The sequence below is a fragment of the Hippopotamus amphibius genome, chromosome 3 (genome assembly GCF_030028045.1).
Source record: "Hippopotamus amphibius kiboko isolate mHipAmp2 chromosome 3, mHipAmp2.hap2, whole genome shotgun sequence".
NCBI classification, from domain to species: Eukaryota; Metazoa; Chordata; class Mammalia; order Artiodactyla; family Hippopotamidae; genus Hippopotamus; species Hippopotamus amphibius.
In genome coordinates, this window is record NC_080188.1 from 158,402,496 (window position 1) to 158,474,584 (window position 72,089).

At 44.6% G+C, this 72,089-nt stretch overlaps 1 long non-coding RNA gene across 1 annotated transcript; it reads right to left on the reverse strand.

The window, feature by feature from the left end:
- Positions 1-6,493: 6,493 nt before the first annotated feature.
- Positions 6,494-50,303, reverse strand: LOC130848067 (uncharacterized). Its single transcript, XR_009052516.1, has 3 exons — positions 49,873-50,303; positions 46,355-46,409; positions 6,494-6,904 (listed from the first exon to the last, which is right to left on the reverse strand). It is a non-coding gene; the product is annotated as an uncharacterized LOC130848067 (long non-coding RNA).
- Between the last annotated feature and the right edge of the window lie 21,786 nt (positions 50,304-72,089).

Sequence of the window (72,089 nt, forward strand, 5' to 3'; positions counted from 1 at the left end):
TTGTTATTATGTGGCCAACGGTGTGATAGTAAATGATAACTTTAACTAGCAACATCGCCACTGTTAAAAGAAGGAATATAGAGACCATAAACTAAGTAGCCCAGAAAGTGGCTAGCTGGTAAAATTCTGTATGATCATCAAGTACGTATTAAGAGTAAATATGAATCAGTTGGTTGGCACACACTGAGATGAAAAGAATATTGATGGGAATGAAAAGGTAGAATTAAGTTGGGACAGAGCCATGATGATACATGAATGATCAGACCAGGGTGGCTGCCAGGAAGTATGTGGTTTTGTTTCTCAGAGGTATCTGGATGATGAGGAGTGGTGAGTGGGAATATGGACAGGTGACTATCTTTGTAGAAGATCTGAGGACTGAAATCAGAGAGGAAAAAAGAAATTTCCAAAGACTTGTGCCTGAGATGAAATACATCAGATAGAGGAAGGTGAGGCAGACATGGTAATTAGAAATCACAGCAAAAGGAACAATGAAGAATCCTAAGGCTAAAGTTTATTTCCAACTCTGGAGCAAATCATCAGAATACCAAAATAGAGGGAATTTTTAAATAGTTCCCTAATCACAAATGATGCAAGTTTAATGACTGAAAACCACAGCCTTGCTCTCCTTGCAGGTTCCCCATGTATGTGGTAGAGGGTGGAGGAGGAAAGGAGGGAAGGAGGGTGCTGTGCTTCTTCTGGAAACAGGAAACACCAGGACCCAAAATAGCTTTATTCCAAAAGGGTAGGAACTCCGGCTTCCTTCATATTAAGCTCTTGAAGTTTAAATTTAAACATCCCTCCCCTTGAAGTCCAGATACACTGATGTCCTTCTTGGAAGTTCTGTCCTTTGCCCAGCTTTTACTCATTTTATTCCCTCGCCTGAGAATGCCCTTCCTTGCCCCTGTCTCTAACCTTTGAAGTCCTAATTAATCCCTAAGGACCGATTCTAAGTGTCAACTGATCCACCACCCAACTCTTCATTATATCCATCACTCCCTTCTCTCTGACCTATGCTAGTATTAGTCATCTACATGAGTCTATGTTGAGAAAGTTCTTTGAGATCAAGGATACATCTGATTCACAATGTGTCTCCCTAGATGCCTCTTCAATATTGTAAGGATGCTCAAAACACATTTATAAAGATACCCACCTCATCCTATATCTTTACTGGACTTTGGAATTTTGTTCAACCTGAACTGATAGAACATCATTCAACAGACCTGACATAGGAGGAAATACCCATGTGAGTCTCTGATCCTTAGAGCAGGATCTAATGAAGGCTGCTTGCATGCCAGCAAGCCAGAGGATCACAGTAAAGGGCTGTCTTAATCAGAGACCTTTGCTAGGAGGGATCATCTATTATTGAAGGTTGAGACCCTGGGACCCTTGTCTGGCTTTTCTCAGCTGTCAGACTTGCCCTTTCTCCAGCTGTTGCATGTGGTCAGGATGGATGCCTCCACTCAGTGTACACTGGCAGGTCTGACCTATACATGGAATTCTCTCTATTGGTTGCCTATTATAGGAGCTCCCTACTGGCTAAAGCCATAACACAGATCAAATCAAGGAGAGTAAAAGATGTCAAGTGTCTGAACATGGCTCCTTTGGTCTCTAGGAGGAATTGGTCAGATGTAACTCCAGTTCATATGCTTGTTTTCACCCAGGACTTGGCTTTGAACATCCTAGTGAGTGAGTCCATACTTAATAGGGATTCTCAGGCAGGAAAATTCAGTTCCAGCATCTCTTCTTAGAGGGCTCAAAAATTGTCTGGTGTTGGAAGGGAATTTCAGATTACTCAATCCAACACCTTATTTCAGGAAGAGACAGAAGCCAGAGAAAAGAAGAGACTTCCCCACAGGTACATACTCTGTTACTGGCAAAAGTAGGAATAGAGCTCTGAAGTTTTTCAGCTTCTTCAGCAAGTCCTCCATCTCTCAGGAAAGCAACACTTCATTTTCCCATATAAAGTATCCAAGACCCTCACATCCATCTCTATCAGAGTCCAACTTCCCACTCGGTTTACAAATGGGTCAAGAAAATCCCTAGGTCAGAATGTAGTGCGTGCACGGACAGTTCACTTGAACAAGCAAACTCGTCCTGCTGAGCTGCGGGACCTCCACTGCTTCTTCAGCATCCAATCCTCTTCCCTGCCTGCCAGCCCGCCTCCCACCACCTGGCTGTCTTCATGCATCACGTTCTCAGAGAGTGTTTCTCCAGTATCCTTATCCAAATTTTGCCCCACGTACATATATCCACTGATTATATCGTATCTCCATGATTTTCCAATCTCCATGGAATTTTTGTGATTTGAGATTATGGTATTTATTTAGTTAGTTTTTGTCTTCTCACACCAGAATGTAAGCCCCATGAGGTTAGGGACCATCTCTGTCTAGTTCTCTGTAGTGTCTCCAACACTTGGAAGCCTGCTTGGTACAGATTTGGTACTTGGTTATTGCCTGTTGTATCAATGAGTGAATGAATGAGGTGAAAAGCAATGGAACTCTGGCTGTTACTTATAGATAAATAGAAACAGTCTGCACACAGAGGAAAGGGGCAATGGTGTTTTTTATGGAGCTTACTGGCCAGCAAAGTCTAGAATGTTTACACCATGGCCACATTCTCTTCATTAACTACAAATCAAGGAGGGAAAGTTGCTAATGTTGGGCCAAATATTTTGACCACATTGTCTGATTTATTCAAAGAGCTGGTATGGAACTTTAGCCCAGGGAGGATACACCATTGTTGGCACTACACACAAGCACACAAGGAGTGTGAACATACCCACATACACTCACTCACACCCTCCTATTGCCTCCTACCTATTAGATACTCTAAGAAAGCTCTCACGCTAAAAATGACATGATGTTGTTAAGTTTCTCAGGGGAGTCATCTATCCATGGAACTCAAGAGATCAGAGAGACTGGTCTATTTGGAAAAATAGAGTCCAGAAACAATTATATTTGTCATTTTTTACAGGAAATATTTGTTTAATCCAAGAAGCAGCAAAGAAATGTTGAAAACACAGGGACTTTTGATATCATTTATTTTTTTCATACAGTTCTGTCCCCTCTGCCTCACAGATACATCTGGCATTAAGACGTAAACATCTTCCAAATTTAAAAAAAAAACAAAACTTTTTTTTTAATAAAGAAATGCCCACAATGCAACTTGTTTCTCATTAAGCACTGTACATGTCCAACTGTGGTGGAGAATTTAGAAGGAAACAAATTCAAACTCCAGTTTAATTTCCGTTTTCCTGTTTAGCTCCAAGCTCAGTATGTGATCTTATAAGTTGACAGGGGTAGCATTGCACCTATTAGCACTCGTCAACCGAAAGTAGATTGTTCGGGTTTCAATAAATGTTTTTTGAATTGGATTTAGGTTGGTGAGAAAATAAATTAAGTCAGAAATTCTTTGAGGCATATTACATATTGAAATGAACAGTTTGATGCATAACCCCTCCATCATCTCCTGCCAGAAAAAAAGACAGAAAGAAAGGAAGAAAGCAGAAGTATTGCTTTTCTAGACTGTGAGAATTTCTTCTGCTGTTGCATCTGTGAGCACTTTACAAGGCAATGTCTACAGTTGGATTTTAACAGCCCATGTTTGATGGGAGCTTGCGTGGCATCTGGGGCTATATTTTTGGAGAAATTTCAAAGCTAGTGATTTCCAGTTTTTAATCACCAGAGTATTTATTTTCTACCAAAGCATAATTGTCTGTGGCTCCACATTTATTTTCTATGGGAACAGTACAAAATGAAAATCAGGGTGAATTACTAACTTGATCTTGTATCTGTCAAGGTTCAGTGGCTCTTACCTGCTCTAGAGGCTAAAAGCCAATGTGCCGACCTCACCTCACTGTATTGGAAATATTGAACACATGGCCGTTGCCAAGGACAAGACAGTCTCAGTCATAAGAACAAAGGGAACAGCAAAGGCTAATGAGGCAAGAGGCCATGCATCCCAGACAAGTACACCGCGTCCTGCCCCTCTGCTCAGACCTGGATCATGTTTGTGGCCACAGGTGCCACAGGCAGAAGGGTAAGCTGTGCAGAAATTGTTTTCACCCCTTTCTACTGAGAAAGGAAAACCTCACAACGGGGCAGCCTGCTCCTCTGCAAGGGAATGAGTAAGTGCTTGCTTTTCACTGTGGTTTAATCCAACAGCATGGTGTGTGTGAAACCAAGAAGAAGAACAGAGGCTGCTCGCCTGCAAACTCGCCAGGGCTTCTACTGCCCGGCATTAGGGGATTTGGGGTTTGGTTGTGATTGTTGATTTCTTTTTCTGTACTTTGGATGAAGCTATTGAAACTCAAGAGATAGCAGCCACTAGATCTGTATCTAAGAAGGTAAGTGATTTGCCCAGGGTCACACCATTAGTTCGCTGCAGAGCTTTCCAAGACTCCTTTACATAAACCAAATTGGGTGAGGTGGGGGAACAAAAGAGAGGGTAAATGAGGATCTTAAATTTATAAGAGCCATGTGACATGGATGGGCTTTGAGGAAAGTTAATGGATAGTGTTTTCAGTGCCTCTTTCTGGCTTCACTTTTCACCAAGTCCTCCTTTACTCTGAGTTCTGTCTGGGCAAGTCCTGAGCTCCTGGAATGCATCTCTGCCTTCCTTATCTGGGAGCTAATCACTAAATAGCAGGTGGTGAAGATTCTGTTTTTCATTTCTCTTGCTCTCTCCCCTCCTCTCTTTTACTCACTTCCTCAGGGCTATGAATTTCTGAATCTTAAGCAGGAAACCTCCCTGATTTGTTCACACCTGGAATACCACCCCTCTCTTTGTTTGGAGAGGAAGGAGCAGGGAGAATCAAGAGAACAAGCCCGGTGTCTAGAGAGGGAAGGGAGATGTCAGCATCTAAGTATTGATACACACACTCTATGAGGCAGGGACACAGTCACATATTTTAAATCAAGCATTCTTTCTTTTGACTCCTGTATTTCCCCACTCATCTCCACTCCCAGCCAATGTCTTACAAGACAAAGAGTACTTACTGTGTGTCACCTCAGCTATCAACACTCCACACAAATAGGTTGACAGAGGAAACAGGCAAAGTAATTTTGCAAGTCTGTTTGGGGTTGAAATAACAACTACGCAGCCTAGAGGCTCCCAGAGATTAGTTTACTTTTCGCTCCTACGAATGTTAGAAATTGGCTCTTGAGAGAAGCTGTCATCAACCTCCCAGTTTCCATGGGCGTTAGGAAGTCCCAGCCTTCTTTAAGCTGTGCATTCTGCCCTCTCCATGGACTTTTCATTTGGCCTTTGGAATATCCACTGGTGCATGTGCCCACCTTTAGTTCTCATGTGTCTCTAAACCCAGAGCTGGCGTTTGTGGTCTACTCAACACTAAGCTCCCTCAGGGGAAAATCGAAGAAAATATTGGATCCAAGGGAGGAAACTTCAATCCATGGCTTCCAATGTGTGGGCCCTGGGACCCCATGGGGGTGCCATCTTTGTATGAATCAGTACCTACAGTTGTACACGAGTCATACTATTTAGTCAACTGTTCTGATACTTCTAATGTATTCATTTATTCATTCTACAAATATGTGAGGGTGAGTTAAAAATTATCCTCATTCTGGCTGTAGAATTTATTTTAATTAACTTTTAGAAAAGACAAATACATCATTTTTCAACATAACCTTCTTGCTTTTCAATACACTGTGTCCATCTGTCAACAAGCTTTCTTTTTCCCTCATAAAAAATGTTTTAGGCTGAGCTGCGAGCCACGAATGCACCGCTCTCTTCACTTCTTCATCAGAAGTGAATCTTCATCCTCGTAGGGCTGCTTTCAGGGGACCAAACAGGTGAAAGTCCAATGGAGCAAGATCAGGACTATAGGGAGGATGATTTAACACCTCAAAATGAAGTTTTTGCAGAGTGTTGACAGTGTGGGCAGAAGTGTGAAGACGTGCATTGTCATGCAAGATCACAGCACCCTTGGAGAGCAGTCCTCTGCATTTAATCCGAAGTTTAGACTTCACCTCTTCAATAAGCATCTCACTGTAATCAGCACTGTTGATTGTTGAACTTTTATCCTGATAGTGTTCCAATGCTGGCCCTTGAGAATCCCAGAAAGCAGCATCATTTCATGTGTACGCTCAATGTTGTCATCAGCCGTGGACATGGACAGGCGTTCGGCTCCTTCTTGATGGCTAACACTTGTAGGACCTTCCTTGAATCACTGCACGCTGCTCTTCTTTTGTGTGAATCACAAGTGGAGCAACCATTTTTGCTCACACCACAGTTACAAATGAAGCGATGTAACACATTCGCACCTGCACAGCAGTGACTGGGGAGACTGTAGCCTTGAATGGAAAGCGCTGATAAGACAGTGTGGCCAACAGAAGTTTTGCTATAACCAGAGTATGGTTAATTTTTGACTCACCCTCATACATAAGGTGCCTACTTTGGGTCAGGAACTGTGATAGGTGCCGAGTATACAGCAGATAGTGAACAAGGCAAATCAACTATAGACAGAGAGTTACAGAAGCACAGAAGGAAAGCAATAACTCAGATTTGGGATAATATACAGATAAGGTGGTGATTAATAGCATTCAAATTCCCTTAAAGGTGATAGCCTCTGTTATTAAGTGTTTGCTCTACCAATGCTTTCCTAAAGTGTAAGTATCTTTATCTGCAGGTCTATAAATTTTTTGAGATTAAAATGTGCTCTTCATACAAAAATAGGTTGGACACCCCTGACCTAAATCAGCCACAAGAGATGTCTTTTCAGTCCCCGATGAATGAATTAAATAGCAAGAAGTGATATTTCACCAATATTCCAGCAATTCTCAGGTGGATAATTCTTCCTAGGTTTGAGTTTGCGTCGCTTCATTGAAAGTTAAACTCAGAGCTCTCTGTACCCCATCATCCAGGAATGCCACCTCTCCGGGAAACCCTGGAGAAATCAAGAAAGAACATATGCATTTGCCTCCTCCCCAGGGGGCAGAGAGCAGCCCCACCTCCGCCCTTGACTTGGGTGAGGTCGAAGGAAAAGTCCTGCGGTTGATTTTGGTATGCTGGGGAATTGCAGGCCTGGAGCCGCAGGACGTGACTTGTTGCTCTATTAGACATGCTAGATAATCTCCTGAAACAAAGAACTAAAGCAAAGATTAAATGGGAGGATTTTCTTGTCAAGAATTACGAATGCAAAAATAACCCAGAAAATATAGATGGATCTGAACAGGGGCCAGGCAAGGTAATGGACAGAAAGACCTGTTAAATGTGAGGTCCCATTTAAATCAAAATGAGCCACCAAATCTCAGCTCCCAATGGTGCCTCTATATGCATATTCAAGGGCAGAAATACTCTAGTGACGTTATTACTGTATTAGACAATATGGTGGCCACTGAACCTACAAATAAAATGTGGTCCTTCAAGTGGCTATTTTTTAGCAAAGAAAAGGTAAACAGCAATAGTCATTTAAAAGCTAATTAAACAGTAGTTTAGGCTCTGTGACAATGGGCAAAGCACTTGCATGGGGGGCAGCACCAGGTTTAGAGTCAAGAGACTGGATTTTATCCTGTTCTATGTCTAATGTGAGTCTTACCTTTGGTGAGTCACTTCCATCTCATCCTCAACTCAGTTTCCTGACCTCTGAAAGGACAAAGGTTATTTCCAGCTCCTAGTACTATGATTCTAGGCCCCATATCAGAATGGACTTTTCTTTTTTTTATTAAAGTATAGTTGATTACAGTGTTGTGTTAATTACAGAAAGGACTTCTAATAAAGGTCCCTTAACTTATTTAGTTGCAGTTATCCTTCCTATAGAATTTGTCACAATAGGACAGAAAATCCCCCTATTTGCAGTAGGCCTGGGTTGTAAGATATTTCCTGACAGACCCCAGAAGTATCCACAGGTCCTCTGCAAGTGACCCCACGAGAAGACCTATTAAAGGAAAGAGATCAAAAAGCCAAAAGGTGAGGACAATTTGGGAGGCCTGGACCTGTAGGAAATGGATCCGCTTATTTAGCAGGCGGAAACATAAATGCATGTTATCATACATCTCCCCACACCCTTGCCCACCAACCCACTCCCACCACCACAGCCACCAAAACAAGAAGGAATCCAGCAAAATTGTTGGCACAGTTAGACCGCACCCATCTTCAGCCCTGGTCTTTCACTGAGATAATTTCTTCATCTGCTGCCAACTTTACATGTTGGTGTAGGTACCCATTGCTTCATTCTGACTCATCATAATGTGCTCTGGGGCAGTGAACCCAGCAGCCATTGTTCCCTGGTGATATCCGGCCTATTTCTTCCAAAATGCTGCCGGGCAGTCAAGGAGCAATGGGGCTGGATTGACTTTCCCTCAGTTAGTCAACAGCCTTTGCCCAGCCCCCTCCTGATCCCCTTTAAGCCTTCCTGAGAAGTCACAATGTAGAACTTCTGGTAAAAACCTTCCACATTTTGCTAATTCCATAACAGACTTTTAAAGAGTAAATATTGGGTGTCCCAAGCCCCCCCATAAAGTGTCACGCATGCCACACCCTCCAAAATCAGCTACTTGAGGAGCTCAAGCACAGTGGGATGAGAGCTTGCATTTTGAAGCTGGATAAACTTCAGTCAGATCAACCCCAGGACAACCCCAAACTGCTCTACATAGCTTTGCTGTTTTTTAATTCCACACCTTGATTGTACTGCCTAATCTTTCTGAAATGCCCTGCCCCACCCCAAAGCCTTTCTTCTAACTCCTGCTTATCTTCAACCCTCAGCTCAAACATCATCTTCTCCAGGAAATCTTCCCTGACCCTCCCAAGCTGCATTAGATACTCCCTTGGTGCTTAGCTCAATGCCCTATGTATAGCTCTATAACTGTACCTACCATATTGCTGTATAATTACTGTCTTCCTCTCCTAGACTGTGAATTTCTTGTCAACTGGAACCAACTCAAATTATTCTTTTTTTCTCTCTGTAGCTTAATGCATAATCTAGTTTATTTATTGAATGAGTAAATTATCTGATTCATCCACTTATTAGTAGAGTGTTCTGGGCAATTTAATTTACTTCTCTGGACCTGTAATTTCTCATCTGTAGATTGGAGATGATAATCCACTGCTCACTGAGATGTTATTCAGATTTGGGGGTAACATACGTAAGGCCCACCGCAACGCTGATGCATAGGTGTGGAGAATTAATGCACAGAGGCCGCGGATCTGCACAGGGATTGATGAAACGGAAAGAAAATGCAGCAAGCTCATGTTAGAGCAATGAAGACTCCCGCAGTCAACCTGCAGCCCCATCTCCATAGATGCATGATCCCAACCAGTAGCTCCCTCCCTACAAGGAAGCCTGAAAATCTTTGTTTTTTGCTTTTCCTTAAATGAGAAATAGTAGATCATTCCTAAAAGTTTCTGGAGACTCCAGCATCTCCAGCTGGGCTGATAGCATAGTGACTCTTATCATTTCTTCCATTGACATAGGCACCTATATGCCTAGGACAATTCCCCTCAACAACCCTCAACTCTATTGTAAATAGGTCCTTCAGATGGTGAGGTCAGGCTTACCCAGAGAGTTTCTGGTGATTTATCTGCACACTTTTGGGAGGAAAAGAGGAAGCAGCAGTGCTCTGAGCCTCCCAGAAACTTGACAGGGCCTGACACTTGGAGGGCTTGCTCAAGGCGTCCAGAAAATTTTCCAAATAATGGAAATAACGAAGCAGGGGCAGCTTAGTGGAAACTAGGTGATCACCATGGCAGCAAGTGCTCTTGGTCTGGTCCACAATACCATGCCACAGGATCAGCCCCACATGCTCCCAGTTCCGCCAAAACACACACACGCACACGCACACACACACACAATGCCTCCCTCTAGGAACAGGCAGGGCTCTCCCCTGGTCAAATCCCCCCAAATCCTCTGGTGAATCAGGCTGAATTAGACCCTGTGAGTCATCTAGAGCCCATACAAGCCAGGACTAACTTATTCAGTAGTCATTTATTCAGTAAGTGCCAGTGCCAGGCTCTGTGCTAGGCACCGCAGGCCTACGCCTTCTAGAACATGCTTGAAAGCCTTTCTCCCCAGCTGCCCCATCGGGGAGAAACCACTTCAGTCAGAAAGTTGGTGAGGCAGGGCTTGGCATGGAGGTATTGCCAAAGAAGAGACCCGTGCTGAACTGGGCAGGAGTCATCATCATTCAACTCATTCTGCAAGGACACACAAGAGGGGGCCAAACCACCTCCAGGGACCCACAAAATGGCCATCCAAGCAGAACCTGGGTGTGATGGCAAGTTAGCAGGGGAGGGTCAAGACTGGGGAAAGAGCAAAGGGAAGGAGGGTTTCCCACAGAATTGCTCTCACTCTGAAACACAACCATGGCCAGGGAACCAAGACGCACTTAAGCAACTTCCCTATGGTAACCTTCAAAGTATCCTAGGATCCCAGGAGTGAAGAGGAAGGAGCTTCTTCTAGGAAAAATGAGAAAGTGATGGTGGGGCCTCCTTTGGATTTGGCAACATGGGCTACTGCAGAGGTTTTAAAACATGTCTTAAAATACTTACACAGTCTTCCCAGAGAGAGGTAGATTGATATCCCCTCTACTTCAATCTGGGCAGGCTTCGATACTCTTGTAGCCAATGAATGTGGCAGAAATGATGCTGCGTGACTTGTGCAGCTAGGTGGGAAAAGGCCTTGCACCTTGTTTGCTGGAACGCTTGCCTCCTGAGCCCTGAGCCCTGAGCCACTGTGTAAGGCTGCCCTGAGGCCGCCATGCTGTGAGGAAGCTGCAGGATGTGGAGGGGCCATGTGTGTGTTCTGCCCGGCAGACACACTGAGGTCCCAGCCCACCCCAGTACCCCATGGCAGCCTCGTGAATGGATGAGCCTCCTAACGATCCCAGCCCCAAGGCCTTGAATTGCCCCCAGGTTTTGAGTCTTCCCAGCTGAGGCTCCAGACATCCTGGAGCAGAGATAAGCCATCCCTGCAGTACCCTATGTGAAGCCCCGCCCCACAGAATCCATGAGCAGAATGAAATGGTTGTTTTATGCCACTAAGTTTGGGCATAAAAGTGGCAGGGCTTCTGTGACCCAGTGATCCTGGAGGTGAGGGTGAACAGTATTAGAAAAAAGAAAGAGGAAGGTACAAACAAGAGAAGGACACTAGGAAAAAAGGACAGTGACCTGAATGATGCTTTTTGTACTGTTTTCTTTTCTGAGGTGAAAGAGGAACCGAATGTAATCACATTTCACAGGCGATCCCTAGGCTTAGCTTTTGGTGGCCCAGCCTTGCAGTAGCCCTGGGACACTCACACCTGGCGGTCCACAGCCTCTCAGGGCCCCTTCCTTGCTGCTTCTCAGGCAAGGAGGGAGCCTCCAGCCTTTCCAAGGCATCCCCGCGGTGGGAAGCCAAATGACTTCACAGTGGGACATCAGTGCTGCCCTGAAGCCAATTTGAAAGCTTAAAGTCAGGAATCTGTTCTTCACATCAAAAGAGAGAGGTCATTGCCTGGTGATTCAGAGCTGGGTAGGTGCTGCTGAAGCTGGGGCTTCTGAAGCTTCTTTCCCTTACCACCTCCAAGGGTGCTTCAGGAGGTGATGACGAGGACTGTGTCTGCTCAAAGGCATGCGCCGTTATCCCTGAGATAGGCATCATCCTAAAAGAGACCCTGACCAGCACTGAAAGTGCTAATTTCACCCCAGCTTCTGGGAGTTACTTGTGGCAAAGAGCTCTTTATTCTTTGAGTCTCTTTTAGTTCCACAGCTTGGAAAAGAGAACACCGTCTTAGCCCCACCCCTCGCACCAGACTGCTAGGAATATTTATCCTTGTTTAGACAGTCCTTTATTAGAGCTCCAGTGCATTTTAAGAAACCCCTTTGACACCTCTGCCCTAGGGGAAAGGAAGGTGGCCTTTCAATAGGTCCAGGCAGGAGTCTGGTAGCTCACCCAGTGGTCAGGTCCCATGTTGGGGAGATTCCAGGACCTCTGGAGTCCTTGAGGACAGGCCTGGTCAGAACTCACTACAGTCAGCGCAGAAGTGGGGAGGCTTCCCAGATCTGCAGGACTCAGCCACTGGCCTCTGTTTTGGTTTTCTGAACAGCCCCATTTTCTGAAGGTCCATATTGTCGGAAGGTCTTTCCATCTGTCTTGGTTTGCTCTGATTTCAACTCCTCCTTCAACTTAGTGGCTGAATTAGACTTGAAGTTATAGACTCTTTGAACAAGAAGCAACCTTAGGGGGCTTCCTAGGTGGTGCAGTGGTTAAGAATCCGCCTGCCAATGCAGGGGACAGGGGTTCGATCCCTGCTGCAGGAAGATCCCACATGCCGCAGAGCAACTAAGCCCATGCGCCACAACTATCGAGCCTGCGCTTTAGAGCCCATGAGCCACAACTATTGAGCCCATGTGCTGCAACTACTGAAGCCCACTCGCCTAGAGCCCATGCTCCGCAGCAAGAAAAGCCATGGCAATGAGCAGCCTGTGCACCACAGTGCCGAGTAGCCTCCACTTACCACAACCAAAGAAAAGGCCGCGCACAGCAAAAAAAAAGACCCAATACAGCCATTTAAATTAATTAATTAATTAAAACAAACAAATGCAAAAAAACACGTTATTTAAAAAAAAATAAAAGAAGCAACCTTAGAAATCACCTAAGTCAATCCCCAGGAAGGGAAAGTGACTTGTCCAGGGTCACACAGCAAGGGTTCTTTAGTATCAGTTAGGACTGTAACTAGGGCCCCTGGCTCCCAAGCCAAGGCTCTTTGTACAGTGGTCTTTGTGCTGTCCGACTACCCAGACAGCCTGCTCCCTGGAGACTATGTATTCAAAGAATCTGCTTGAGCCCAACCAACCACAAGAATCCCGGGTTCCAAAGATCCTGTCTGTAAACTCCACTCCTTCCTCCTCTCCTCCCTACCCCAATCCCAACCTCCCAAACCTCTAGAATATTTTGGAGGTGAATAAATACAATATGCCCAGGCAGTGTTCTTCTCTTTAGGAATCCTTAGAATTAAAGCTCCTGGTTGCTTTAGAAATTAAGACTTTCCCACCCATCTCTCTCTCTCCCCTTTTCATTCTCCTGCCCACCCTGGCTCTGATTTCATGTCTGCTTTTCTATTTTCTTAGCTACATGAGGCATTTCACATGGCCAAGCTTCCATATAGACTATTTCCTGTAAATGCAAACGCTGTCTTGGACACACCAATGAAACTTAATTTTGGTCAATGTGTTGACCAAATTTTAGAGATTTTTCAATAAATCATATCCCTTGAACACATTTTCGAACAAAGTGAAATACCAAAAAAAGAAGAACATGGTTATTTGCAGATAACGAAGGAACCACTTAGACATAAATGTTATGATAGAGGGACAGACTGTCCTATATTATAATTGTTTGGGTAAGTATCTGGTTTTTTTGACTGGAACTGACTCCTGAAGTGTTTACATCATGTCTTTTTTCCATTCTACATCCCTCATCACCATAAACATACCACTTTTCACATACAAGGGCCTATATAAATGTTTATTAAATTGAATTTTTTTTTAATTTACTGAGAACCTACAATGTTACAGGCAGAAGGCTAGATGTTTTCATAGCTTTTTAAAAACTGATTCTCGTGACCGTCCAGCAGTTATTTCTTGCCACAGTAATGATGTTTGACAAATCACCCTAACAATTCTGACTCCAATTCCAATATGTGTGGGGTTTTCCCAAACCAAGCATGCAATTCTGCGACACCAGCTGGGTGTCTTACAAGCAATTCTGCGACACCAGTGGAGGGGGGTGGGGGGGAGGACTGAAAGAGCTCTACTGTCACAAAACCCCTATCCTTAGGTGCTTCCCAAAGGTCACCTCATTAACATAACAAAAGACACCTTTATAGCTCTCCACACTTAGGATAATTCCAAGAGTTTTAGGAGCTCTGTGCCAGGAAGGGGTGTAAGACCCAATATATATTCTTATTATAAATTTAAATATCATACACCCTAAAGCAGTCCCCTTCTGCTGTATCTTGTGGGTCTCCAGGGTAGCTCATCAGTGCTTCTAATTCAGGCTGGGCCAGGCCAGTCTTGGTGAAGCTTAGCTGGAAGGCAGCCAGGCAGGCTGATCTAACGTGGCCTAAGCTGGGGTGGAAAGAATGATTGGGGCCTCTCCCCACATGATTTTCATTTTCTAGCAGGCTAGCCCCACCTTATCCTCATGGTGGAGGTAGCAGGGCTCCAAAAGAGTAAGCAGAAGCATACAAGGTTGCTTAAGGTTTCGGCTCAGAACAAGCACACCTTCTGGTGACCACACTTTGTTGGTCAAAGCAAGTCACAAGGACATCCCCAGACTCAAGGACTGGGGAAATCAATTCCACCTCTCAATGGAAGGAGCAACAAAGTCATGTCGCAGTGCATAAAAGGATTAGGATTGCTGTCATTTTTGTAATCAATCCACCATGTAAGTCCAATCATAAGATGAAGGGAAAAAAATGGAGAGAGGTTAAAAGATTTATTAAAAATGTTATAAATTTGCATGGCGGCAATGGCTGCACAACTCTATACATTTACTAAAATTCATTGAACTGTACACTTACAATGGCTGACTTTTATGCTGTGTAAATGATTCCTCAGTGAAGTTATTTTTAAAAAAAACTGAAAAAAAATTAAACCTTTATTGTCGATCATTCAACTAATAATTGTTCAAATCTGCATTTAAACTCAGGTATTCGAGCAGAAAACTCAGTAATCTTTTCAATGCACTACATTTATCATACCTAAAGTATTAGATTCTTAGAATTAGAGCGTCTAAGAGCTAGAAAGATCTCCTACTGACTATTTTGCCCATCCCTCTTTCTTCAACCAGCTGAATGTGTAAGCCTCTGGCGAAGGTGTGAGAATCCTCTCCTTAGGCTGAAAAACAGAAACAGCACCACAGGAAACCTGAACCAGATGAAAAATACTCCTCATCTTCTCATAGGCTTTGGGGATCTAGACTGATTGGTACTGGAAAGAACTCGACCCACTGTTCTTTCTAGAACCGGAAACTGCAGACAATTCTTTTGATTATGGCTCCTCTCATTTTATGCTGACCACATTGTAAGTAGCCAGGATAACTAATGTGCCTGGATTCTGGAATTAACAGTGATGGCATTTTTCTTCTATTTATTACTCAGTGTCCAAATCTAAGTTCTTTTGGGGGCTGAAAGTTGTATTCAGATTAAAGGTTGCCCAAGGAACACCCTTTGTGGGTAAAAATCTCTGACACAAGGACTCTGGGAATAACAACGGTTAAAGGAAAAAAAGGTAGATTGGGCAATGTGGTCCTTCTCTCATGAGCATTACGGCATCTGCGAGGATGATGAACTCATGGGAAGTGGCATGGTTTTGCTGTTCTATAATTTGGACTTGTTTCTGGGAAGAAAAAGAGTGAAATCCCGAGGAGATGCACCAAGCTCTCCATAAACAGAGCTTTGAAGAACAAATTGAGCAGCTTTCATCAATCACTCACAGATCACATCAAAAGCTACCTGAGGAGAATCACTCCCCCGATGTCAGGCAGGGTCAGGCAAACGTTATCAAACATTCTTTCAAGATATTATGAACCAGAATCAGAGGGAGAGAAAAAGGTAAAGAAGAGTGTCAAAAATAAGACCACAAAAGGAAGGGAGGCAAACAAGGCAGAGAATGCAATGCCGTGGCAAAAAGGATGAGGAGGGAAGACAAAGGGAGAGGAAAGGAAACAGGAGGATATGAGGATAGATGGCAGGAGACAGAGCCAAAGGCAGAAGCAATAAGGAGAGTGTGGCAAAATGGAACAAAAGAAAAGCAACAGCTAAAGAGAGGCAGAGAAAGGAAAGCTCAGAAGCAAAGCGGAAAGAAACAGCCTTTACACAGGGTGGAGGCCATGTTGCCGGCCACCTGTCCTGAGGATGCATAGTCTACGTGGACTTCTGTGGAAAATTAGCCAGAACAGATCTATTTTCCCCACCTAGAGGAGCATCACCAAGTCCTACAGAAAGGGGGGTGGAAGGGAAAACAAAGAAAAAATGAACACTCCAAACTTCTTCCTCTCCAGCTCCCCAAATTATCTTTTATCTACTATGAAGGGCTCTTTGATCATCCCAGCCAGCTTCACTCAGGCTCTGAAAATCTGAGGGAACAGTCATTAGAAATCCAGCCTGATGTCCACCCAAGCCCCCACTGGAGAGATTTCATCTTTTATTACAACAAAGCGAGGGCAGTCATGTATCAGCTCAGGTTATAAATCTGTCTTCTTCATAGATCAAGTTCGATTTTCCAACTAACTGGAGGGAAACAAATCCACTCCTGGGTCAAACCAACCAAATTTCCGCTTCTCTGTAAAAAGCCTGGCTCTGTCATAATCAAGAGGTAAGGGTCCAGGTGCCTGAGTGTTCCCGTGAGGAGCTTTGGGGAGCCCAGGGTCAGTGGGAGGGTACCAGGTGCGGAAAAAAGGAAGCTTTTGCAACAAGGGGGAAGAGATGATAAATGGGAGATGGAAGGGCTTTCTCCAAAGCAAACTTTGCTCTGTACATTTTCACCCCGTAAAGTGATATTGGGAATAATGATGCATTAAGAAACAGTGTCCTGGAGACAGCCTTGCTCCTGGCACTCCGTGCATATTTGTTGAAATAAGGCAGGATACTAGAAACAATTTGCTAGTGGTTCCCAATCCTTAATTGCAGGGTTTAGATAGGAGCTGAGAGAATAACAGTGGCCAAATTTACAGAGCCGATTATTTTACATGCATCATTTCACTTAATCCTCCCAACAAACCTATGAGGTAGACATTCTGATTATTATCCCTATTTTAGTGATACGGAAAGAGAAGCTCAGAGAGGTTAAATGACTGATCTAAAGTCCCAGAGTGAGAACGTGGTAGAGTAGAAATCTGAGCTGCAGCTAACCCCAGAGCTGGTCTTACATGGCCCGCATCACTCAAGTAGCAGATGGAGGCAATGGAAGAGATCACTTTGCCCTTGTCCCCTTGGAGCAGTGTGCAGGATGGGGAGGAAGAGTACCCACAACAGCCTCAGTTCAGTTGGGCAGGATCAGGGTGGGTTTCGAGTAAGACGGTAACTAACAGTCCATGTCACAAAATAGAGGCCAATGTATGACATGAAAATTTTTTGAGCTTGGGGATAAATGGTGTAGCCATACGCCAAGCAAAAGGTAGCATTATTATGGGCTGTGACATGTGTGGGGAGCTCTCGAAATTCTTCTATTTCCCTTTATAAAAGCAAAAGACCAGAAAATTATCCATAATAACAGAGACATCGGCACTGAATTGCAACATCTCTTACATGGACCAACATGGCAAATGACTCCACAGCATCAATGAGTGTCCTAAGGTCCTCCTCCCACCCCCAGCACCACACTGGCATAAGCAGCCCGCCCCACACAGCAGTGGGGTCCAGAGCACAGGCTGTGTGGTCAGACAGACATGAACAGATCCTGTCTCTAACACTTAACTACCCGAGTAACTTGAAACACTTTATTCAACATCTCTGAGCCACAGTTTCCTCATCTGTAAAATGGGGGCTATAAAAATATCTGAGAACCAAGTAATGTTAGGATAAAATAAAAAGATGAAGGCATAACATCTAGAATAATACCTAACATATAATAAACACTCTTTTTAAAAAAAGCTATCATTATTATATTTTTCCACCCCTTCATCTTCCTTATTTGAAACTAAAAGAGGAAGAAGCAGACCAAGTGAAATTGCTTACATAAAAGCCAGATAGAGCCTGGCTCTTCCACCAGAGGCAATAATTATAAAGCTGCTTCAGAGCACAGAGAGTTCCAAGAACGGAATACACATTTGGAACAAGTTCATTAAAAAAATGCTTACTCATAAAAGCTGCTATCATTATAGCCTGACAAATGGAAAACACAGCACCGATAAATAAGATGCCAGCAGTAAACAAGCCAGCTACACCAAGAGGTCACGTGATTTCTCTCTTCCCATCCTCCAACAGTTTCTTAACCTTTCATGGGATTATAATGACAAGTTCAGGGAGGTTTCATGTGGCTATTTACTGAGTTTCACCCAAACTCCAACTAGAAAGAAGCAGCCTTGGACATCTTTGCCAAATCTCCAGGAATGGAACGAGGCAGCCATGGTGGCCGGCAGGCTCTTTCTTGCTTCTTTGCCTAGTAGAGTCAGCTCCAAGCTTTTACCACCTTCCAGCCTATCTAGAGACCCCAAAACCTTCAGCATCTCTGCTCCTGTGCTGCCCATCACCCCTCATTGGTCCAATCCAAGAAGAACTGTCTCCTGGCCAGTCTGTGCCCTGCTGCCTTGCCCCAGCCCGAGTAGGTCACTTTCCCGATAGTGGAATAAGTGCTAGATGGAAAGTCAGGAGGTCAGGGTGATAAGGCAGCACAAGCCACTTAGTAGCTGGACATTGTCACCGAACTTCTCTGAGTCTCAATTTTGTCTATGAAATGGGAATAACACCACCTCCTTCGTAGTGTTTCTGTGAAGCTTCAATAAGTTCACGGTCATGAAATTTCCCTACAGAGTGGCTAGCCCCGGTGGGAGCTGTTACAGCCAGTCAATGACGGTGACTAAGCCCCGTGGTATCCAAACTCTGTCCTATGAACTTGGGGTGGGATGGCAATGGAAAGCAGGCGGAAAGCCACCACGTGTCTGCCCTCACAACGTGATAGAGATCACTGAGACTTCAGATTGCCTTCAAAGGGTTTCTAGGTGCAGATATGACCTGAGGAAACAGGGCAAAGAGCTGGATGCTATCACCCCTCCCCTGCACCCATCCTGTCCCTGCCCTGCTCTAGCCCCAACAGACTTGGCTAGATCTTATTCCCTTGCCAAAGAAAAGCCAGTAACAGCAAAAAGGAAGCAGGTTAGTGCTTTTACAGGGCCTGGGGCAAAACATACTTTTGCCAGCATTTACCAGAAACCATGGCAAACCTGCTAAATTCTTATATAATGAAAACCAGTGCTCTCCATCTACTCCTTTCTCACCCAGACACCACCTACTTGACTACTATTTTTCTGGAAGTTAAAACAAAAAGTGTGTGTCACTAAGTTACACAAATCAGCAGCTAATTTAGGCTTTGAAAACTTTATTTCTTTTGTGAAAAGGGGACTAAACACTAAATAATACATTTTGGGAGCCAAATCTTTCCGAAGCAAAATTTCCTGAAGAATTGGCTTTCTGTGTGAGGGTGCTTGGAGACGGGATATAGCTGGCTTAAATTTGAACATGCAAATACTAGGCTTTTAGGTATCCACACAATTATTCTAGAGATCATTCTAGAAATGGAATACCCACTATAACCAAAGCATTGTGCTATATGCTGAGATACCAAAACAGATCCGACCCACGCTTATTTCCTGTTCATCAGAAACACCTGGAGAGTTTTTAAATAATGCAGATGCCTGGGTCCCACCACTAGGTAATCTAATTCAACTGAAATGGGAAAAGGGCCGGCATCTTTTGCACCCCTGCAGGTGAATTTCATGTGCAGTTGAGGTGGATAAACATGGGCTACCAGGAAGAGTACAGGTAGAGGAAAGACAGGAGTCCAGGCTGGAAGAGGGCAGGGACCAGTCCTGGCAAATTTGATTCATTCACTCTACAAGAGCTACATATCAAGGACTGTGGTAGGTGCTGGGGATATGAAGGAGACAAAGCGCTGACTCCTGCCATCAGGGACTGGACAGAATACTGAGACAGGTGCAATTATTCTGTGTGTAGTTTCTGCAATGAACTTGAGCACAGAGGCAGCTCCTGGACCACTCTGTTGAGTCACAAAAGCTTTCTCAGAGGAGATGACGCCTGAATCATATCCTGACAGATGAGAAAGAGTTAAGCAAACAGGGGGTCGGAGAACATTCCTAGCTAAGGAAACTACAAACTGCAAAAGCCCTGAGGCAAAACAGAGCTCACTGAGATCTGGGGACCTCAGCAGTTGTGCAGAGCAGAGTTGGGGGCACTGAAGGGGCTGGATGGGCAGCAGGGAGGGACCAGAGCATGATGAGCTTCTCACATTTCAGATCACTGGGTCACCACTCCCCTGTCACTGACCCCCAGCTCCTAGCACAGGGCCTGACACATGATAAACTTGTAACAACCATTGGCTGGATAAATGAGAACAGGCCGGAGGCTGAGGGCAGAGCTCTGGGGGAACACAGACACTTAAAAGCTAACAAAGAGAATCGGCAAAAGATAGGATACAGTCAGAGAGATATGTGGCCCAGAACCAAGGGAGGACAGTTTCCAGAAATAGGGGACTAGTGTCAAAGGATGGAAGGAAGCCAAGGAAACACACAGAAAAGGCCAGCTGTTGGATAACAACAAGGTGGTCACTAGCAGTTTGGCAAGAGCCAGGCATGTGGGAGCTAAGGGAGAAACATGATGGCAGTGAACTCAGGAGGGAACTCTGCGGGAGTAGCTTCACCTGTGAAGAGGCTTCACTGTGAAAGGGCTGGCAAGGGTGAGATGGTAGTGAGAGAGGGTATACAGGGCTGAGAGAAGGTTAGTTTTTTTTCCCTCTTTTGAGATGAGTTAGACTTGAATATTTTTTAACATTCAACTGAAAGATCCTGTAGGAAAGGTTAGCCATGTGGGACAGTGTGCTGGGATAAAAAGAGCAGAACTGCCACTTGCTGTGTGACTCGGGACCACGATGGAACCTCTCTGAGCCTCAGTTCTCATCTGTAAAACAAGGACCACCACCCTTGACTTGAACAGTTTTTGTAACAAGTGAAGAAAAAGTGTCTAGTGATTGGCTCCTGTAGGTTTTCAAGTTTTTTGTTTTTTTTTTTTTTTAATCTTTAATTGAAAGAGGAGTTTCACTTAAAACCTGATGGGATAACAAGACTCGTGTTCTCCTTCTCTCTCTCCTCTTAGGAGTTTAGTGGCCTCTTGCGAGTTGTTAAACACCGTGTGTTTACTTTAGTTTCCTCAATCAAGTGGGCACACAAATCCCTGCCTCCTAAAGTTGGGACTTTTAGAGATTTACTGAGAACAGAACAGTAGAAGACACTTGCAAAAGTTGAAAGTGCCATTGACATGATATGATCACTGCCCAGGCAATATAAAAAGGAGAACCTTGAGATGGGTGACCAATGTTTCCTTACAGGCAGGCTGATTCGTGGATTCATTCTTAAAAGCAGTAAGACCCTAGGGAAGCTGAACACAGAGATTCTGTATCTTGATCTCTAAAAGGATTACAATGTTTTTTAAGTGAAGTTTTCTGAATGTAGTAAATGTCAATAAATGTTACTTTCTTGTCTCTTGATCTGGAAATTTGAAAACCAGTATTGTCTTCCATCTCCACGGAGTAGTCTGAATGGAATTCGTCTCGGTTACAAAGGAAAGACAGGAAGATTCAAATTCAAGTATGTGCGATGTTCATTAGAAGGCTCAAGAAGTAGAGACAAGCTGTTTCTAAACTAAGCTGCTGCTGGAGACCCTCCGTGGTGATCTTTTTAGCCTTAACAACAGGCCATACATTTAACTACAAATCCTCACTCCACCAACTCTTGTCCCAAACCAGCACCTTGATCAGAACATAATGGTCAGTCTCTCTGATTTGACTGCCAGCTCTGTAGAGGGACAAGAACAGAATCTTAATCATTCTTTTTCTCCAGCTCCAGGTTCAGCACGTGCTCCACCCTTAAGAGTCACTCTACAGTGGTCTTGCATAGACCTGGGCTGCAATCTCTGTGGCATTTCATGCAGGTGCCGTCGACAGAGTGATTCAGTCTCAGCGATAAGCTGCCATTTCCTCCTCTATAAAAAGGAGGCACTTATATTTTTTTTCCTTTTTTTTCCCATTTTTCACTTCTCTAAAAACTTTTTTTGAGGTACAGTTGACATACGATAAACTGCATATATTTAAAGTGTACAATTTGATACAAAATGGAGGCATTTGTGATTTGCAAAGGTTGGGGGGAGGAACAGAGTGAGGGTCTGTAAGGAGCTGGCCTGGCAACCAGTCACATAGTAGGAGATCAGCACATCACAGGAGCTCATGTTATTGTTAAGAATAAAAGCCCCCAGGGTCCCAGGCAAGGGAGCCCAGTGAGATCAGAGTGCACACAGGGGTGATAGAATACGGACAGACAGATTTTACAGCTACAAAGAGGGAAAAAGGCTCAAGTGAATTTTCTTCCCATTTCACTAAAATAATATGCTCCGAGCCTAAGACCTTTTTCCTCCTGTCTGCTGCCCAAAACTCATTTCTCCCACAGAGATCTGAGCCACCATAAATCCCATCAGGGGTCAAAATGGCTGACACAATTTTAACTACAAGAGAGCACAGCATAAACGGCGTCATTATCATCCTCGAGCGCTGCTCTCTGCCTTTCCTAGGCCACAAAAGGAAAAGTCATATTTTTTAACCTGGAAATATATAGTATTCGCAAATTTTTGAGGGACAGATCCAAGAACTTGAAAGCACAAAGGCTGTTAAAGGAAAGCATGACCAGACTTAAAGGGAGTAATCTTTCTGCCCTTTAAAAAAATCTCTTTATTGCTATCCTACCAAAAATCTAGAGACACTGTTTCTAAATAAAGTCAGTTCTGCCTCCAATTGCCTCTGACTATATCGTCCTTTATATGCCTCTATATTCTATAACCACATCTCTTGTAGTGATGGGGCACTCAGACCCTCACTGAGTCCACACACTTTCTCCCTGGGAGGTGCAATATTGCAGCACAATTCTGACACCGACTACCTGGAGTGAGCTCAGTCTTCACGAGATACGGGCACAGTCTCCAACCAGACTGCCCTCAATTCAGGTAACAGCCATAAGTTCAGGGGTCCCCAGACTGCCTGCACTTCTCACCAGCTGGCTACCAATGCAGGGGTTCCCACAGCTCCCTCGGGTTCAATTATTCAGAATGACTCACAGAATGCAGGAAAGTGCTCTACTTATGATTCAAGTTTTATCATAAAGAATACAACTTCTCAGGCCAGACAAATAAAAAGACGCATAGGCCCAGGAGGGTCCTGAAAGTGAAGTTTTTGTGTCCTCCCTGATGGAAGTAGGGTGCCCCACCCTGCTGACACATCAATGTGTTCACCAACCCATAAGCTCAACCAAGCCTCAGTGTCCAGAGTTTTCACTGGGGTTTCATTACATCGGCTTCATTAAATTGAATCACTGGCCATGTGTTTAAATGCAATCTCCAGCTCCCCTCCACTCCTGAAGGCTGGGCCAACATCATGTGGCTCAGAACCCCAGTACTCTAATCATGTGGCTGGTCTTCCCAGCAAGGCCACCACCAATCCTCAAACTGTCAAGGGGCTCACTGTGATTCACATTTGCATAAATTCAGGTGTGGTCCCAAAGGTTCACCGTGAATAACAAAGGCACTCCCATCATTTTAGAAATTCCAAGGGTTTCAAACTCCATCCCAGGAACCCAGGACAAAGACCAGACAAGTACTTTGTTACACAACAGGAGGGAAGAGTCTAACCTCTAAAATGCTTGATGTTGACACTAAGACCCAATGCTTTTTCACCTGTTGCCAACCTCAGCAAGTCTTAGTCTCTTTCTGGCCTCTGTCTCTTTATCTTCTGGTAACATTGTGCCTGATCAACCTTATTTCCACTATTCCTCATCACAAAATCTCCACCCTACTCCTCCTGCTCCATCTCAGTCTCCCCAGAGAAGTCATGGAATGCTGAGATAACCTTGAGAGAATGGAAAAATAAGACCAGAAGAGGACCTAGGATGGAACCCTCTCTAATATTTAGCAGTGAGCAGAGGAAGAGCAGCCTACAGGAGGCCTGAAGAGGTAGGAGAGTTCAGCTGCTGCACATGACCATGTAGGTCCAGGAAATGAGCTTTCAACATGCAGGGAAGAACCAATAGTGCTGGCTCTTATAGGCAGGGCAAGGAAGATAATAGCTTAAAAGTTTCCATTGGATTTGGCAATAAAATAGTCATGGATGACCTTGCTGAGAGCAGTTTCAGTAGAGTAATAAGGGCAGAATGCAGATTGCAGTGGGTAGAATAGAGAATGGGAAATAAAGAAACAGAGAAGCAGATACATGTGTCTCTTCAAAGAGAAAGCAATGGCTGAAAGGTGCCATGGAGCCTGAAAGCAATTGGATATTCAGGATGAAAGATTTGAACATGTTCAAGTGCTGATAGGAAGAGGCCAAGAGGAAAAGGGACAGGGTGACTGTGTAGGGAAGAGAGAGGGAACATTGACCAAGCTAGGCTGTTAAGGACTGAGAGAGAAGAGCTCCAGAGAACCAGTGGAGGGACCAGCCCAGAAGGGGATGCTCCTCTTGCATTAGAACGGAAGCAAAGGAGGGAAGCATGGAGGTGGTAATAGCTAATTTGTAGGTTTGACAGCAGTAAGTTAAGGGGAGGGCGTGGAAGTGTTTCCGCTTTTGGTATCTACTTTCTGTGTGAAATAGGAAGAAATGTCATGTGCTTAACTTGTGAAAGTCAAACATCTGAGGAGAGGAGGAAAGTGAAAAAGCCATGAAAAAGCTAGTCTAGAGAACTAGAGAGAGAATTGGCTAGGGAACCTTGGAACGGTTACAGGGCAGCAGCAGAAAGCCAGGAGAGTCCAAACCATGAAGCTGTGGTGAAATTAATCTGCACATCTGTGCAGGTTTATCTCCAACACTTAGCAACAGTTAGGTAGAAAAGGCTGATAGTTCACTAGATCCAGCGTTGAGATTTTGCCAGCCAAGTATGAAAGAGAGCCATGGAGCAAGGCTGAATCTGGAGAAGGAATGAAGGAATGAGGAGGGACTTATAAATATGAGGAAGAGAGAGAGGAAGAGAGAGAGAAGGAGAGAGAGACATCAATGGTAATCAGGGTGGGGGTGGGGGTCCCTATTTTAAAAAATAGAAGTAGTGTGAATTATTAAGTCACAGAAGCAGGAAGTAGGAGATGTGGTCAGAAATTATAATGTGACCTAGGAGATGGTAAGGTCTAGGGTGGGGATATACATGTGAGTGGATCAAGGACAGCAGAAGTGACGGCATTGTACATGAGAAGATCCAAAACTGGGGAAGTAAGACTGTTGTGGAGGTGCCCCCATGGACACTGAGCTAAGCCAGGATGAGGAAAGGGTGGGTCCAATGCAGGGAATGACTAGGAGACTGTCACATGATGACCAAGAAATACAGAGTGGAAATCACAAATCAGTGGTGTATGGGTCAAATTGGATAAATAGCCAGGTTTTACTTAGCTGGTGTAAGTTTTTTGAGCTTCTTTGTTTTATAATAAATTACTTTCCACCATTTAAAAGCCAGGAGAGTTCATCTCTTGCACTGTTGGTGGGAATGTAAATTGATATAGCCACTATCGAGAACAGTATGGAGGTTCCTCGCAAAACTAAAAATAGAGTTACCATATGACCGAGCAATCCCACTATGGGGCATATACCCAGAGGACACCATAATTCAAAAAGACACATGCACCCCAATGTTCATTGCAGCACTATTTTCAATAGCCAGGACATGGAAGCAACCTAAATGTCCATCAACAGAAGAATGGATAAAGAAGATATGGTACATATATACAATGGAATATTACTCAGCTGTAAAAAGGAATGAAATTGGGACATTTGTAGAGACATGGATGGACCTAGAGACTGTCATACAGAGTGAAGTGAGTCAGAAAGAGAAAAACAAATATCATATATTAACACATATATGCGGATTATAGAAAAATGGTACAGATCAACCGGTTTGCAAGGTAGAAATAGAGACATAGATGTAGAGAACAAATTTATATGGACACCAAGTGGGGAAAGCAGGCCAGGGGGTGGTTGGGGGGAGAATGAATTGGGAGATTGGGATTGCCATATATACACTACTAATAAGGGAAAAAAATATCAAATTGTATACTTAAAAGAAAAAAGTCAGGAGAGTTCATACGAAAATCTGGATTCTTTGGAAGGCTGATCTTAAGAACTGTGAACATCTAGCAACATAATCTCATCTCCCTCCATGGTCACCTCCAGAGACAGCGAATGACTGTGCCCTTTTAGAGTATCTTGCAGTTTCCAGGTCCCCATGGTCCCCATGGGCTCACTTCACCCATTTAAGATACCGGCTGCCCTTACAGGTATTTCACTGGTGACCTCTAGGAGAGGCAACGCCAGAGCACATGAGCTTAAACAGGCAGAAATGCTCACATGAGTCATTTTGGGCCGTCACAGTGGGGAGCAGAGATGGTGCCTGTGCCGCCTGCTGGCCCTGAGAGGTGGGAGGATGAGCAGCTCCCCTGAAAAGGGAGGGGCAGGTTCAGAGAAGAAGGTGGAGGGAATGGTCAGGGAGAAGTCAGGGATTACAGATGGACTTCTTAATTGTGGAAATCCCAGAGGACATACATTTTTGGTAGACGCGGGGCCAAGTGAGAGAAAACAGAGCAATAGTAAAGGGCAGGAAAAAGCAGGTGACTGGAAGTGCCCTGGGAAAAGAGACGTTTGAGATCTGAAGCATCAACTGTGAAACCTCAAAAATTTCTGACTAACTATTCTTGGGAGCAACCTGGTGGTCTGGGTGGAGTCGCTGACCTGGACCCTGGACACCTGGATGCTAGGCACTCAAGTTACCCTGGCAGAGATCCCGCTAGGACAGATCGGGAGCATGTAAGAGTAAAGAGTAACCCTGGTACCGAATCACCAAGAAACGAGTCAAGCTGAATTTCTAACCCCCGTTTTCCTCCACTTTGTCCATGAATCATGGATCTGAGTAGGTGGAGCCGCAGCTGGCTCACACACCCGTTATCCAAAGCAAGAGTCCTCTTCATATGGCCCCTGACAACACTGCATTTAGTCACCTTGGGGGCAGCACACGGCCCTGACAACCAAGGGAGAAAGAAGCACACAGGGCAGATGCCAAAATCATGCCAGGTCTAATTCAAAATTTCGCCAGAGCGTGGCTCAAGAACCAGCGCAAAGGAATGAACGCTCTTCTGCCTCCTCTTCCCTCACCACGTGGATTCCTGTCCCCATCCTAGTAAAACGCTTAGCAATACATTTTCAGCCAAAATGGTATGTCTTAAGTGGATTCTTGTGACCAGAAGAAAGCTGACCACCCTGTTAAAGGACCATTTTCAGGTAGATTGTGTTCTGGGTTCTAAACATCTCACTTGTAAACTTCAGCCACATAGCTCATCAGTATGAACACCGCCTCTCTATTAAACCTGATTTGAGAAAACGTATGAGTTTCAATTTGTTTTGTTCAAGGATCCTATCAATCAAGGTATTGTGGCTTATACCTTCTGACAATAACTAAGGATTCATTAGTGGTTCCCTTCTCTTTTTAAGCTGTAAAGCCTCTTCCCCTGATGTTCGCTTATCTTACAAAAAGCTGCTTGCCCAGCCCTTTCTGGACTCAGCCCAGCCCCTTCCTGAAATGGCTTGGGAGATGTCAGGACCCCATGGATACAGCAGCCGGTGGGCTTCACTGCCAATGTTGGCCCCTAAGTGCGAGGCTATTGGAGTATATGGTGTGAACTCAAGAATCAGGATGGAGAGAATGCTGGTCAGTCTGTCCCTCACTCTGCAACACTGTAATGCATCGCCTATTCTCTCTACACCTTGCCTTCCTCTCTCCAGGCCTTGCTAAAGTCTTAAACTCAGATTGATCTGTGATCTTGGTACAGCTTTCCATTAAGATTTCCAATGGTAGATTTTCCTCCTCTTTACCTTTTTTCTGTTCTCTCCTTATCCAAAAAGAGCAATAAAAGGAATCAGAGAAGAACTCACAGTTTCTCACCTTGTCTCGCTTCAGTCTAAACAAGAAAACGTCTTATTAAAAAAGGGGGGTGGGCTGGAGGGAAAGGTGATATTTAATTTTACTGGGGAGAACGGATCATTGCTGGAAGATGCCTGCGGCTAAATGAGACCATCAAACCAAGAGCAAAGCGGCGAGCCTCGTGCACAAATATGAAGTAATATCTTTCTACTCCGGGGGAAACTGACACTCAATTTCAGAAGCTTTAGGCAGGCAGCTCAGAGTTGGGTGAAATCACAGCCGCCTTCTCGGAACCACTTACAATGGCTTCTACTCTCTGCAGTGAAAGCTTAAAAATGCAAATGAAATGGGGCCATTTAAAGAAAAATATCCCTGCTAACTGTGCTCTGGGAAAGGGAAAAAAAAAGCCTATAGCTCAGAGGGCAATCTTAAAGTCAATGAAACTCAGCAGTGCTGGATGATGCTTCATTCTGATGGATAATGTACGCTGTGCTTCTCCCTCATGAGTTTAGAAGTATTTAAAGAAAAGGGTGAAATCACCCTGTTTAGGGGATTAATTTCTTTTCTGAAAAAAATGTCTGTTTTTGCTGTCACTTTGGGTTTGATGAACAGTAAAACCAGAGCTTATTCTAAACGTTTGCTGCTGAAAATTACCAAAGTGAGGGGCCGGGGAAAAAAACCCTGAAGAGGTCAAGTCCTGCCCCATATCCCCTGGCAAATTCACGCTTAGATTACCCAAGAAGACTTTGTAAAAGCATTTCTTCAGGGATACAGATTCTAATAATATGTGAAACATTTATTGAACACTGAATGCCAGGGATTGAGTTCAGCACTTTACATGAATTTTCTCATCTTCACAACCCCCTTCCCACATATACACACGCAGGAGGTCCTGTTACTCTACCCATTTTACATGTGAAGCAACTGAGGTTAGGGAAATCAACTAACTTGCTCAAGGTTTCATAGCTGGAAAGTGGCTGGGCAAGACAAAGTTCAAGTTCAGGCTACAACAGTGACCTTGCTACAATTCGATAAATTATGTCTTGCTTTGAAATTTCTTTATTTGAAGACTGCATTTAGAAGATAAGGTCATCAGGCACTATAAAACCTAGGGCTGAGGGGCAAACTGGGGATGGCCAGCTGATCAAAAGACATGTGGTATCTCCGGTCCTTCATGTACATAAGTTGTAATCGGAAGCCCACCTCTGTTAAGTCATTTAACTCAAAAGAAGAACCCATGTTGATCTGGAACCTCAATTCTTCTTGGTGCAACTGAAGTACATTTTCCCACTTTATGATGAGATATTAAAACTAAGCTGCCAACCTCACCACTTTCTCTAGTTCTTAGGTAAAGACTGCAGTCTCTGAAAAGATGCTCAATGCTACTAATTATTAGAGAAAGGCAAATCAAAACCACAATGAGGTGTCACCTCACACAGGTCAGCATGGCCATCATCAAAAAGTCTACAAATAATAGATGCTGGAGAGGGCATGGAGAAAAGGGAACCCTCCTATACTGTTGGTGAGAACGTAAAGTGGTGCAGCCACTATGGAGAACAGTGTGGAAGTTCCTTTAAAAAACTAAAAACAGAGTTACCATATGATCCTGCAATCCCACTCCTGGGCATATATCTGGAGAAAATTCTAATTCAAAAAGATACATGCACCCCAATGTTCATAGTAGCACTGTTTACAATAGCCAAGACATGGAAGCAGTCTAAATGTCCATCGACAGATGAATGGATAAAGAAGACATGATACGTATATACAATGAGATATTACTCAGCCATGAAAAAGAATGAAAAAATGCCACTTGCAGCAACATGGATAGGCCTAGAGATTATCAACTTAAGTGAAGTCAGACAAAGATAAATATCAAGATAAATATGTGATATCACTTACATGTAGAATCTAAAAAAAAAATACAAATGAATTTATTTACAAGATAGGAATAGACTCACAGACATAGAAAACAAACTTCGCCTACCAAAGGAGAAAAGAGGGGAGGAATAAATTTGGAATTTGGGATTAACAGATACAGACTACTATATATAAAATAGATAAACAACAAGGACCTAGTGTATAGCACAGGGAGCTATATTCAATATCTTGTACTAACCTATAATGGAAAAGAATCTGAAAAAGAATATATATATTTATATATATATATATATATATATATATATATATATAAACTGAATCACTTTGCTGCCTCAAGAATTGTAAATCACCTTTGCTTCAGTAACAAAATAAAATTTTTTAAAAAATACAGTCTGAATCTGACAAGTATATGGAATGAGAGCTGGTGCACTGCTGGTGGCCATGTAGATAATGCAATCATTAGGAAGGTACTTTGGCATTATCTTGAACATCTGGGGATGTGTGTACCCTACAACTCAGAATTTTTATTCCCAGGTACTTTCCCTAGAGGAATTCTTGCACACAGTTACCAGAAGTCACACACGAATGTTCCTAGCAGCAATGTGTATAAAAACTAAAAGCTGGAAACAGCCCAGATGTCCATCAACAGCAGTAAGGATAAATAAATGGTAGCATATACACACAAGGGAATAGTGTGATCTCTTGAAAATGAATTAATTACAACTGCATGCAGGTATCAACTTATTGAATCTTGTAAGCATAATGAGCTAAAGAAGAAAGTAACAAATGAAAACCTACTATATGATACACGTACCATTCAAAACAGGCAAAATTAAACTATGTTGTTTAGGGATGCATAATAGATAGTAAGGCTATTTTTAAAAAGGGAAGGAACAGGTCGTCACAAAACTCAGGAGAGAGGTCATTTCAGGGGGCACAGAAGGGATCTTATTGGGAAAGGGCACATACTGGCAATGTTCCAATATTGAAACTGGATGGGGGCTAAATGTGTATCCATTTAAAAAATATTGACTCAGCAGTATATATTGAAATGGATATTTGTTATAAAATATGGACTTATATTTCTATGATATATATGAATACTCATGTGTGTATAATACAATATTAAGAAAGTATGCAGTCTGACTCAATCTCTGTCATGGAGCTTAGCCTCTGTTTTTATGCAGAGTTATGGAAGTTCTGAAATCATTGGCATTGATCCCCTCTAATCATGAAATTCCCTCTAGATTATGCCACATGAGACTGTCCAGCCCCTGCTTGGATACCTACAGCTATGGGATGTTCAGTATCTATCATAGCATCCCATTTGTTCTTTGCTTTTTACAGTTGGTTCTGTAAGCAATGGAGCTCTTGATTTGTTTTTTTAACTATAGTAAGATATACATAACATAAAAATTCACCATCTTAGTCATTTTTAAGTGTACAGTCCTCTGGCACTAAGCACCTTCACGTTGTTCTGCAACCATCACTACCATTCATCTCCAGAAGTTTTTCATCTTCCCAAACTGAAACTGTATTATACCCATTAAACAACTCCCCGTACCCCCTTCTCTTAGTCCCTGGAAACCATCATTCTACTCTCTGTCTCTATGAATTTGACTACTCTAGTTACATCATATAAGCAGAATCATACAATATTTGCCCTTCTGTGTCTGGCTTATTTCACTTTGCACAATGTCTTCAAGGTTTATCCATGTTGTAGCATGCGTCAGAATCTCCTTCTTTTTCAGGACTGAATAGTATTCTGTTGCATGTATATACCCCATTTATTTATCCCTTCATCCATTGATGGATACTTGGATTGCTTCTACCTTTTGACTATTGTGAATAATGCTGCTGTGAACATGGGTTGAAGCCCATTTCTTCTTGGCTACTAGTAAGATTTTCCTTATACTCAGCTAAAATTTTTTTCCTTGTTATTTCTGCCTGTTAGTCTTCATTCTACTATCTTAAGTTCTTGTAAGGCAAACCCTCTCCATTTTCCCCACAAGGAAACCTTAAATATTGTAAGACAAACTTGATGTTTTAGTCATCTCTTCTTTAGCCCAATTACTACAAGGGTTTTTGTGATTTCAATCACCCTTCGTACGATGCATTCTCCAAGCCTCTCATCAACTTAATGTGCTTCTCTGGCTACATCTCAGATAACAATAACTTTTATGGAAATCACATCCCACTACTGCTTCACCTCCTGCTTCTTGTCCAATAAAAAGCCTTTCACCTAGAAAGCCCTCTCCTTTTCAATTTTAACATCTACAAAAATGGGTCCCCTAATTCTGTGCCTGTGCAATTGAGTTTTTGAGTTTCAATACAGCAGATTAACACTTTATATTTGGTAAATCTCATCTTCTCAAATTTGGTTCAGACTTCCAGGCTACTGAGATCACTTTAGTGCTATCCCATATGACTCTATGTCATACAAAGAAATAGGAAATCATTTTTGCTACTGCGTTCCTTCAAAGTATTGATGTATGTATTGAACACGACACGGTTAAGGCAAAGGAAAATTCCACTGACCTCTCCTTCCAGATTATCATTTGTTAACACTCTTTAAATACATGAATTCAACCAACTAGAAATTCACTTAACCACAATAGTTCTTAATATACCTATTATAGTCTTATCCACCAGGATATCACAGAAGATTTTGTCAAATATATAGAAATCAAGATATCCTAGGTTTATGGACCTTCACAGATTTGTCAGTGTAGTTGGTCCATATTGGGTCAGTTTATGGTAGCAGTATCCATATTGGTTGCCAAAAATCACTGCATTTTTTTTCTAAGCATGCATAAAGCATGAGTTTAATGTGCTGTTGAGGAGTTTTATCACATATAATGTCAAGTTCCCTTGGAGCTGGCTTCCAAAACTACTTTTTCTCTCTTTTTGAAAATTAGAAGAATATTTTTCTATTTCTAGTATTCTGGGAACTTTTCCATTCTTCATGATTGCTGAAAACAAGTTTTGAGACTTCATCTGCAAATATCTTTAATACATGAGGGTGCAACCACCTGGACTTGGAGATTGTGATCTGATTCAAAGTGACTACATGTTAATATCTCCCCATCCACCCTTAGCTCATATTTTAACATCTCTTCTTTGATTTCCCTATTCTTGATGAAGACTGAACTTAAACTACCATTGGGCTTCCATCATCTCTCGTTCATCTGCTAACATTATAATTTTCTCAAGTCATTGGCTCATCCATTCTTGGAAATTGTAATTTTCATTGTTCTTCTTGTATTTTTAAGCCCTACTGTTGGTTAGAAAAATAAGATTTGTGGTCCCCTGTGGATAAGAAGGAAAAAAAATAGATATCCAAATACCAAGACTTATACCAGGCTTTGGTTGGTTTTCCCATCATATAATGGGGGTCTCTTCACATTAGCTGTGCAACTGCTATTAAAGCTGGCATATGGAAATAAAAGAAACTGGATCAAATCAAAGCTAGACCTATAAATCAGCCCCATTCATTGTCATTTTATTGACTTGGGGAATGTCAGGGCTTAGTATCTTCATAACTTAAATGATGAGCTGGACTCAGTGTTCTAAACAGAAGCATTACTGCCATTTTGGACAGGGAATGTCTCAGCTGCATGGAATGATATCACACCATATAGCATGTAAGCATGTAAAATGCTTAGCATCTGTAATTTCAGAACACAAAATTTAATTATGCCCCTCAGTCACTGTCATTGTGATATTCCAAAGCAAGTAAATACATTTCTAAGTGCCCCTGGTTGAGACCCACTGAAAAATAAAGTCCCTTTCAGCTCTGAATTTCTGGGTCTATAATTTTTTGCAGAGACTCTGAAGTTTTAAATCATTAATAACTTTATGTTAAGTTTTAGTCAATAACTATTACATTATTGAAAGTCATTTTCCAGATGAAATAGAGGTAATCTGTTCAATTTCAGCAGACACGTAGCATTTTTACACAATTTTTAAAAATTAGCAGGAATAACTAATTACAAATCTAGACATTCAGAAAAACTAGTACACAGTGAATCATTTAAGTCAATTGGAGGAAGAGCCTAGGTGAATGAGAAATGAGGACAAATTCTTATCACACTATCACAATAAAGAAAAGAAAGCTGCTAAATCTATGTGTCATTTTCCTTTGTTTTAAAGAAGTGAAAGCCTAAAAAGCTTCTCACTAACAACTGTACCTGGAAATTCTCCTGCAGATCAAAAGAATTTTTCCCAATCCAGGGGAATTATCTTCCTGCTCAAAACTTGTCTCAGAGCAAATAATTTAGTCCATCAACACTGTACCTTCCAAGAAGGCTTATTTTTTATCCTTCCCATTTACAATAGCTTCCTGTCCCCATCCCCAACCCCAACATACACTGGCCCTTCCCTCACCCCCTTCATCACCACCACTGGCACGGCCACCATCACCACCCAAGGAAAGCCAGAGCCATGGCCAGCTGGCTTCCCCTCAGCAGAACTGGCACAACTACTCCAGTGCAAGGCAGGGGTCTCTGCGGTCAACACGTGCATAAAGAGCTTTCATCTCCAAACAGAAAGCCACCCTCCTATAAAATATCTGGCACCTTCTGAGCTAGTCCAGACAAAGAAAAATGATTGTGAAACTCTTTCTTTTTCCCTTGGTAGGGGGTAAAAAATAGGGAAGGAGTGTTTTTCAAACAATACATTCTGTCAGGCTTCCTTTCCCTTCCCCACAGTTCTAGGATCTAGCATCAGCAAAACATGTTAAATCACGTTCTGGTGTGGAAACAAAGAGAGAAGAGAATTCTCTTTGCAAGGGTGGGGCTTTGAGACTCTTGGCTTCTCTTACTGTATAGCTATCTCCTTTCTTCCTGGATTTGGAGAGAAGGAAAAGACTGCAAAGACTGAGGGAGCTGCACAGAAAAGAGTGAAGGGACGGAGTATGTGAGAAGCTGAGATGTACACAGCTACCGTAAAGACATCGGCAGTTCAGCCCAAGCCTCAAATTCACTTTTGTTTTTCTGCTAATTATCTGGGATAGATAGCCAGCCCTGGGGCAGATCTCCTCCTAGCAAATGGATTCAGGTCTCCAATCCTGGATTGGAGCCAGGCTTTGGACAAAGGCTGTATAATCCCCAGAGCTGCTTCTGCCACATACAGAAGAAATGGGATGAGTTATTCTTCCTTAAAGACAGAGCCAAGGAAAACAGGTTTATACTATAGCAGTTGGGATCCAAGTTAGATAATGAAGTTACTGGCGATGAGTACTGCAGCAAAAGGATGTTATAAAACGTCTCATCTGAAGTCTTAATATTTAAAGAATTCCTCATCTCCCTCCTGGGTCTAACCTGGCCTTTTCAGGAGACAGTAGCTGGTAATAGATTCATTTGTCTTTCCTTCCTTTCTCCATTTCTTGATTTACCCAACATTTCTTCAGCATCCATTGTGTTGGTCTCTGTGCTTGGAACTGGGAGGTGGGGAGAGGAAACCGTCTCCTTTTGATTCTAATCCAGGTGATTATTGTCTGTGGTCTGCGCCAGTGCGATAGCAACGAGAATGGGCAAAGATGGTTGGATTCAACGCCTATTAAGGTGATGAAATTGACAGGTTTTGGTGACAAATAGGATGTGAAGAATAAAGGGAAGAAAAGAATCAGGGGTGACTCCTAAATTTCTGGCATGAGCAACTGGGTGAAAGGTGATGCTATTTACAGAGAAAAGGAACACAGGAGTGTTTGAGGGAACAAGTTTGGGGGGAAATACAATGAATTCAATTTTGACATATTGAGTTTGAATTGCAGATGTTCAAGAGAAAGCTGGACAAACAGGTCTTATGCTTGGGACAAAAATGTGGGCCAAAGTCATGAATATGGGAGGCATGGCATAAAGCAATTTATAAAGTGGTAAAAAAAGGAAGAGATTTGTAAGTGTGTATCTTTCCAGCCCCCAAAGAGACTAGAAGTTCTAATGGAAATCCCATGGGGCTTTGGGAATTGATCACTAGCCTAGATTTCAATGAAAGATGCTGAATTAGCGAGGAAAACCCCATGAAGTCACTAAAGGCATCCTTGGTTGGCCCAAAGAAACAGCATCTTTCCATAACAGGCAACCTGATCCTTGGGCAGATGCCACTGGACAAAACCTCCCTTTCCACTCTACCAGGGCTGGCCAGTGACGGTATGACCTTTCAAATGACATAAGATCCTGGTAAAGAAGGCTTTATAAGCAAAGTCCCCTGGGCTCAGCTGAATAGCACCACCAAACCCAGCTTCCCCAGAATGGATTCACAGGGTGGGTATTTACCAGCCCATTCAATACTTTCTAAAATTATTTTTTAAGGGAAGTTGACTTGGCTTTATCCCAAGAGCTTTGAGGTCTTCGCAATCTGTCCTGGATATGCCTCTGTCCTCGTGACAGCACCACAATAAGCAAAGAGTTTCTCCCCCAAGTCTAGCACAGAGGTCCCCAAGGGAACTTTTTTTAAAGGCATAGAACCTCGGTGGGTGCCCTTGGAAAGAAGGCCGTTAGTAGGTGAGGTGGGATGACATCGCAGGGGCTGTGCTGAGCACAGAGAAGGGAGAGGGTGGGGTGTCAGGGTGTCCGGCCAGAGCCAGGGCAGGGCTGAGGCTTCCCACCAAGTTATGAACCTCCCTCCATTCCAGGTGCTTAGATGTCAAACCAAGCCCCCTCCTTTGGGGCTAAAATTTGTTTATTCTTTGCTGAAGAAGATTTCAGATTTTCAAAAAGGAGAGAGGAAATGAGAAATCAGAAGAAAATCCTAAAGGTCTTATTAAATGACACTTAAATTCTTCTGTCAATATAAAAAGCACCAGAAATATACAAATTTCCTGAAACATCGCCCCTGACAGCACAAACATGCTTTTAGGTTACCAGGAAGAGTTTTGTTTTGTTTTGTTTTGTTTTGTTTTGTTTTTCAGAAGTGGCCATTAAAACATTAACTGATGAAAGAAAAAAATAGCAAGTTCATTTTCAAGGTTGACTCAAGGATGACATCTCATCCCAACTTTCTGACCAAATCAAAAAAATCTCAGCAGGAAGGGGCTCCTGGCCTGTTCTAAGGACAGGTTCTAAGAGTAAAACCAGTTTTTCTTCTCTTTTTCCTTTTATTTTTGGATTTTTTAATAAACTTATTTTTTATTTTAGAATAGTTTCAGATTTATTTTCCCTTTCCTTTTAATATCCCACAATACTATTTAAAAGAAAGTCAAGTATTGATTCATCAATTCCAATGAAGGGTATTTAAGAACCACCAACAGGACTGTCTAACTTTGAAGAAACCTGAACTTCAAGGAAAAGCTTAGTCTGACACAGATACTAGCTGTAAGCCTCATAGGGTTGTTTGTGACCTCTGGATCAGCTGAAGCAAAATTCTGAGTGTTTTTACAGATCAGAATTGATATGAAAATATTCCTGAGCTTTTAGTACTTTACAATTGACCAGAAGAACTTTCCCATAGTTCAGTTCACAGCTCTGCTAGGTTCCCATGCTGTGTTATAGACAGGCCCAGAGAGGCAGAGAAACTAAAGGAACAACACTAGAAAAGGCCAGAGCTAGGAATAAAATATAGGTCTTCTAAGTTCAAGGCCAGCTGTCATACCGCAGGTGCTGGAGAGTGTAGTGGTCCTGCATGATAGTGCAAGGGACACATATTAGAAAAAGAGAAAAAAGAAAGGGAAAGGGAAAGGGAAGAAGAAGAGAAGAGGAGAGAAGAGAAGAGAGGAGAAGAAAAGCACAAACGCCTAGTACAGTCATTCTCATAAGACATCTGCAGAGAGCACTTCCATACTGGAAACACAAATCCGCCTTTGAAATGTTGTGTCTCCAGCACTTCTTAACATACATTCTTCAGAGCCAACTGGTACCCCTTCTAGGTCCTCCTTAGCTAAGCCCAAGGACAAGCCTTGCTGTTTCCCATGGCTGGTTTCCCCATCCAGGGGACAACTAATGCACTGAAGCATAGGAGTCACAGGAAAGAGATGTGGCCCACACTTCCAACCTCAGTAGACCAGGCTCACATAAGATGATGAAAGACCTGATGCCTCCTTGGTGCTCATGTCCCATAGCTCTCTGGGTCACAGAACTGTACAAATCAGTGCTTCTCAAACCTGGGGATCTTGTGAATCTGGGTTGGGAATTCTGATTCAGTAGGTCTTAAAGGGGACCTGAAATGCTGCCTTTCTAACAAGCTCCCAGATGCTACTGCTGGTCCAAGGACCACACTTTGAGTGGTAAGGGTGTGAACACTGTCAGACCTAGAACTGCCATAGAGAGCATCCTTTTCAGTGCTCTTCAAACTGGGTTCCTGAGACATTGTAACAAGGCATTTCAAAGGATAATTTGAAAGACCAGAGGGACACCAAGAGCCTCTCTGCACCCCAATCAGACTGTCTCTGCTTTTATGCTATAGAAATTGAAATTCTTCATAAGATTTCATTTGATAAAAGGGTTCCTTAGTTTTAGAAATTTGAAATCTACTGCTTTAATCCAACTACCTCCCCGTACAGAAGATGAGTTTGACAGTAAGAGAGGATCAGTGAGTCACACAAAGTGACACAGCAAACTGGTGGCCAAGCCAAATCGGAGCCCTGGTCTCTTCTTCCCCACCCTACTCTTACTGCCTTTGGGGAAGACTTTAAAACAGCCATGACTCAGGGGTTTCTTCTCTTTCTCTTGGGTTTACCAAAGTAAACCCAGCAGAATCCCACAATGCTCTGACTCTCAAAGGAAAGAGTCTTGCCTCTCCCCACCAAGGGCTGGCTCTTCAGAGTTGCCCTGCCATCTACACCTGACAAGTCAGGGCAGCCAGCAGAGGAGGGAAGCAGCTTACTCGAGCAAGGTAAAAGTAAGGAGCGTTCCCAGAGGCAAGATGGGGGTTGGCTGTGGAATTGTTCCACAGATGGGCAGGCATGTGCCTGCAAGACCTCATCAGAATTCCTTGTCTCCAAGGAGGGGCCCAATTGACTCACCAGGGCATTTACAGACAGCTTACTTCAAGCTGATTTGCAGCAGGCATGCTAGGGCAGCTGCAGGGCTCCAGCTGAAAAGGAAAGTTTGTCCTGGGCGGGAGCAAAGCAGGAGCTGGGGGAAGTGCATGGAGGCAGGGGGATAGTCTAGTACAAAACCCTTGACCATGAAATTTCAGACACTCCAAGACCAGCAAGATTGGGCCAGGGGCTGATTCAAGAAGACATGGTTCCTGGCCCCAAGAATCCTACAATCTGGAGAGGTTGTGAAGAGGTAAAGAACACATGTGAAACAATTGGAGAACAATACAAAACAGCATGGAATTAAAAGCTAGACTGAAGGGTTCAGAATGTAATGGCCATAGCAGGTTGCTGCAAAAGAGATCACCATGGGTTGGAGCAGCTGGTGGAAAAAAAAATGTGATAAAAGCCATACAGCAGCCTAGAGGATGTGTAGAGTAAGACAGGAGGGGAGAAATAAGTCAGGAAATAAGTCAGGGATGATGGCCCATGTGGTCAGAGGAACCAGTGGGTGCTATAAACAGCATCTGTAGGGGTGCAACATGAAATTACATTTTCAAGAAAGCAAAGGAGGGCATGGCTGGCTTGGAATCAGTGTCCTAGCAGAACCATGACTGATCCAATCCAGTCCAGGCTGATTTAAATCTGCCTCTGCATTTCCACAGGGTTTTTCTAATTTTTCAAGCTATTGGACAACACCAAGAGCTCTGCAGGGTATAGGCAACAGAAGAAATGCTGAGCTCCACTGCGTGGTAATTCTAAGCCAAGTTCAAAGTCACATGTCAAAAAATCAATATCCATGCATTGTTTCTGGCTCTGGCTAAAGCCTCTTTACTCAAAGACTTGGGTATATTCAGGGAACAGAATCAGGTTAGCCCCAAAAAGGACATCAACCCCAGAGATTCAGAGGGACTAAATGCTTTGTTGGAAACCACTCAGTCAATTATGAAAGAGAAATCCATCACCACTGCTTTTCTCCTTACTCCTATATTTGGTCTGATCCCAACTAGAAAGCAAGAGTGAGTCTTGTTAAAATCTCATCCCTGACTCACACACAATCTTCCCACAGCTACATTTCTGAGGCAGGTAAGTTTGAGTGAAACCCACTTCCCAAGGATGCACTGCTCAGTCTATAAACCCAAGGATGGAATTGCAAGCCTCCTACTTGCTGCCTCACCACCTCATCGCCCACCTTCACGGCACCATCTTCTGACACCTGCACTGTGTTCAGCCAAAACAACTCAGCAGCCTGGTGTCCTTCAAGCTCGCTGGGTTTCCCAAGGGTTGTAAGTAAAAAATCATGGAATCTGATTCCATGACCCCTGCCTCTCTCTGACCCATCATCCTAGGATCATAGCCTTCCTCCTGTCCTCCAGCAACATGATGTGGGTTCTTTCCAGTCTATCTACAACCTTCTGAAGGAGTTAAGTTCTACATTAGCAATCATCTAAGACTGTTGGAGCTTGGAAGGAGACTTAGAGTCTGTCTTCTCCAGCCCCATCACTTGACAAATGAGAAAACTAAGATCCACAGATGGGAAGTGACTTGTCCAGGGTCACACAGATCCTTGATAGCAGGTGGGAGGCTGGAATCCTGGTCTTCTAACTCCCAGACCTCAGGGAGTTTGAATCACCTTATGAGAAGGTGGCATTACTGCCCCAAACCTACCCAGCCTCCACTTAACCATATCCCTGGAGCCATTTGCAAGTGAAGACACATGTCTGATGGCCACATGGTCCATAAGGGATCCCGGGGGTGGGAGGGAGAAGAGCCTGGGTCAGTTATTTGATATTATTTTACTTCATTTCAAGACTCAGCCGGAGATGCTGAGTTAAGGTGCTGACCTAGGTGGCACACCTTTATTGTATAGTCACTTCCAAAGAAAGGTAAGGCAATCTGCATCTTTAAAAAGTGAAATGGCAAAGCAGAGCTTATGAACACCTTGGTTACATCTTGCAACAATAGCATGATTAATTTAGATCACTCCCCGATGCTTCTCTTCAGACATTCAAACCACTCACTGTCTGCAACCGTTTCTTCAGTCCCCAAGCAACAGAAATCCCACGCTTACTCCATCTTCGATTCTGCTGGAAAGAATCTGTGTGGGTCTGGCAGGCTGTCCTGAGTGAAATGAGCCCTCAGCTGAGAGCCCAGGACACCTGGGTTTGTTTGTTATCCACTGAGTAACCTTGAGCAAGTGGGTTTACCTCTCTCTGTATCTCACCTGTGTGTGAGAGGTAAGTTGGAGGAAGAGAAGTAAACAAGACAACCTCCCCAGATGGTTTTCAGTGTAAGGAGTCTGTGACATTGGCTGATACCAATATCCTTCACAGCTTCCATTTAGGGTCGAATGAGAGCATGGGAAACGAGTATTTACTGACCATTCACCATGTGCCAAGGATTGTGCTGGGGTTCACACCAGTCTGTGAGGAGGTATCAGGGAAGTCCCAGATGTGGAGACAGTGATCCGAAATGTAAAGTGTTCGTCCAAAGTAACACAGTTAGTGAACAAGGGAGGCGGGATTTAAATACGTTTCTCTGACTCAGAAGGCCTTATTCTTTGCCCTACATCACACTGCCTTCAATAAAAGATGAGTTCATATTACTGAGAGATGGGGGGGGGGGTCCTCTGAGAGAGAGACAGAGAGAGACCAAGGATACAAATCGTTCAAATGTCAATGGTCAAGAAGTTTAAGTAAATGACTGATGAGGGCTGGAAGGCAAGTGGTAAACTCATTGCCTTCTTGAAAGGAGCTGAGATTCAAGGTCCAGCAAAGTGTGGTAATGATGGACTTCTGGCCCAGGGCTGACAGATTTTCTTTTTTTAAGGGGAAGCTGAAATCCAGAATTTTATGTGAAACCAGTTAATTTACATTTGTGGCCTCAACCCATTCCCAAGTTCAACCCACCGCCCCCAGTTTATAAACTCTGGACATTGAGAAAAATCTCCTCACCACAGGAGTGAGAAAGACTGAAACATTTCACTTTGGGACCCTAGGAAGGCCTCACCTCTGGTTTCCTTTTTAGAGAAAGTGAAACTTCTGGAATGTTCAGAGCTAGGATACAAGGGCACTGTGATTCAACCAATCCCACTAAATGGGGGAGTTGGGGGAGCCACACATGTCACTAAAGCCAGTACGAGTACCCTTTTTTTCTAATAAGCAACAAATTATTTGAGGGGGCCTGGGTTGAAAACTAGCTCTACCCCTATAGTTAAATCCAATTATACCATAATTACAGGGAGTCTGCCCACATCAGAGCTTAGCTGGAAAAGAATAGGAACACTGCAGTTCTTCAAAACGTTGGCCGGAGGTAAACCTATAATTTCACCTACCGTCGACCTGGCAGATCCTTTATGGGAAAGAAGATACACTTAGCTCTTGACTTTCCACCAGAGGACAACCCAGAGGATGCCCCTTGGCCACCGTGTGGCATTGGCTCTCTTATGGTTCAGCAAAGACAGGAGTATGGAGGGGTCTCTTATTTCCTTTTAACCTGGCTGATAAGAATGGACTCATATCTTCAAGCCCAAGTAGAATTAGGCACTAGTCCTATGGGAGAAATAGGAAACTCTCATTGTTAAATCGTTACCATTGCCTACTTTTATTAAGTTTTTTCTTGAGGTGGGGATGAAGGGGACACTTAGATATAAATCAATCGATCAATCAATAAAATCTACAAGGAAAACCTTTGGGAGCATCTCTTATTCATTGCAAAAAGCCCATTTACTTGTCCATTTTCCTTTCTCACATGGATCCCCGGTCCTCAAATTTAAGGGAAATGTTAAATTGTTGTCCTGGCTACAACACAAACAAGAGGCAGAAGAGCTTCACTAAAGCTTGGAAGGTCTGACCCGTTCAATATCATAACTGCACATTTTGTTTAATATTCTTCTGCTGAAAGTCCACAGATGTGTTCGTTTCCGTTGAAACCCTTTCAACTGCCTTCCCACAGACTCCAGGCTTCACTCTGAAGGGACCATCTAGCCGAGTACCTACTGGGAGAAAATATCCTCAGGGCTTTGCTGAGGACAAGTTGATTTTGTAGAAGTAATATCATGCTATAATTCCTCCCTAATCCCCACCTCATTTTTGTCACAAAATACGTGACTGAGAGAAAGGGAAGTTTTAGTCAATGTATCACGCAGGCATTAAACCCTGACACTGCAGGGCATCATGCTGGCTTCTGTGGGGAAGAGGAAATGACTGCGAGCATGAAAATGTGATGGGAAGAGTAATGGCAAAAGCCCTGGCCCGACGCGTGAGGAAAAATCTCTTCTCCAGTCTTAATCCTAACGCATCCTCGTTAGGTCACCTCACACGACGTAACCTCAGTTTCCATATGTGTAAAATGTCTGTGCCCTGAGGATTCTTGGAAAGCCTGGCATAACCATCATAAGAGAGTCATTCATGGAGGGGAGAGTGTAATCAAAGGCACAGAGATGAACCTATTTTCAGGGCAGGAATAGAGATGCAGATGTGCGAACACTGGGGGATGGGGAAGGTGGGATAAATTGGGAGACTGGAACTGACACATATACGCTACAATGTGTAAAATAGATAGCTAGTGGGAACCTGCTGTATAGTGCAGGGAGCTCAGCCCAGAGCTCTGTGGTGACCTAAATAGGTGGGATGGAGAGGGTGGGAGGGAGGTTCAAGAGGGAGGGATATATGTATACATATAGCTGATTTACTTCATTGTATAGCAGAAACTAACATGACATTGTAAAGCAACCATACCCCAATAAAAACAAAAAACAAACAAAAAAAAAAACCTTATACGCCCAAAAAAAGAAAAAAAAAAGAAAAACACAGAGTTAAAAAAAAAAAAAAAAAAAAAAACACATGGATGACATCTCCTGGAAACAGGAAGCAGCCCAGTGGGACTGGAGCTTGGGTTGCAGGACCAGAACCAGGCCCCCTTCAGGGCCCTCAGCATCCCTGCCCCAGCATGCTCAGTGTTACTGAGGAGAAAAGCAGGCAGGGAAGCCAGCCCTAGGGAAGCAACATGGAAAACCAGTGAAGGGGGAAAGGTGGGGCCTGGGGTGTGCTGGCAAATGTTTAACAACCAGCTCTCAGGAGGACCCAGATTTGTAGCATGGTATAAGTACTCCCACTGTGGCTGATTTCAAGCTACCAACACACTTAACAACCAGATGGAAAACTATTTCCTGAAATGTTAACAATTGGCTCTCACAGCTGCAGTACATCTCTGGGTTGGGTTGAGGAAAACTGGGGACTACCAGCCAGGTCCTCAGCGCCAAACACAGAACCCAGGAACAGGATACACCTAGCAACTTGAGCCCATAAAACTGCATTTTAACATTTTGGGATCTTGGGTGTGATAAACATTCATAATGATTCTGAAAGCCTTTGCAGTTTTAGGGGAATATTCCAAAGCATTATCCAGGCATGCCTATTATGCCCATTTTACAGATGAGGAAACTGAGTGACTTGTGACTTGACTATTAGCAATGAATGAGGGGTCTCACTGCCTAACACCTGGTTCAGCCCACTTCAGTAAGAATGAGCCGTTCTCCAGCTCCTCTCCATCCTCATTTTCAAAAGATGCTGAATAGACTTAGGTCATGAGGCCTCCCAGCCTTTGGAAAGTGAATCCCAGGGTTACAGGTGAAGCTCCGGCCCTCTTCTTCCTTAGCTCCCCCTCATCCCATCCCCCACCCCAGGACCACAAACCCCCAAACTCCTTCTCACAAGCTTCTCTCCGGCCCAGGAAGGTATTGCAATCTCATCACCTCCAAACAATTTGCTTCAGTCCTGCTGCATGTTCCTGCTTATTAAGTTGTAGGATTACTCCACTCCGCTGCCGCAACAGGGCTCCGGGACTGGTTTATTGCTTTCTTGCTCAGAACTGCTGAACTCAGCACCAGCGCCGGCTTCTCCAGGACTCTGCATGATGGATGGGCTGGCACCCGCCAGCGTCTGAGAGCAGAGACCTGTGTGCTGAGAGCCAAAACGACTCCCCATCTGAAGGTTTGATTTCTAATTGTTTCGTCTAAGAGTTGAAGGTATGAGACAAGAGACCCAAACTTGACTTACCTCCCCCCCGCCCAGAACAACCCAGCAAGGGTTGGAAACTTTCACAGAAGTGTTTTGCAACTGTCCAATCCTCCCCCTCTTCTTCTGCCTCATTCATTTTGCCCACCTAATCGCCTTCTGTGACTAGTAGGTAAACTGGGCTAAAATACCTGATGTAGTTAGCGGCAGGTACACGTGCGCGCGTACATGCATGCGCGCGTCAATCCTACCTGGTACTGAGCTAAGCATTCTGGTGGCCTCAAGTCTGCCTGTCTTCCTTTAGCAGCTCACCAGTTAGTTTCTCCCCGTTAAAACTCCCCCTTCTCCTGCCAATCTTCCCTCTTTATTTGGCAAATTCTAACTGACATCTCATGAAACATACAAAAACACGCGGTGAGGTAGCCAGCAGAGATTGCCAAACTTGATTACCTGAGTAGATCCATCCTGCAAAGGTACTGATGAAGTTTGGCTTAGATTTTTTCCCCTCCCAGGCAAGGTGGGCTCTTTCAATCCCCTCCAATCCTCCACTCAAGACTCCCCAGGTAGTAACCCTGTGTCTGGGCAGTGACCCAGGGTAGAGATTGCACTTTTCTAACTTTTACTTTAGGAAGAAGGCAACCTGTCCACTCCCACTCAGCCCTGCCACCCCAAAGAGTCCCCACACCAAATTCTCTCTTTTCTCCAGTTGGCATATTTCCTCTTGCATTTCTGAGCTCATCTGGGTAGCACCTCTTCCATGAAGCCTTCCTGATCAACAAGGCAAGGACAGAGGCTCCTCTCTCTTGGCTGCTACAGTGCCACAGGGGCTACTGTCCTTGTCCCTCCCTCTTGCAGTCCATGTCACCACACTAGCTCTCACTGCGCTGTAAAGTCTTTGGGTCCAGGGGCTGAATCTTAGCTATCCACTGATCTCCAGCGTCTGATAGAGTATCTGGCACTTAGTAGGTGCAAAATAAAGGTTGAGTGAAGATATCGATTAACAAATGACACCTGTCTCTCTGCGGTCTCCAAACCCTCTAGCTCTCCAAACGGTGAGGGTCAGGAGTCAAGGACAGAGGAGGGTGCAAGCTCTCTCTAGCTCAGCATTTTTGGATTCCCCTTCTTGGTGCTGAATAACCTAAACTGCTTCAGCGTATCAAAGCCTCTTCTGTTAAGAATGCTCCCCCACCCCTCTGCTTTCCTGAAGTGGTATTTCAGATGTTGACGTAGAAAAAATAAAATCTCAAACAACCATGCTCCATGGAAATGGAAATTCTCCCAACCCAGAAAAACTCCAGGCACGTTGGAGAGATTTTTTGGGGGGTCAATAGAAATAGAGTGGCAGTCAGACAAATGACTTGGCTTTCACGTGCTATCATGTCCCCTGGGCTCCCTCTTCTGTCCAGCAGGGGCACATGGGCAGACCTCAAAGTTGTTTCTCTCACCTGAAGGGCAAGGTTAAGTCTTGGGAGGAAGGGGCCTGGGAGAGGAGACCCACAACAGGGCAGGCTTCAGCCCGCCTCGCTGCCTCTACAGTTTCCAGAGACTGTGCCCACCTCAGGAATGCGGGGCTTCCAGTCCCAGCCCAGACACAGAAGAGTGGACAACAAGCCGTCAGATCTCCCAGAGCCGGAAAACATCTGGTGGCAGGTCCTGAAACTCTGGGACAGTTCTGATCAATATTGGAGTGAACGGGGCCAGGACAGTGAGGGGAGGGGGTGTTAGCCCCAGACCCCAAGTCTCCTCAGTAACAGAGGGTCAGAATTCCCCATTCAGGCCTCTTCTCACCTTCACTCAGTCCACAAATGTTTACTGAGCACTTACCATGAGCCAGGGACTTCTAGGTGCTGGCTTTCTTTTCTTTTAAGAGGTTCATTGTCTAGAGAGAGAGAAAGACAAGAAATCAATACCTATAAGGTGATATATTATAGAAGTGTGCACAGATCACAGGGATCGTATGTGCAGAGTAGGGATGTGATGTCAGGAAACAGTCAACATACAAAGGTCTGGCTAGTGAAAACCAACCCCAAACTACACTTCTGGGGACACAACACTTGCACCAGGCAAGTCAGCTAAGGAGATACAATGAAGTAGGAGGGAAGGTGTATTCACCATGGCAGGAAGGGGCCTCAACTTGATTTACTGACTTGGGTTTAGGGTTTTGGCGCCACCTGTTTAGACAGGTGTTCTGTACCACCTGGTAGGTGTATGCAGAAAGCATGCCTAGTCCTTCCACTTTGGGGTGAGACTTACCCTCTCTCAGGGGCTACATTGACTGTAGAACCATCCGGTTTCTTTTGCTGCCTGCCTGTGTCCCTTGTGGTCTGTTTCTAAGAAGGTACTTCTATAGGGAACTGGTGATAGCAAAAGAAGTTGCCCCTCATTCTAACCCACGAGACCACTAAGAAAAAATATAAACCTTGTTTACATGGCATGTCTTCACATACTTGAAAACAGCTATCATATCCCTCCCTCAACTCCCCAGTCATCACTTCTCCAGACTAAACAGCCCCTGACTCTTAATCCTTTCTCAGAATGACCTATTTTCAAATCCACTCACCATTCTAATCACTTTTTCTCACTTTCAGACTTGTAGTGAGCCCTCTTAAAATGCGAAGCCCATAACCAAACATAATAAACCAAGTATAATCTGAGCAGTACAGAGTAGAGTAGGAATATCACCTCCCATGTTTTCTGTCTCAGATTTCTAATAATACAACCAAAGATAGAGTTTGCTCTTTTGGCAGCCACATCACAACGTTGAGTCCCATAAAGCTTACCATAAGTTCAAATCCTAAGTTTTTTGTTTGTTTTCTATTTATGTTACTGCTAAATCACATCTTCTCCACCTTACATTTGTGCAGTTACTTTCTGGACCAAAGTACAGAGGCAGATGAATTAGCATGCATTCCTCCTGATTTGGGGCCCTGAGAAACCTCTCAGGGAGTGGTTCTTCAAGCTCTTCAACATGTGAAGCAGAGCTGGAGGCCCGGGACCAGTGGAAAGCTGGTCATGAAGGCTCCAGTCTGCAGGCAGCCCAAGCAGGCACTCCCCCACCCCCAGGCGTAGGCCCTGATGTTACCGGCAGGTTCCTGGGAATAAGCTGTCTCTTTATGTCACACTATCCTTTCTGTTTCACCCCAAGAGGCCAGCCTGCTCCAAATGTTGTGCAACGGGGCTCTTTGAAACCTCAGTGGCTTCTCCTTTGCTGTCCCTCCCCGGTAGAAAGAATTGCCGCTGATACCACGGACCTTCACGGAAGACCTCAGGTACAGAGCAAGGCTGGAGGTGCAGCTGCAAAGCTAGATGAGCTTATAACCAGAATCTAACCGAATCAGGTGTTAGAACATTTGGGGGACTTTGCAGACTGTTGCCTGTTTCTTCAATAAACCAAAGAGGTGAGAACCAGATACAGGGCTGGAGGTCAGGGCAGAGGGAATGGTCATGGGTTTCCAGGACCCAGGGGGTATGTGGGGACCAAAGATCCTCTGCAGAAGAGCAGCCCTGGCTCAGGCACGGTGGGTGGCGAAGGAGTCAGGATCAGGGATACACAGTCAAAGCAAAACGTGCAGCTCCATTGGAGAAAGTGAGCAAACACCCTTAGAGTGGCCAGCTCCTGAGTGCAGATGGGAGCCCTCGTGCTCTCAGCCTAGCAACGCTGCCCTCCTGTTCCAGTCCCCTCTGCCCGCAAACACTCTCAGACAGGCAGGCAGGGCAACCCTTGAAAGAGTCTGGGAAAAGCCTCTTAACGACACAGAACTAGAAATGTGGGGGGAGGGAGGATGACCAGGGGTTTTGCCTCTCAAGCTGACTTTGGAACAAAGAGCCCAGGAGGATTCCAGCAAAGCCACCCTGACATGCTTCCCACCCCTTGTTGACCCGCCACACAAACCAGTGTCCAGCCAGTCCACAGAGCATCCTCCTGGACCCTTGTAAATCAAGTTGATGGCAAGGTAGATACTACTACCGTAAAGGGCAGGTGAGATTTTTCTAGCCATATCAGCTGGGTTTTAATTCATTTCCATTTTTCTGAACAAATTTAGAGGTCAAAAATGACCCCTGGAGGGGAAAGAATCTGACTAGCAGGATTTGTGCATATGTTCTGCCCTCGGTACCCCTCCTTCCCTTCCCTTCATCCCACATTTTGGGGCCGTCGTATGCTTCAGCAGTCAGCCACCTGCCTCTAGTCACACCCAGGGCCAGGGTGAGCTTCTGAACCAGGGGGGGAGGGCTCCTTCCTCAGGGCTTTCATTCAAGCTGGGTCCTTACCAACCCCCTACCCCCGCCTCATCTTTTCAGAGCCAGCTCAGATGTCACTTTCTCTGTAGGACCATCCCTGCATCTGACAGACAAAAGTTAGCAGTTTCCTTTGGGGGAGTATTCATAGTGTTTTTCTCATTGGCCTCTCTTTCCTGTCTGTACGTGAACATGTGTATCTAAGTTGGGAGTTTCTCAAGGGTAAGCACAGTCCCTCACTCACGTGGTACAGAGTCGCTGCCCTCATGGAGGAAGGCAGTGAGGGAGAGAGTGAATGAATAAATGAGAGTGAATGAAAGAGTGAATGAATGAAATACAGGGAGGGAGAGATGGACAAGGGCACAGAGTCTCTACCCCACAAGTGTGTGTCATCTTGGTCACCTCTGCTTCTCTCTCTCCATTACTAGCTGGGAAGTGGAAGAGCTGAGGGAAATCATGTGCCCTCACGATCTGGGGGAGGAGTCCATAGACTTAAGAAAGCTCTCAGCTGGAAAATCTCCCTCCCCTCAGCCCCAGTGGAGCCTTGTGTTCTTCCAGAAAGAGTGCAGAAAGCTCCAGGTAAATGCAAGGTCCTCCAGAACCAGGGAAGGCAATCATGGAGTGTCTGTTGTAAAGAGCCCTTTAATGGAAGCCAGGAGATACAGGCAGATTCCAATCTTGACCCTACACTGGCTGCGTGAAATTGAGACTGAAATTCTCCTTTCAGAGACTCATTTTTCCCATCTGTTTGGTAAGAGGTTTGGATTGGCTGATGTCTAAAGAGATTCTGAGGAGAGAGAATTCAGGTTCTACGAAGGGCTGTGGGACAGCGTGGCACCACAATATCCTATAAACTGGGTTCTTTAATTGCCCTCCTTTCCTGGGAGAGGGGAGGAATGTACTTTCCCTGCCCACCAGGAGATTTGCCTTGAGAACAGATGGGAGTCAGGCTAGGAGTCCCAGCAAAATATGCTGCACCCGAGGAAACTTCACCTGCCCTAGCCCTGCTGGTGTGGCAAGAGGGAGAAGTAGGGAGGAGGAGCGGGAGGAGGGGAGGGGGAGGGGAGGGAGGGAGAATCAAAATAATCAATAGTTGATAGACCAACCTCCTTCTTGTTTCCTAATGAGTTGGCTGGCTCTTTCTCCAATTCCTTTTGTCTCTTCCCAGCTTCCCCTCACAGAGGGTAGTCTCTTCCCCACCCCCAGGAATGAAAGAGAAACTGGGTTGCAGAGCCTCTTGGATTATAAAGCTGCTTACTCCTCAAGAGGAGCACAGCAGACTCACTCTGTACTGAATGCCAGGATAACCCACTAGCTGGGCCTCTCCTCGGACCCAAGGGTCCCTGGATGGGCTGGCAGATCTCTGCTGGATTCCTGAAGTGCACCGGGTAGAGTTGGGACCTGGGAGCACAGCTAAAAGCTCCAGAGGCCATCCAGTCTCACCACCTGTGCGGACACACACACACACACATACAACCTCTCCTAGCTGAGACAAGATCTGAGCTTCCCTTTCTTCTTTCCCCAGGTCTCTGGGAGCCCAGGAACAGCAACCGGGCTCAGATCACCTGAGTCTCTCCAACAATAGAGACCTCTCCTCCCTTTTCTGATGTTTACAGAACAATAAGAAAGCAAGGTTAGGTGCAGAAAGGCCTCGCCACTCCTGGGCCCCTGGAGGTGTGAGAGCTGAGAGGTGGAGCCAGCAACCCAGGCCTCTCCCCATTGGGCGGGCTCTGCAGGTAACCCGAAGCTTGGCTGAGAGGTGCATAAATAAGGTGTGGAACGAGCACCACCTCCTTGAAAGGGGCTGAGTCCTGCTTCTTCCCCCTTGCCTTGGAAAAACCACGTTCCCTCTCTTTTATTGTCTGTGCTGAAAGTTCAACTGAGCCCCACCGTACTCCAAACTCTTTCTTTCTGGCTGACTTTTACTTCCTTCTACTCCATCTCCCCTTTCCTCTGCTATCATATGCTTTTTTTTTTTTTTTAATTAAAGGTAGAGTGACTGTTCAGGACTGGCCCCCACCTGCCCTTGGGACCCATTTCTGTTCTGCACAGGCCCGCTCAGCTGGACGCTTCATACAGTAAGTGTTTCTTGTTTCTTATTCCCTGTCCTCAAATCTTAGGAATGAGAGAACATTCCAAGACTTAGAATTCCTTTCTTCCTCTCATACGCACGAGTCTCTAGCCATCTCTTTGTTCTGAATTATCTTACGAAAAACAATCTATGTATTATTTTGAATTGAGCTCAAGGGAGGCCCTGTTCCCTGAAGGTACAGATACTCATACTGACAGGTGAGTCTGAAGTCTCTGGATCTGGGGGGGGCTTTGGAAAATCAAAGCCAAGAGGCTCCATCTGGAGAATCATTGGGCAAAAAAGAGAAGAGAGTGAGCTGCAGAAAAAGCCACATACACTGAGAGTTCATCATCAACTTTCTCCAAGGCTAAAAGAACTGAACCTGCTGCATTTTCACCAAATCCCCAGTCAGTTCTATGCTTTCTTGGAGATTTCCTGGGGGTGATAAATCTCACTGATAATGGGAATTGGTATGGTGAGGTGGGTGCAAATCAGTTAAGTACCATGATTGCAGTTCTGTCTGGTTTTGTGGAATTTTACCCAGTTAGAGGAACAGGAGGTTGGCTGGCTTTTCAGTCCTGGGCTACAGGGTTCAGCTCTAACAGGAGATTCAGGACCTGGTTCCATTCTTTGGTTCTCATGTCCAAATCAGTTTTATTAGGAAGTCATTTAAGGCACCGTCCTGAAGGCAGTTAGGCGGCACAGGAAGGCAGTCAGTGGATGAACTTACTCTGTAGCCAAATACACGTGTGGTTGGCTTCTGAGCAAACCCCACACTGCAAGTGGCCAAGGCAAAGGTGACGGGGACATCAAGTTGGCGGAGGTGTATTGGGTAGAAGAATCTTGAACTTGAGGTATGGTGTCCAGAGTGGGTCAAGGCTCCTGATACAGGTTTCAGCTTGTCCTTTCCTCTGTCTTCTTGTAGCTGCAGGTCTGTAGGGCAGGGGGGTGGGGAGCAGTGATAAGGGAAGGGCCTGCCTTTTCTGGGCTCTCTAATGTCAGCGCTACCTCCTATTTTTCAATGGCCTTTCACAGTTAAAGTACTTTTACAGACTCTGTCATCGCTGGAGTATCCACCCTGGAGGTTGAGGACCCCATATGAGGGTGATGCTTTCTGCACACTCCGATTGAGGATTTGAAGAATCTGGTGGACCATACATGTTGGGAGGGGTAAGAGTGGGCAAGGAGGGTCTGGAGGGAGAGGAATTGTCCCTTGTGCTCTCTGAGTTGGGCTGAAATCCAGAGAGAAAGCAAAGCATCCTTCCATCCCAGAACTATTTCCTTCCATCATCTCCTGCCATCATTTATCAGAGCCAAACAGGTTGGTCTCTTTCTTCCTTTAACTATGAGTGTTTCAAAGACAGTGCAGGGGGACTATATCATCTAAATCATTCACAAGCGGGGCACATTTCTCTCTCATGATTGAGAACCACAAGTACTTATGGAGGAAGCTGATAGGAGAGGATGGGCCAGCATCTTTCCTCCCAGTACCCAGATCCCTGTCCCCAGCACACCCCGTGTTTGCCCTGACCGAGGAAAACGGGGCTGTACCTCAGCAATAGCTGGAATCCCGAGCCCTTGTTGAAGAGCCTTTTTGAGGTGCCCAGTGCCCAGGGGGTTGGATGGAGGGGGGAGGGGAGCCACATTACAAGTTGCTGCCTCCCTGCTTCGGGTCAGAACAAGCCCCAGGAAGAAAGTATTCCAAACAACAGGGTGGATCTGCCTTAACTCACCCAGTCTGCATGTCAGTGCTGAGAACAGCCTTTTATGGGGCTTACACTGAGCCCAGGGCGTGTCTGAACACAGCGAGGAAGGGGCGGAGCAGCAACTACACAGCAACTGGTGGATGGCAGTTCTTTCAGAAGGACAGAGAGCTCTCAGAGGCTTTCTATCGCCTCCCTCCCTACATCCCCCATCCCCAAGCCCCCAGATGATGTAGTGCTGCCATTTCCAGGCAGGTTTGGGAAAGGATGTGGGGCCACCGGATAGTGGCGGTCCTACAAGAGTCTAGGGGAGCAAGACCAAGGAGGCTCACCCTCACGTGCCCCCCACCCCCAGCCCCAATGCGTGTGCCTGGCTCCAGCCTGCTATTTTTCTCCCTGTTTCATACCTGCAAATGGGCCTGCAAAGCGCTGCTCAGGCTCTTTGGACAGTGCATTCTGGAGAGAAACACCCCCGCCCCTGCCTGCCACTGCCTTGGTAGGCAAGTGCACAGTAGATAGGTTCTTCCAAAGCAATTTCAGAGCACCTGCCTTCTACAGCCAGGACCAAGCTCAGTAGGCACACACAGTGGGACACAGACCAAACGGGAGGACGGCCAGCATCCCATGTAGGTAAATGCAGAGAAGTTTTCACATGGACTTGTATGGAATGGCAGCTTCAGGGCAAGAAACAGCAAGGGTTCCAGCCCTGAAGCGCCATCCCCGCCACTCAGCACCTGTGGTGCTGCAGACACAGAGGGGTTCTTGGTGAGCTGTACCTCTGCAGCTCCTGGGAGGAAATGATCCTGGGGAGGATGTGTGTACTCACATCTCCCACACCTCCCAAGTCTGTGATTCAGAGATTCTGAAGGCTTTCGGCCAGGCAACAACCCTGCATGCAGAGGCCGGGGTTGCCACGCGGCCGAACCTCTGAGAAAAAGACCTCAGACAGTCCATGTGTTTCTCTTGTCCTTCATTCCACCGGAGTCTGTCTCATACCCAACCAGATTTCAGTGGAGTGAAGTTCAGGAGGCGTGGAGCTGACACCAGAGCAGCCTCAAGAGTAGCTCTGACTTGGAAAAGGAAAGGCCCAGTGAGAGGTGTGAGAGATGCAGACATCTGCTATGCGTATCCTTCCGCAGATGGGATGGGCGATGGGCAGATTGGCAAAAGCACCACAGATGGGATCTGCTTAAACGGATGCTATGGACGTGTGTGTTCTCTGTACCTCATAAAAATTAAAAGTTGTCTGCCTCTGTGATTCATGCTGTTGGATGCGGACTCCCTGGCCCTCTAAGTCACCTCCCCTTTGGGCTAAAACAGAGACATGGGCTTGAAAAACCGGTATAGAGCCCCCTCTCTCCTTGGGCTCTCCAGGCAGGTGGCTGGAACTCTATTTGCAATCAGCAAGGAACCCTACTGCCCTCAGCCTCCCCACGGTGCCAGCAAGACCTGCAGAATGGGGTAAAAAACTCTATTAAGATGTTTAAAGCACATTTATATTGTAATAAAATAAATGTAAATAAGATTTAAGTGAAGGCAGATTGCAGATATTTGAGACGCTATACAAGATATATCTCATATAGTACAGGCGTAAATTCTGTAAAGGTTAATGCACTTAAACATATTTGACACATAAAAACGTCAGGTCCAACATAAATCACTTACCAATTGTAATTGCCTTTATATGGGTCTCTTCTCCCCAAGACATGTGATTAAAACACCAGGCTTGGTGGAAATCTGGGAGGGAAAAAAACAAATAGCACTTCTCAGCTGTCAGGATCTATGATTTGCTTTGATAGATTTAGCATTGATTTCATTGGCTTTACAAACCTATGTGATGTTTCCTTTTTTTTTTTTTCCTCCACATCTCTTCTTTAGGGAAGGGGAAGGTTGTGGGGAGGAGGTTGGGCCCCTAAGTCCAAAAGGTGTCCCACCCAGTTGCTGAGGACATGCCCAGCCTTTCTGTGAATTGCCCCTTCCTCCGGTAAACAGGAGCTCCTTCAGGGAGCCAGTGTGCTAAAGAGGCAGAGTCTGAACAAAGCCTGGCTCTGACAAGACTTCAGAAAAACCGGTTTTCACCTCCAGAATGTGCCCCAAACCTTAAAAGTCAATAGATGCCCCTGGCCTGGCGCAGTGGTGTTTTCCTTAGGAGCAGGCTACAAAGGAAACTCCGGCTCTGCAGGCGGCTGCCTGTCACCTGGGCGTCCAAGCCCCCTCCCCCAGCCAGTGACCGCTGAGTGGAGGGATCTCTTCACCCCTCCGCCCCTCCCTGGGACTCTACCCCTCAGGAATCAAGGCTCCCAGACTGAGGGCAGGAGCCAAGAGGAATAAGCATTTCTCCAAAATATTTTCCTGCTTCAAATTCAAATAGGTTCAAAACCTCTTCCCTGTCACCCTCGCCCCTTCATTCTGAGGCTCATGGACAACAAAAGAATGAGGAGGCCAAGCCACAGGCAGTTTTTGAAAACATGTTTACCCATAAAAATTACAGCAGGGAGTGGGGTCGGGAATGGGGTCAGAGGACTCAGGGCTAATGAACCAGCAAATACCTTCCATTCAAAGTTCTGAAGGAAGAGAAAAGGCACAAAGCAGAAGCGATAGGGCATTTCCATTTGCAGTTTGGTCTGAACCCTACCACCTGGAATCTTTTTAAAGGAAGATGCTGTGTGTGTGTGAGAGAGAGAGAGAGAGAGGGAGAGAGACCTGGCTCAAGTGGGGGCTGGAACTAGAAATGGTGACCAAAGGGCCAACTGTCAGACCCCAGCCAGGGCAGTGCTGTGACTGCACGGAGCTCTACGTGATGCACTGTTGTGTCTCCTTACCCCAGATTGTACTCCTACGCCATCTTCGTAGCAGGGACACAGGGTCTGAACTGCCCCCTCCCCCTGCCGGTGCGGCACGGGCAGCAGGATGGTTAATTCCCCATTCAGAAGGAACGTGAGCTGGCCTGGAGCAACCTGCCAGGGAAGACAGCGTGTGCTGTGAGCTGGAGTGAACTGCCCCATTCATCTTCCCCGTCCAAACCCCACTATTTTATGTCCCATATCTTCATTACAAAGCATGGCTCGCAATGAACACAGCACAGAGAAAATGATTTCATCAAAATTCCCTTGCAACAACAACAACAAATAATATTGCCCTGCTTGCTTTATTCATGACCTTTTATTGAGGCAAAAGGCAAATATCATTGAGCCAAACCTGAACAGACAGATATATACAAACACTGGTAATTTCATATTTCGTGCTAATGGTATACACTGTAGATACAACCCGAGAGGAGTAAATTACAATCCTATCAATAATACATCGCACCCTGGCTCCGGTTTCCCAGTTCAAGAGAAAATGTGTATTGGCAAAAGGCTCTCCAAATAGTAAAAGCCATGCATATAATGAGACAGAAGCTACATGCTCCCCTAGGACTGTAGTCTGGTCTTTGTCATCAAAGTCCTTTATAGAAGAAATATCCCACATTGAAACATCCTCAAGCCAGTGCTAAATGAAGAAATCCTGTTCACTTTCCCAGCAGGTCTCCGGGTGAAGCTTCAATCACAGAATAAGCTATGATCTGGGCCCCCATTTGCCAGAAGCCTCAGAGAACTGCATCCTTTTGGATGCCTGGGGTCTATGGTAAATGTCCAGGGTCTGTGGGGGTGACGTTCAACGATGGACAGGGGTCTGCAGAGAGCCCCAGTGCAGACGGCAGTGTCAGAGGGAAAAACCACGTGGCTTCAGAGCTCTCATCCTGACCCTAACGCTGACCCTCTGTGTGGTCCTCCAAAAGAAAGGAAGAGGGGAGGGGGGCTAGTGACAGAAAAGGAGCCAACCATCTGCAAAAGATAAAAGATTTACTCTAGAATTTTAAATGTCCCTAGTTCTTAAAAGTCAGTGGATCCAAATGCCCTTACTCCTTCCCTTCCCAACTCCCCCCACCACCTCCCCAGAGAAGCAAATAACAATTTTATTTGAAAATGAGGAGGAAGTCTTTCTGTCAAGGTGATACTACCATCGCAAACGAATTAGGTTACTGTTTACAAGAGTGCTAGTTCATGCCCTAGTCACACACTGATTCCCATCTTTGACCTCCTCTGATTAAGGAAATGATGAGGAATCAGACGGACCAATAGGATCAGTACCTCCCTTATCTCTCTTTTAATCAGACCCTGAAAGAAAGAAAGAGCCCGCAAAGGGATGAGAGTCTGTCGGGGGGCTTTCAGGCAAAAGGAAGACAATACAGGCAGGTGGCAGCCTCAGACTCAAGCTCAGAACTGTAAAGGGCTGAGCAGACACCAGTTCATCAGTGGAAATAAAAGCTTTCTAAATTGTAGGGAACTGACTAGGCTTTCTGGAGAGAGATACGTATGCATTAAACAAAAGCAATGCAAAAGATTCCCTTTGTCTGGAGGCAAGGAGCAGCTTCTAGAAAACTTGTCACAGTCTCCCCCTGCTCCCCACAACACCTCCATCCCCCTGCAATTCCTTTTTCCCCTTTGGAGGGGTGAAGGAGGCCGTTTTTCCCAATGCATGTTAGATAGCAGGGCTGGGTGGGACACCTGGTGGTGAATATGGGAATTACATCCACATTGGCTCTCAAGCATCACTACAGGTCTAAGGAAACTTGTGCAACCACTGAGATCATGGGGAAAAAGGCAAGCAGCTCCTGGGATACATGGATTTGAAGTGGACTTTAAATATAGTAGCAATTGGGTAGACACCCACCTACATTCTTGCTATGTTCAACTGTATTGGGGAAATACTTGGCTAGGAATAAATATAAGTAACTGAAATCTATAAAGAAACAAATATACACCATGATTTGCAATACAACGCCCTCATTATTTTAACTTTACTTAAAGTCACATTGAAAGGAGATACCATCCCAGAGGTCTTATCTTGCTGAACAGCTGGGAGAAGCTCCCCAGAAGATAATCTATAGATGTAAAACTCTCACCAAAGATAATCAAACATTGACTGCCCAAGGCTAATACAATTCCTTATTTGTCCCAAGTGCATTGCTGGCAGCAGGCTGCGGTTTCTGAGTCAGCGTGTGAAGTAGTGAAGCGGGCTCAGATTAGATCTAGTGCCAGTTTGATCTGGCCAGGGGACTGTGGGCCAGCCACTTAACCTCTCTAAGACCCAATTTCCCTATCTGTCAAGTGGAAATGATGATAACAGCGGCAAGCACTTGCGAAGGACCAGACACTGTGTGCTTTGTGTATATGAAATCATTTAACACTCCTTATAAGGTATGATTGATATTTCAGTTTTATCATCATAAAACTGACACAGGGAGAGGGTAAGGGACTTGCCCAAGGCCACCCAGTTTGTGAGCAGCAGAGATGAGCTCCAAACCTGGGCTCCCTGGCCCTGGAGTTCACACATGGGACTATTACTCTCTCTCATTTCTTAGTGCTGGTGTGAGGATGAGATAGGGTAATCCATGCAAAGGGTTCAGCAAGTGCCTAGTAGAACCTAAGGACTAGAAACTAATATTTACTATTGTAACCTCAGTATCAAGACAAATACCTTTGAGAAGCTTGTCTTGTGGCTGCTGATGAGGAATAAGTAACTGTATGCACATCTTTGGTACCAGCAATCCAGCATTGAGTTCACTGTGCAATTTAGTCCCAACTACGATCCACCTCAGCTTCCAAAACAATTCTCTCTTCCTCCCATCACCTTCATTTTAGGGGAGTTTTCACTTTTTAGCTTTACATTCGTGCACATGTCACATTGTAGGGGCCTTAGGGATTTCTTTTTTTTTTTTTTTTTTCAAAATAGGCATGGCATAAATCAGAAGTAAGTAACCGTTTTTCCAGGTTACCATTCCAAGTACCATTTCAAATTTTCCCTCTATTTTCCCAGGGGCAAGTGGAAAGCATGAGGGAAGAAGAAATTGGTGAAGAGCTAATAAAGAAAAAAAGTTTTCAGCTCCCAAGAAACTGGAACATCCCAGAGATGAATCAAGAAAGAAATCAAGAAACAGCAAACAGATCATCATCAAGGAGACTGTGATGGCTCTAAGCTCAGTACCCTGAAGCCAGAGGCTGAGGTTGGAGGAGCAGCTCTTTGCTGAAGCCATGACATGGAGGTCCCAGTAAAGAGACTGCAGCTCTGACAGCAAGTGTACCATCCTCTCCACTGGAGCTCATTCTCCAAGGGTTTTCACAGATGGGAGTGGGACTGTTATGCCACTCAGACCTGCCAGGCACCTGGCTCTCAGATCAACACTCCCTCCTAGAGTGCCAGCTGATCTCACAGTATGGGGGTCCTGGCTGGAGATGGCTTACTTGGTAGGTGCCAGTACCAGGGAGGTTCACACCTGCAGCTGGACAAAAAGCAGGCTGTAAGAAACGGAAGTGTTTACAGAACAAGTTCCTTTTGTCTCATTACCTTAGCCCAGACCATTTGCTTTCTAAGAAAGAGAGCCTGAAACAAAGAAAGTGTCCCTTTTTATAACATAACCATGTCAATTATGTTTCATTACTACACCATTATGGCATATTGTGTTATAATCCAACTGTTAATGGCCTCACCTCAAAAGCTCACAGCACTCCCCTTTGCCCTTCTGAAGGCCTGGCTTTTGGCTAAGTTGCTTTATCTACTGTAATTCAGTCCAGAGTCCTTCCTTCCTCAGTCAAGCCCATGCCAATAATGGCAGCAACTTCCCTGGGCCCCTCTGAGCCAGGTCCATTAAACATGCCCCGCCACTTGGAGGTTAATCTTCAATGTCTCTATGGATTAATAAACCGGCAGTGATTCTTTAATTTGAATGTGCCCACAAATCACCTGGGAATCTTGTAAAAATGATTCAGCAGATGTAGGGTAGGCCCGAGAGTCTGCATTTTAAATAAGTTCACAGGCGATGAAGCTGTGGGCCAGGCCTACACCTGGAATAGCAAAGAACTAGTGGGCCTGAGATTCAAAGCCAGTTCCCCCCACACCACGCCTCTCAGGTCAGCAGAGGGCCGGGACCCACGTCTCAACTTTCCTCTGCTCCTTTTCCTCTGGTTTTTCTTTCAAGCCCCTGGCATCTTAGCCACTCTGGGGAGACATGAGAGGTACAGAGGGCAGGAGGGTGATTTGGGCTTGTCATGGCAGCCCAGGCTCTGACGTGATGGAGAAGTTGGGGTCTTTTCTGAACCTAAGAATGGCCCAGGTGATCCCAATTCAAAGAACCACAGCAGGGTAGAGTAGTAATAGTACCTTCAATACCTGATATATGAGGTATGTTATTATGAATACAATCTTTGTGACCTACGAGGAAGCAACTTCAAGGATCTTGGCCCGTGACCACTGATCTGGAACTAGGAACCATGAGAATAGCTTGGCTGTCAAAAAACTCAGAGCTAAACTCAGTGAGCAATTTTGACAATGAAGGAAGAGAGAAGTCAGGTGATTTACCAAAGATTAAGATTCTGGGCCAGACCTTGAGCTGACCTAGTCTGCCCACCTCGTAGACTAGTGTTACTTTCAACAAGCCATTCTGTTGCTGTGCTAAGAACCTTCTGCTCTCTTGCTGACTTACCATGTGGACTCATCAACACCCTGAAACTCAATATGACAATTCATTTTTTTGTAACATGGGGACCATAGAGCTGTTAAAATTCAAAAAATAAATACTTAATATCATATATATTTATAACAGTATGCTTATAATATTGAGCTACTTTCTCGGTGTTTACTGGAGAAGTGAATACCACAGATAAATGACTGTTCTGAGCAGTACTGTGTTGGCTCATGAAGTCAGTGACTGGGTGGAAAGAACTCGAGCTGAAGCAGGACAGATTTGGGTTGAAATCTGGAGGCTGCAGTCTTGAGTAAAATAATAAACCTATTTGTGCTTCAGCTGACAAAAAAATTGCAAAGCAAATCATGTTCCTTATTTCTCAAAGTCATTGTAGGTACAAAAAGTATCTAGTGAGTGATAAATAGGACCAGGAGTATTTTTTTTACATCTCACTGGTAGTCGGACACAGAGCGAATGAAAGACAGCAGGACTAGGAGAGCTGAGGAAAGACAGTGAGGTCACAGCCAGAGGAGATTAAAGACATGCAAAAAACCCCGAGGCCTCAACAAAGTAGGAGTCTAAAACCCAATGGGCAGAGAGGCAACTGTGGATTCCAAAGGACAAATCCTCCATGGATTCAAATAGATGTTGGATGTATATGTAGACAGAGGGAAGACACATTGTGACCAATAATCAGAATAAAGTAGTGGTTTAGCAGACCAAACCCACACAATGCAGGGGTTCAGGAAGATGCGTTTCCCAGAGTAAAGGTGAGACAATGAGTTGGAAAACCAGACAGGTTGGTGGGCAAGAATCATACCCACTACAAGAAACAAGCATCAGGAGGTTAAGAGCTGACCTTGCTGGAGGCAAGTGTCTGGCCCAGTCGACTCCCTCAGTGCTTTCTATCAGGGCACAGACAGCTCCAAGCCTGCAGCTAAGGGCAGGAAATAACACAAGTAACAGCGTCTGGCTGGGTTGCAAAGAGAATATTGGGGCAGCAACTGACAGCAGATTCTGACACAGCACCATTAACATATTCCTAACCCGTATTCATTTTGTCAAAAGATGCTTTTCAAAATTGAGTCTTTATTGAGAAGACATTCACCTAGATCTGATTTGAACAGGCAACATAGCTGCATGCAAAATAAGAGGTTAGAGAGGACCTGTTTTACACCATCATTCTACAGCAAGAAGCAAAGCGCCCTATTTTGTATTCATATTCTGTGTTCCGGATAAACTGTCAGGTCCCTCTGCCAGATTTTTATGGATAATTAGAAGGTTGCAAGAAGCAGATGTTACGAAACTATCTGTGACTAGTCCTTAATGGTGGATGACAAGAACTCAGCACCATTTCTTAATTACACGAGACATAGTGAGAGGCATAAAAAAAATAGAGGGAGAACTTGTCAAAGTCTGACAAGGTATCAAACGGTTAATCACCCACATTGAACCTGAACACTTCTTTGTTATGTAATTCAGAATACAGATCCCACCTCCCTTTAGCTGAATAATTTTCTAAGGTGTGCACTCTCCTGTGTTTTAATAACTAAAATATCATTCAGGTTTTAATAACTAAAAGATGAGTTCCTGCATAAAATAGGTGGATTTCTGGTTAAAAATTCCCTGACAAGGAAATTTGCATTTTATTAAATATAGATTCAGTTTTGCTACATCAGATCCTATTCAGTAGGATAAAAGGAAGGCACAGTGCCTGGAAAACTGAGTTCTTGTCCCACGAAGACACGATAACTGGCCACACTAACTTTTTTTGCACTCTGAGCCGGTGCAATGTAAGCTTATGGCCATGCAACATCTCAACTCTAAGTAGGTGGGCATTTTATTAGCCCCATTTTTTAGAAAAGGAAACTAGTAACAATAATAACAACGACAGCAACAGGGGCCACATCAGCTACAGCTGTTGGCAGTTATCAGGTACTTACATGCCTTAACATTCTGCATTGTGTACATCATCGCATTTAATAGGGCTAGTGCCGTAATGATTTTTATTTCCATTTAACAGAGGAAGAATCTAGGGCTCCAAGAGATTGAACAATATACCCAAGTGATTGCAAGTGTAAAGTCAGAATTCCAACCTTAGTCTTCCTGGCTCTAAATATAGTATATTTAATCTCTGGGCTGGATGGTCTCCATCTGGCTGGGTGACTGTTATGAGCTGAATTGCGTTCCCCAAAATTCGTATTTTGAAGCCCTAGCCCTCAGTATCTCAACATGTAACTGTATTTGGAGAGAGAGCCTTTAAAGAGGTAATGAATGTAAAAATTAAGTCATATGGATGGGCCCTAATGCAATATGACTATAAGAAGAGGAGATTAGGGTGCAGATAGGCACAGAAGGAAAATCACATGAAGACTCAGGGAAGCCGGGGAGGGATGGATTGGGAGTTTGGCATTAGCAGATGCAAACTATTACATATACAATGGATAAACAACAAGGTCCTATTGCATAGCACAGGGAACTATATTCAATATCCTGTGATAAACCATAATGGTAAAGAATATGAAAAAGAATATATATATATATATATATATATATATCTGAATCACTTTACAGCAGAAATTAACACAACATTGTAAATCAACTAAACTTCAATAAAATAATTAAACAAAAAGACTCAGGAAGATGGCCATCTTCATGCCAAGGAGAGAGGCCTTGAAGATACCAACACTGCCAACATCTTAATCTTGGACTGCTAGCCTCCAGGACTGTGAGAAGTAAGTTTCTGTTGTTAAAACCACTCAGTCTGTAGTACTGTATTATGGAAGCCCTAGCAAACTAATACAGTGTATTCTTTAAATTCCTAACTTGTCACCTGAAACCAATAGAATACCGTAGATTAGCTATACTTCAATTAGATAGATAGATAAATTCTTAACTTGTGAATATCTCTGTTTCTTGAGTTAGAAGATGTCTAAGGCACTTCCTGCCTGTAGCACCCCACAGGTGTCATCTCTTGCACATTCTTCACCCAGCTGGACAATTTTAGCAGACGCTTTCTTCCCATGGCCCTATGGGCTAATGATACTCCTTACTCTTCAGTCTTCCCTAGTCTTCCTAAACTTTCTTTTGTCCTTCCTCAAGCTACTGACAGTGTGCAAGGCCCAGATCAGAAACAGTGGGGACTGGTCCTAGAAGAGATGTGAGGAGGGAGAACCAGAGATGAAAGCTTAGTAGGGAACCATGGGGTGGAACTTCTTCTCTTACCCCTTAGACGCCTTCTCAACTATCTGACAATTATTTATAAATGTATATATGTTTCTATAAATATCTATAAATTTCTACTCAACATTACCTATAAATTACTCGCAGTGTACTAAGTATTAAGTTGGGTGCTGAGATATGATGCTAAGAACAAAAACAGGGTCCCTACTCTCATTGAATGTGCCGTATCAGGAGGAAATGAACATTAACCAAATAATTACACTATTCATGGAATTTGTCAAATGACAAAACTAAATTTAGTAATGACTTTGATGTGCTTTATTCAAGGGGAAACAGTCTATGGACTGGGGGAGTTCAGGGCCTCACCAGCAGTGGAATATTCTTCCCCAAGGGACTTGGGGCAGGAGCAAGTTTTGTAGAGCACTAGGAGAGGCAACTAGGACCCAGGGCATGAATGACCAGGAGGTTGGGGATTTCCCTATAAGGCTCGCAGGCCCTCTCTTCTAAGTAAGGTAAGCTAGTTAAAGCTGAGCTGGAGGATGGTGACCAGTGTGTGTTAGTTTTCCTTGACAGTGAGGCATAAGTTTAGATTTGTGTTGTGGGCCAGGTTTCACTGGGGTGGCCTCATTTGTGGCTTCTGATACACAAATTAACTTTATCAAAATAAAAACAAAAATAGATGCTGTGAAGGGGTGGAATAGAATTCATTAGATTTTGTATAGAGCCTTTTGTTCCTGAATCAAAAATGAGGCTAAAAAACGCAAATACTCCAGAAAGAGATAGTATACTAACTTAAAGTCACACCAAGCTATAAGTGATTATGTCAGTCCGTTTCCTAGAGCTGAGTTTCATGAAGAGAATGAACTAGCAAAGGTAATGGGGTGCTGGAAGTGGAGAAAGAAACGAGGAAAGAGATGCTGAATAACTGATGAAGACTAATGTTTGCTGCCTCCCAGTTTCCCCCAAGGCCACTCCTGGCTGTTCTGCTCTTTGTTTCAGAAAGTCCGTTAGAGTTTGCCAAGTTCTTACTGAGAAAAAAAGAGAAATATAGAGCACCAGGCTGTATAGAAATAAAGAAAAGTAACTTTTAAGTGAAAAATGCCTCCTCTGCCATGTCAGGAAGCTTTCTCTTAAGTTGGATAAACAAGAACACACCCAAGAATAACTAGACAGTGATGATAATTCAGGCTATCTATCCTGGCTTCCACAGCAGGAAAAACCAGGTGCATTGCATTATGCATCAAACATGGATTGAGAGCTTGCAATGAGCCAGGCTTGGGGTTGAGTAGTAGGGCTGGAAAGAAGAAAATGCTGTGGTCCCATCCTCATCCTCCAGGATCCATCATGGAGGGAGAAATTCAGACTCATAAACAGATTGCAGGATTACAATGTAGCCAAGGTAATGGTCGAGAGTACAGAATAGTAGAGGATGGGGGCTTGGAGCCCACAAATATAAAGATGGATCAGAACAGAGAAAAGTAAATCAAAGAAGCTTCTAGGGTGATGGTGTTTTGAGCAAGGCCTGAAAACACAGGGTTAGCTGCATTACAAATGATAACACTGAAGAAAAGTATTTGCTTGTCAACTGTATGCAGAGTAAAAAAAAAAAAAAATGCGGATTGGTGGAGAGGAAAGAGGAGCACGCCAATTACGGTAATAGTGGTGGCATTTGCAAGATAGGTGTTGCAGTGGGGTTTCCCAACAAGCAGGTTAAGAGGCTTAAATGTCATTTAAGGATTGTTCATGGGGTCAACACCTGCAGAAGAGAGAGGACAAAAACATGATTGGGCAGAGGGAGACGCTGAGATGTGATGCAGGCCCAACGAAGGCCTCAGGCACCGCACAGAAAATTCTGGAGCTGGGATGGCCCTTCAGAGTTATCCTAACTTGAGGTAAATGGGCTAAGCCTTTATGCCCTTACAGTGATAAGTCATTGTGTGTGGGATCCCCCAGAAGCAGGCGTGACCTTGGATGAGGCAGTTTTCTCAAGCTGAGACAATTCCCCCAAAGAGCTGACAGCTGAGGGCCATCTTCAGCAGTTGGGGGAATAAATTCTTTATTCCTGAAAGGAGATCTGGGCAGCAGGTCATAACACAGTCCAGCTCTTGTGCCGCTTTGATTCGCTTTTTAACCTAAGTCCTAGAGAAGTCCTTCCAGGGTTCTAGTGAGCTCCTCTTTGCAGAGCAACTTGGAAGGAGAAGCCTGATGGAATGAACTGCACAGTCCCCAGCGCTGCAGCTGGCTTTCATCATAATCTCCTTCCTCCTGCACTAGCCACTAGGGTGACTCCACCTTCAGCTGGCACCATTGCTGTTCTTGGTGGCCTACTTGGTGGCAGGACCCAGACCCTTATTCCTTGGGGTCTGCTCTCTCGGTCACCACGCCCTCCTCCTCCTGCCAGGGCTTCTGCACTTGCCCATCTCCTACATTTGCGTGTTTAGCTAAACTACTCCATGGTATTGCTGCCTCAGCATCCATTTTGTTTGGCCAAATGTCCTGCAGTTATCTTAAACTGACACTAGTCCTCTCACGCGAGCACATACCCTAGACAGCAGCCTACAGAGTCACGAGCAAACGTAGGTTCCTGATATTGTAATATGGTGATATTGATATGACTTCCTCAATAGCTCTTGTGATCAACAGTCTCCCCTGCCTCCCAGCACCTGTATGCTTCATGCAGCTTTTAGATAAGAGCCCTGAGGGGCTTACCAAAACCCCACTCTTTTGGTTTGAATTGACCAATCCATCCCTAGCCCAGGAATCCCAAAGCACTCCACCCATGAACTTGAATAAAGACATGTGCCCCAGGTCTTGCCTCTCTCTCTCTGCCTTGACCTCCCTGTGCAGTGACCTGAGGCATGCCGTGTACTTCTTCCACAACCTGTGAGTAATAAACTTCTCTATTTCAATTTCTCTATGGTCTGTTGTTGCATTGTGATTCACCATCTGACACCCTGTGCTCCACTTGACAAGTATTAAGTTAACAAAGTCATAACACCTACCAAAACTGGTCAAAAATTATCAAGAGATGCCCCCAAGTGGATCACCTGAATGCCAGACATGTTTCTCCCTGCCTGCAATGAGTAACAGCAGCCCTCCCTCCTTCTTCTAACCAAGGTAAATTACCCCAGACAAAATGCTAACTCCTCTTTTTGCCTACTGATCTCCAGAAGCAAGGTGCCTGCAGTGCCAAGGAAGTAAGAGTTTATAGTTCAACAGAATTCCAGAAGAATTTCCACTTTAAAAAACAGTGCTTTTGCATATGCATAGCCCAGAGTTGTGGGGGTGAGAAGCACATGTTCCTTAAGTGGTCATTGGAATATGACTCTATTTTTGTCCAAATGCATTCAGCTTGCCACCAAGTGGCCAGTTGTTCTCCTTGAGGGATGGTGTTAAATCATGAGTCCAGCATTGTTCTCTGTAGCTGGCAGGTTGGTCATTTGACAGTGGCAAAAAAAAAAAATCAATCTTGGAAGTTCATGCTGCTGTGCCCATGTATATATACCTTGCATTCCTGCCAGCATGGTTCTTACATTCATTGGTCCGTTGTGCCAGCACAGGGGAGGCCAATGACAGATCCTGGACAAAACCTTCTGATTACATGGTTCTATAATATCTATACCATGGTAGAGTACTCTCTGTTAGGCATATATATATAGTATGAAGATTTTTGCGCTTTTGGCCCATTTCCACATGTCCATCCTCATGCCTCTCGCCCAAACCTCCAGCCAACCCATTCCCTACAGCCCATGAGTCCATAAATATTCTAACCTCAGGCCACTTGTTAGATGGATGACTTGCTGGACTTCCTGAGGTCTTCCCATTATGAAGTCTTTCCTTCATCACTGTCTTCCAAGCCCACTCCTGAGTGGAGCTGTAGTTCAGCTACAAAACACATCCACACACCAAACTGACCTATCCATGAACAAAAATCAGCTTGTTTCCTCCTTCATCAACTAGTCATACAAGATCTCAAGTATGGCCACACATGTGAGCTAAGGAAAAGGCTCTGGTACAGCAAGGCAGAGGTCATAAGTTCTGGGCTACTTATTTGTGAAAATTGTTTGTGGCCTCTTCTGCTTGTGCTCCATACCAGATGTATCACTTCAATCGTCGGAAAGCTGGGCCCTCCTGACCTTTTGATTTGGTGGATCTGCTCAAATCCAGCTCATGATGGGAAATTCCAGGTGCAGAGTCACTTAATGTCTTATGGTCAAGTGTTTCACCTGTGTTGAGGACTAATACCACTCTAGGAGCTGTTCCTCTGAAAGCTGTGTAGCTCTTCTCTGCAACTGGCATGGCCTTGTTCCAGAATCCCAGTTGCCTATGTTGCAATTCTCTCACTGGGACTTCTCAAAAACTCTACAGTGCATTGTTGACCATAACAGACACCTCTAATATCATTGAGTCTGCTTGATCATATGATTCAAGCATCAGGGCCACTTGTACACTAGCCTGAACCTATTGCACAGTCCTTTCCTAATCTCAGCTCCACTCAAAGCCAACCACCGTTCACGTTACCTGGTATATGGAGTGTAGAGTATTCCCAGGTTTGGAATATCTGCCTCCGGAATCCAAAGAGGTATTGTATTTTCTCATTCATGATGGGATGTACAAGACACAATAAATTGTCCTTTTTTTATATATATATAAATTTATTTATTTATTTATTGGCTGCTTTGGGTCTTCGTTGCTGCACACGGGCTTTCTCTAGTTGCTGCGAGCGGGGGCTACTCTTCATTGTGGTGCGCAGGCTCCTCATTGTAGTGGCTTCTCTTGTGGAGCATGGGCCCTAGGCACGTGGGCTTCAATAGTTGCGGCACATGGGCTTAGTAGTTGTGGTTCACGGGCTCTAGAGCACAGGCTCAATAGTTGTGGCACACAAGCTTAGTTGCTCCGTGGCATGTGGAAGCTTCCTGGAGCAGGGATGGAACCCGTGTGCCCTGCATTGGCAGGCAGATTCTTCACCACTGCACCACCTAGGAAGTCCTGTCCTTTACTTTAAAAGGGATATCTTAATATGCTCTAATGCATTGGATACCCAAAATTTATTGATATGAAGGTCCCCTAAATTTTCTTAGGGTTTATCTCCCACCCTCTGGAGCGCATGGGTCTTACCGAGGCCCTCCACCATGCTCATCTGGCCTGATTAGTAGGATATCATAAACATAGTGGACCAGTGTGATACTCTGTGGGATGTCTACATAACCCAGGTCTCTCTAGATTACATTGGCCTAGAGTGGGAGCTTGGCTACACTTCTAATTAAGTCCTGAGCCAGGTCTTCAACTTGCTATGTTCATCTCCCTGCACGAGATGAGAGTCTCTTTATAGGCTGCCAAGAGGAGAGATGTGGCAGGCAGGATGTACATGTCTTCAAAAGACTCCAGACAAATTTGAAGGGGAAGAATAAAATGAATGATGTTAGACATCAGACTCAAATGGGAGAGCTTATCAAAAATGGATTCTTGCCCTCCCTTCCCCATCCTCTGGCAATTCTGATTTTATAAATCTTAGAGTACAGCCTGGAAATTTTTATTTTTTAGGAGCTCTTTCAGGGGAACTTAATACATCACCACTTTTGAATTATTTGACAAGATGACCACTCAGTCTTATGCCTATTCCAACATAGCTACTATTTTAAATTGAAAGCAAAAGAAATCCAAAATCATGGTACCCAAGTTTGGAAGTAAATTTATACACTGCATAGGTAGGGGAGGAAATTTTTTTCCTCTGTCCTTCTAGGTTCTTCTAGCTGGTCTAATAGTTAAATTGACATGAGACAGATTAACAGGAAAAATCAAATTTTAATTTTGTACATGCCGAAGCTCATAAAAATATAAGACTCAGAGAAACAACCAAAGCAGGCAGTTTTTACGCCTTTTAGACAAACAATAAATTTGTGAAGAACTGGCAAGACAAAGAAACTTAGGCCTGGGTACTAATTAGTGAAGAAACTAAGCATGGTTTGTTTACACAGCCTTCTCAGCCCTGAATTCCCTATCTCTGGTCATGAGAATATCTCTCTAGGGACTTCCTTGGTGATCCAGTGGTTAGGACTCTGCAATTCCAATGCAGGAGGCCTGGGTTCCACCCCTGGTTGGGGAGCTAAGATCCCACAGGCTGCAAGACGCAGCCAAATAAAAATTATATATATATACACACACTCCCTGCTTGGTACTCAGAGGGTACTTTTCACATGGGAGATTTATTTCCTGCATTCAGGGGGAGAGAGAGGAGTGTCAGTGTCTTTTACTTGCACTGATTGTTTCTCAGGCAACTTCAATTCAAAATAATCAATTCACCAAAGTGCCATATTTGGGGGTGGCCTTCCCTGAACCCCATCAACAGCTTGTATTTGTTTTGTGCCTCACCCGACCGCAAGTTACTTCCACAATGCTGAGTTTCCACAGAAAGCTACACAGGAGTGTAAGGTCCTAAGAGGCAGCTGTTGATAGGTTGACAGGGAAGGATCTGGTGAGCAGCAAAGTTCTTGCCTCAAACACTGTGAAAAGTTGGAGTCAGAGTGAAACCAGGACAGGAGGAAAATACCCAGCACAGCCCATTCATAACACTCCCAGGTGGAGTGAGCTCCCCATGTGCACATCTTTAAAATGGGCCCTGTGGTATAATAAAAACAAATATTTGGCCTTTGTCATCCCTGTTCCTGGCACAGAGCTCCTAAAACCCTTGGAGTCTGCTGAGTAATGATAGTGTCTTGTGTGCTGATGGCATAACCGAGGTGAGCAGATAGCTTCAGGATGGGGGCTGGTCACCAGAAAGACCAACCATTAGAGGGTTGGATCTTTCAGCCCCACTGGGAAGGGGAGAGAGGCTGGGCACTGAGCTCCGTCACCAGTGGTTGAACCAGTCATGCCTACATAATGAAATCTCAGTGGGGTTCAGGGAGCTTCCCAATGGGTGAACACTCCACATGCTGGGAGGGTGGTTGAGGGCATGGAAGCTTCCCAGCCTCCTACCACCTCCCCGACCCTGAAATCTTGCCCTATGCCTCTCTTTCACTTGGCTGTGCCAGAGCTGTACCTTTATACTCAACAGGTAATGGTAAACAAAGCTCTTTCCTGAGTTCTATGAGTTGTTCTAGCAAATTACCAAACCCAAGAAGGGAGTGGTGGGAATCTTCTAATTTGCAGTCACCTGGGCACCCCACCTGTGACTGGCATCTGAAGTGGGGGTAGCCTTGTGGGATTGAGCCCTTGACCTGTGGGATCTGAGCAAACTCCAGATAATTAGCGTCCGAATTGAATTGGATTATTGGACACCCAGCTGGTGTCAGATAATTGGTTGTTGGTATTAGAAAAAACCACACAGGCTCTCAGACTACTGTTGTCATGTGGCTATGTCCCCATCCAGAAAGGCCCAGCCAACTGGGAAGACAATGTCTTCTACTGCTTTCTTGGCCCTCTCAGGGCCTGCCATCAGGATGGATGGTAACAGAGGAGCCTGTATCCTATGCCTCCCTTCACAGCCCTTCCCACCACGCACCATGAGCACATGCCTGGGCTGAGCCTTTAGGCCTCTCACTCCTCTTCCTTCGGGGACAGATTTCAGCCCACAGTTCAGCTCTCCCTTCCTTATAATTGATGTTCAGTTTTCCACCTCCAGCTCTGACCTCATCTGGAACTTGGTCTATTAAGTGTCTGGCTAGCCTTCGAACACCTCCACAAATACATATTCCTAATCAAATGTACCCTCTTCCTCCAGAAAAATTCCCTCTCCCAACTTGCTAAATTCTTTTTGTGGGTTCATTAAATGCTTATTGAGTTCTTAATACTTGCTAAGCACTGCCCTAGATGTTGGAGCTATAATAAACGAATAGGATCAGGTCCCTGCCATCAAAGAGCTTACAATCTAGTTGAAAATGTGTGTGCTTGACCTCGATGATGTAGTTGACAATGAAAGCGGGGGTCGCAGGATCCTGTGTTACACACCTATTTCTCCCACTGCACATAGTATAGTGGAAACACGTGTGAATAAATTCGAAATCAAACGAAGGATTGCAAAACCTACCTAACCTACTGGGACCACAGCATCACATGTGTAAGACACCTCTCTTCCTGTAGATACACCTTTCTGCAACTTCGGATATGGACTGGACTTGGGGGCTCTGCAAATACTGTTCCCTTTCTCTCAGTAACTCGAAGGTAACAACTGACTTTTCCTTTTCAAGTTACCAGCGCTTTCTGCTCAAAACATCACGATCAAGCTTTGAGAGACAGAACAGCTAAAAACTGCTCACAGTAAATGGTCACTGATGAGTCAGAAACCTTTAAAAGCTGTAATCAGTGGCCAGTGTGCTGCATACAGTTCCGTGGCTAGGCAAGCAGAGTCACCTGCAGGAAAGGATAATGATTGTTCCCATCAGCGTGATGTTGTGCCAGCCCCTCACCAAGCACCTGGCTGCCTGTTAATTTACCTGTGACATGTTGCTGCATTTAATTGCATTTGACAATTAGTAACATTTCAACACCTCTTTTAATGAAACAATTAAGAGAGTGCTTGCCTTGGTTGGGAGAAAATATATGGGCTGATTTTTCAGAGGAAAAGAAAAAAGACCAAACGTAAACCCCCAGTGGTAATGCAGTTATAGACAGCTTTGAAGTAAGCCCTTTCTCTTTTTGCATTTTGCAAGAATTATGTGCCAGCACGTCTTTCCATGTTTGTTTGTTTGTTTGTTGCTTGGTTTCCCTGAATGAGCATTTCTCCACCAGACAGCTCTGGGCTGTTCACGCAGCCACGTGATATTAATTACAAGGAAGAATGGATGCTAAGCAGTTGCTATTACTCACTTTTCATTCGTGTTGTTGCATTGATTGCTTGGGAAAGCAGATACCCTGAAG